Here is a 65,624-nt window from a genome sequence, read left to right as displayed (position 1 = left end):
AGATACAAAATGTAATTTAAGCCACAATTCATTTGGTTAATTCAACATTTCTCAAGCAGGAGTCAATCATTCGCTCAGAATTGCATGTGAAAAGTAACGTTTGAGCAAAATCCATTGATTCAGTTTTCTTCAGTACACGTCAGATGTTTCTGCAAATAAAAATCACTTCAATGCAATAAAACCTTTCCTCTAAGAACAGGTTTAATGTGTTTGATAGATACTTAGCCAATAAAAGACAATTTTGGTTCTGTTTCCTAAAATGACCCATTTAATTCAATTGACTTTGATCCATTATCTTCAAGCAGCTTGATGCAATCCTTTAAATCAACTGAACGTGTACAGCACTATAGGTTTGTAATGTTATCGCAGGAATCACAAATACACATCTTCTTCTCGTAAATTCTTTGTATTTTTACTTAACGTCCTTTTTTTGTTACACACATTGGTCACTAATGTGAAAACCCAACTCTCCTGACTCACTCACATGTTTCAAATGTTGAAGTCTTCCTCTCCAAGATGCAGTAAGTCTCTCATCATGACCATGTTTTGAACTTATTACTTTATAAAGTTCTTCCGTGTCTGAAATCTCAGCGAAAAATAGGTTACGAGAGCGGAGTCCATTATTACGTAATAATGGCTTCACTCCTACTCCAGCCAGCTATAATCAAACCCCGCTTTGTTTATACAATGAGTACCTTGGAGGTGGAGGCTTCCTGGATTGATGATGCGCTGTGACAAACCTTGATGCTTGACCAATCACAACAGAGTGGGTGTGATTATGGTAAACAAAATGAAATCTTCAGAAATAGTGGGCGAGGCTTAAGATAATTTTCTAATGTAAATATTTAAATTAAAAGAGAGTTTTGTACTAACAGACACATACTGATGATACAATAGAGTCCAACATCTATTTTAGACACACTTAAGTTAACACATCCGTTGCCCTTTATTATAGGTTAATGTAACTCTTTAGCAGTTCTTTCACTCGCGACTGACTAAATCTAGATCTAAAGGGGATAAAACAAAACAAGTTTTAAAAGATGAGCTAAGATGCGTTTTTAAACATTTAAGAATTGACAGAAAAGTCTGTATCCTTCTGGGTCAGAACAGTCGTTTGAATGCCAAATTCAAAGACTAGAAAAGCTTGTGCTTATAGAAGGAATTGTAGTGACCAATATGGCAGTACAGGTGTCCGACACGTCCTTTAGAGATGCAGAGAGAGATGCTTGGTCAACTGGGAGAGGCTTTGGGTAGAGCTTTGGGGGAGTCAGACCTGAGGGGGAGACCCAGGACACACAAGACTAGGACTCTCAGCTGGTCTTGAAATGCCTCTGGAGCTGGATAACTTAGCTAAGGAGAGGAAAGTCTGAGCCTCCCTGCTGAAGCTGCTGCCCCGCGACACGACCCCGGGTAGATGTTGTATCCATACAAGAGCAAATGACTCCTGAGGTTCAACAAATCATGAAAATGCATTAAACATTCAGTTTTCTATTTTGTTTACAAAAAAACAGGATCTGATTAAGGTACTTGAAATGAGAGGCCTGAATGTTGGAATTCTTGGGTGCGGTCACTGTTGAGCCAAGCAAGGATGAAAGGACCTTCCAAGGAAGCAGACAGCAAGATTTGAGATCAAAACCATTGTTTTTGTCATGTCCAATCAAGACTCGCATGTGTTTGAATATATCAGTTAATTCCCAATCTGCTAAGAAGTCCTACGTTCTTGATCCAGCCTCCCTCATCAGCGTCAACTCTTCTCAAGATATTCCCCCGTGAACACGCAACCTTTCCACTTGAGATCATCCGGTGGTCTTCTTCCAGCTGGATGTTCCTGGAGATCATCCAAAGAATACTAGACTAATTGGCGTCTTCACCAGATGTCTGAACTACCGGTGGCTCATTGCTATGCAGAGGCGCAGGAAAAAAAATATTATCATAAAGGGACGTCCTCACCTTTCAGGCCACAAGCCAAGGCGACCACAGTTGACCCAAGTAAACATTTATTTTTTTGGCTAATTCTGACTCATAATTTACAGCATAGCGTTGACTACAGAGAAGGCTCACATTAGCTGTGGCACCTGATTGACAGACTCTACTTTATCAACTGTTGCCGATAGATGTGGGAAATCATTTAGTTTCTTTGAGCATCCTTTATGTCAGCATTGTCACTGTGCAGCTGTGCTACAGCAGCAGGGTGTCCCTCCTTCTCATCTTCTCCTCTGTCTCCACACATATCCTGCCAGTCTGAAAAGATAATAGCTGCAAGTCCTGCCCTGCAATTGAATCAGATCCGGCCTCATATCAACCACAGCTGCTCTTATTACAGAGCCAACCAGGAGCGCAGACAGCTGGATGTGTGTGTGTGTGTGTTTAGTCTTCCTCGAAAAGAACACACACACACACAGGCCCAGCCCAAATGAGTTTGGGGTCATGAGATGGAGGGACACATCAAATCAGACGAGACAACATCTTGCTTTTAGACCGAGAGCAAAGTGGTGCTGGCGTTCAGGGCGTGTCGCTGGTCTCTGGTTTTATCGGCAAAGTGATCTGCAGTTGATTCTGTGAAGACCGAGTGGGCTCTTGGAACAGAGGAGCGGCTGATGGGTTGAAGCTTAGAGCTCGTAACAGAACCAGAGTTAAAAGGGAAAAATGCTGAAATCATCTTCAGAGTCTTTGAATTAAAGAAATTGAACAAAAATGATTTTTATATCATTTTTTCTATTCTTCATTCAAAAAGTAGGAATGAATATCAATTACTAAAACAAATATTAAACAAAATCGATAATTATCTGATACTAACCTGAGGTCAGGGTCTGAGGCAACATTACACTGTAGATAGTCAATCCTAAAACAATAGATTGAAGGCTGAATGGAGCACTTGGCTCTAGCCTTGAGACCCTAAAATGACATCACATCAAGTGCCACACCTCAAAGTCAACATTTTTTAAAACCGACCGTGAGATGAGAGAACGCAAGGAAAATCCCCAAAAAATATTTTATATTGAAAAATAAAGGACAGTATAAATCATATGCATCTTTGCTTATACATTTAAAACGTAAATTTGAAAATATATTGTCGTATAAATAATAAAAAATAGAATTATATAGAAAACATAAAGCCTTATTATCATTATAGTTTTCTTTGATGATCAAGGAAACTGTGTTTTACAGGTAGATAAATATCTGCTGCCATCCCTCATAGCGGTCAATTGGGTTTCCTCAGGGGTCACATTATATAGGTTGACCTTTGTGAGGGGCCATATAAGCCAGAAGAAAGAAGCCAAAATACAATGGAAAAACAATAAAAACAAATTAAGCTAAAAACATAAAATTAACGTTCTCGTAACTATCTCATGACAATAAATACACCAAAATATCCAAAACATATTTAAAAACGTAAAATAAACACCATTTTTAGGGCATATAAATAGTAAATAAAATACATAATAATAATAAAGATCAAAACAGGAGAAAAGTCCTGAAAAAAAACAACTCTAGCACAAGCTGTAGCTCTAAAAGCTGTCTTTCAGCTCAGCTCTTTCTTCATCCAGATGGTCAGTTACAGCGCCCTCATGAGGCTGAACCAAAATACACAAACCCATGCTCATCCTTGTATGCATGCATCGTCGTTGTTGAATTGTCAAATCATCCTCCATCACATTCACAAAATGATCCAACAATTGTCTTTCTCAACAGGAAGTCGATCGTTCACCACAGAAGGTCAACTGACGTCGCTCCTGCTGGGCCATCACTGCATGACGTGTTGGATCCACGTCGTTTTCAACACCTCTTGAATTATTTAAACCCAGTGAAATTTTAATGCCCCAGTGGTCAAAGTCGACCTGTGTGAAGGAACGACTGTTGACTTTGCATTATTTATTGATGGTCTTGCACCGTCTGAGTCTAGACGACATGCTTTGAAATCACAAGATAAACTTTGATATTCACACTTAAGTGTCAAAAACATCATCTGTGCTCATCTTACTTTTGCATCCTCAAACGCATCCCTTTTCATTCATAATAATCCAAGCTTCCGGTTTGAGTTGCGGGAACATGGTGATGACCTCATCATCTAATGGACATGCTGACGGACTGAATCAAACTCAAAACATGTCATGTCATGAAGAGGCTCTTTGTTGTCTTCCTCTGAAATCAAATGTCCATTGATGTAGTTTATAGTCTTGCTCCTTCTTCAGCAGTAAAGGAATACAATTATATAGACCTTTATTGACACATTATTGATTATACTCTGCTTCAATTTAGATTGTCACTGACCGCCACAGCCCCATCCCCCAAATATTTACTGACATACGAAGACAAAGATGTGTTTAGGGGTCCAGTGTGGACTGACGCTCCATTAGATAAGTTTTAAAATGTATCTCTTGTACAAATGGAAGCACAAGCGAAATCTGTTGTGTCCAAAGTCTTTCCCGTTGGTCTGTTTCCCGTCTTGTGTTAGAAACTGAATATTATTCTATATTATTCAACCTGAGAATGTAAACTACACAATATTTTAAAGCTGTTCCCAATTTTGTGCATGAAGATATAGAAGCTTTATATTTTTGAACAAGATAACTCCTGGTATGATGTCACTTTTCATATTGGCCCCTGTTTGCGCACTCTTTATTAAATGTGGTCTAATTCTAAAAAAAACCTTTGGAGACCTCTGCTTGAATATCTTCAAACTGTACATAAATAAAGTAGTCAAGCCAGAGACCTAGACACCAAGAACACACAGTGATATCGATCTATAATATTGTATTGATCTCTTTGGAGTAGACTGGATAGAAAAAAAAGAGGCAGTTTAAGCATTGAGACAACAGTGAGTCCCTCAAGACCATGAAGAGACCAAGGCCGTTCATCGAGGATCACCAGGAAATCCCTCATTTTCACATCAATAGTCACATCAGTATTCAATACCTCACATGAACATTTTTCCATCATTGACTAAAAACGTATTGATGATTTTCATTGATAGATGTTTAAATAACACAATAAACCAATGCTGTTCATAACAATGGACATGGATGTCCTTCTTACTCAAACTATTCTCGGCTGTTTTTCACTCATATAGTCCTCAGTCCCACGTAATCAATACCAGCATCTTGGGTCTAAATGAGCTCTTCGGATTAGATCTAAATCTTGTCCACTCAGCAGTTTTCTGCTCACTGATGTGTTAGAAGCTGATGAACTAAAGGTCTCTTGGGCTTTATGCTGAATTGATGAAAAGTATTGGGTGATAAGGAACCAGAGAGGAAGAGGCCACGGAGTGAAAAAAAAGAAAGAAAAATCAGTTTAACTTCTCTTTTATTGATTATTACTGTCTGAATTATGTTTTATTTTGAAGAGATATTTTTAAGAGACGTTGGCTTGCGACTCTTGATCGATCATGACACACTATGGTCAAGTTTACTAAATACAAACTAAAGCTAGCATAATTGATTAAACACAAACTCTCTATGTAAGATGTATTTGTTTGTTCTGCTGATTCAGTGTTATGATGCCCTTAAATAGCAACTAATGTCAAACTTCCTCCTCAAGATGCAGTAAGTCCCTCATCATGACCATGATTTGAACTTATTACCTTATAAAGTCCTCCCCCGTCTGAAATCTCAGCGAACAAGAGGTTACGAGAGCAGAGTCCAATATGACGTAATAATGGCTTCACTCCTCCTCCAGCCAGCCGTAATCACGCCCGCTTTGTTTATACAACGAGTCCCTTGGAGGTGGAGACTTCCTGGACTGATGACGCACTGTGACAAACTTTGATGCTTGACGTTTTCAGTGGGCGGGGCTTAAGCACCTTTTCTATGGAAATATTTAAATATAAACAGACACATACTGATTATACAATAGAGGTCCAATATCTGTTTAAGACACACTTAAATGAAAACATTAGTTGCCTTAACATCATATGTTTTGCCAGACATTTTTTATATGGACGGCCTGTGAAAGATAATGCCAACACTGGTAGAAAAAAGGCTATGAACTCTGTGAACGCTTTCTTGCATCATCATTGACTCTATGTCTGCCAGTCTTCAAAGGAACACGCATCATTGTGTAATAAAAGGGTTAAAAGTGCTTGAACTTTATGTTTGGTTCATCCCAGCAGAGAAATAAATTGCAGAACTAACTTCATACATTCACTAGAATATAAATAAAGAAGCAAATTTTCAAATAGGACTCCGTAAAATGTCACCTTCTATTCAAGGAATAGACTTTAAAAATCTTATTTCCCAGCAACAGTAGACACTATTAATGTACAACAGAGACAAAATTTACATTGTTTATTAGCTACTTGGGTTCTGGGATTGGAAGCTCAGATACCCAGAAAGATTGTTAACAGCGCACATATACGTTAAAATAACCTAATATTATTTACAATGCTATATCTTACATGTTGTTTATGTCAGTTCTTCATACAGACCCTGGAACAAACATGACAACTGTAGGAAAACACATTTCTGTGCACCTCTCTGGGTGAAAGAAAGACCTTGAGTTGTCTGGGATGTCATTCTTCACGGCTCAGTAGATTTTATGCGCACTTAAAAGTCTGTTTTACGTCAAACCACCTGACAGTTTTTGTACGTTGATTCATTCTCGATGCATTAAAGACCTCGTAGCAATGTCATGCTTGAGTCGGAGAGGTCAGAGCATCATGTATGGCTCAATGACCGTCCTGGCTGTCAATCATTTTCTGGGTGCTAACTGAAGCTGCTCCAGCAGCGTGCTCACTCGGTCAGTGATCGACGGGTCATTTCTGAGGAGATAAAAGGAACAAAAAAGTTAAAGAAGAATCATCTGGTGACTGAAGCTAAAGTAGAATTCAATTGACCTTTTCAACGACGTGACGGTTTGTGTATTTTCCAGTTTCTCCCTAAACGTCTGACACATGCTCTGGCAGGTGTTGCACAGAACACTTTCCCGGACCACCACCATGCCTTTGGGACGCGTGGGCGGACACTCCTTGATCGTGACGTTGAGGAAGGGGTTTCCTTTGAAGTTGATGGCCACGAGCTGCTTGAACTTGCGGAGACATTTGGGAACGCGGAGGAACTTGTTGTCGGAGAGGCCGATGCGCTGGAGCTGCTTCAGGCCGCAGATCTGGATCGGCACCGACTTCAGGTTGTTGAGACCCAAGTAGAGCTCGCGGAGTTTGGAGAGCTGGCCGATCTCTGGCGGGATGACGGTCAGGTGGTTGTCGCACAGGTTCAGCACCCGCAGGTTCGGGAGACAAGTGATGATGATCGGCATAGTTTTCAGCTGCAGACGAAATAAACATCAAATTGTGAAGATAAAAAGATACATTTATTAAACAAATGACTGCTTTGGTGTTTCAGTAAAATCACTCTCATGAGCCTGATTCGACAGGATAAGTATAACCTGTGGACCAAAGGCGATTTGTAATAATTGCAGAGAATGTCGGAGATTTAATGTCTGTGATTTGTAATGTAATAATTCTGCCGCAAATTACCAACTGTAATTCACCAAACACAGGCGTCGGGTGATACTACTAGTCCATTGCGATTCTGCATCTGCTTCAGTAATTGCGTGCCTGGTTTTGCACCATAGATTTAAACATTTGTTGGTATCAGCCCTCGACCCATACAGATATTAAATTTAGTGTCTCGTCTCGAGTCCACTGCCTACTTTCCGAGTGTTTCGTAGCGCGAGGTAAGTAAGTAAGTAAGTCATTTATATGTTTAGAGCACTTTTCCAGACCAGGGTCACAAAGCGCTTAAACAATCAAAACAATACTTAATAAAATATATACTAAAGAGGTCAAGATAACACTGAGAACATCACAGGAGTTCCAGAAAATCAGGGAAAAGCCTGCACAAATAAAAATGTTTTAAGATGTTTCTTGAAGGAGTCAGTAGATCCATCAAGCGAGAGGAAGATCATTCCAAATCTTACAAAGGGTACAATGGGTGCAGCCATCTTGTTGCCTGAAATAGAAGCGGATGTGACGACATATCCAGCTGTAATTCCAGTAAAACAGACTATTTTAAATACGTTGCTTATCCCTTGCAAATGTACTTAAAAAAGGTTGGAGGTCATTTACAAATCACCAAAGGTCCATGGGTAAAACTAATCCTGTGCGAACAGGGCTATAGATGAGACAAAATCACAGTCTTGCATTGATTAATGGATGTTAATTACAACCGACATTATAATGTGTAAAGGATGAATATGGCCGGAAATGTAGCATTTGTTGCTATTACAGTACCGCCAGCAGGTTCTCCTCGGTGTAGCTAACATATTTTATTAAATAATCTTAAAACACATATGTACTCTTTGCCTTTAACCACCTTTAAAAAAAATGTATCCAATTATATCATGGTTTTATATATTTAACTGTCATTTGTATTGTATTGTACACACTGCTTGTATGTGTTTTATTGATTGTTCTATGTCATTTGTACAGCACTAAGTGACCAATGTGTGTGTTTTTTTACGGTACGGTATGAACATGAAATCAACATGATAAGAGCTCAGATCAATGACTTAAATGTCATTATAGGTGTCAGCCATGAGAGAACAGGATCTTTAAACATTTTTTTTACTAAAGGATTCTTGTCAAAAATGTTCTGTTCAGTCAAACTGAGTGGATGCAATATTGCCACCTGCTGGCGGAACTGCGTCATAGCACCATTTTAATGAAATTAAACAACTCGTAAATCGAGTACAGTACAGATACACTTGTATACAGTATTTGTAAAACCGCATTTGTGATAATTTTACACATTTTAGCTCCATACAGTCAATTTAGTTGGATTGAGTTGATTTATTTGGTCATCTTCTTCTTCCACTTAAAGTAAAAACAAATGAAATGGCTCTTGGAAGATTAAATTCCAAAATAATTGATGTTACTCACGTTGTTGCTGTGCAGATCCAACAAAGCCAGCGTCTTGAACTCTGTCATAAACTTGGGCAGATTTTCGATCAGGTTACGGTCCAGGTAAAGTTCACTGACGTCTTTAATCTTGCGAACTTCATCAGGTAAAGTCTTTATCTTCATGTGGCTGAGATGCAGGAGGACTTTTTTACCCTGTCTTTGGACTTTTGAATCGAGATCCTGAGTCGCTTTTGGTTTGGGTTCAGGTCCGGCTTTTGCTTGAGATTTCTTGGTTACAGATTTCTACCGGAGAGGACGAGGACATGCTATCGTTAGTATTTATTTAAACAAATATTATTAGAGGTAAATAAATAACACAAGAATGGTATGAACGCGTTTAACAGTTTTATTTTGCTTCCATGTGTCGATTTGCTGTCCAATAGCATCAGTTGTGAAATGGTTATGTGTGATGTTGGAGTGAGGTCCTCCTGAGGGTCATTTTCCACCCTCCAGCAAATGATGACACAATAAGAAAATACAAACGTGGCTGTAGATTTTTCTTTAAACATTGCTGAACAGTTCACTGGGGCTGTTTCTTTTGGGTCAAAGGTGCTGGACAACATTATGTTTATGGTTGAGGTTTTTCCAGGTTTATAAATGGCAACTTAATAGTTGATTTAAGTGTGTCTTAAATAGATATTGGACTCTATTGTATCATCAGTATGTGTCTGTTTGTACAAAACTCTCTTTTCAATTAAATATTTACATTAAAAAATGTGCACAAGCCCCGCCCCCTGAAAACACTTTGTTTTACTGGAGATGTAATCTTGTTTACCATAACCACACCCACTCCGCTGTAATTTGTCAAACATCAACATTTGACTTGTTGTATAAACAAGGCGGGTGTGATTACAGCTGGCTGGAGGAGGAGTGAAGCCATTATGACGTCATAATGGACTCCGCTTTCGTAACCTCTCGTTTGCTGAGATTTCAGACAGTGGAAACTTTATAAAGTAAACTTAAAAACACAGTCATGAAAAGGGACTCACTGCATCTTAGAGAGAATGTGAGTAAGTTGGGTTTTCAAATTAGTTGCTCTATATGAATAAAGTTGCGTTGAGAGTTGAGTTTAAGATGAGGGATCATATTTTCGGACCGTTATTCACCATGGTCTCATAAGTGGGATGGTTAATATGTACGTAAGTAAGTAAGTAAGTAAAGGTTATTTCTAGAGCACCTTTCTAGACCAGGGTCACACAGCACTTTAACAATCAAAGACAATACACAGTTAAAACTATATTCTTTAAAAGGTCAAGACACATAAGACAAACACAAGAGTCTCAGAAAATCAGGGAAAAGCCTGAACAAATAAAAATGTTTTAAGATGTTTCTTAAAGGAGTCAGTAGATTCATCGGACAATGTTGTATTAAATGTTAATAGATAGAGTTTGTGTAGTCAGTCGTATATAAACAAGATATTTTATGTCTGATGTACTTTGTTTTACCACAATAAAAGGACCAATCTTTTGATAACCAGTTCCTCAAGTGAATACATTAGAAAAATGCCTTTCATTTTTAAAATGATGATGTCATAGTTCCACCTTTCTAACTTGGTCTTTGACCCTGAACGTTATCATAATGAGATAACATATTTTTGAATTAAAAATCCTCTTAAAGGACGATCACACGTACTACATTTACTTTGAAGATATCACATATTTTTCAAATAAACAGATCAGGGAACAGAGATTATTTTCATCTGAAGGATATGTTCAAGTGAAGCACAAAGGTGGGATGAATCATGAGCCGTTAGCACGAAACGCAAAACCTACCTTTGATTTTGAAGTCGAATTCAAGTTACTTTTCTTTTTACTGGGCAATACCATTGAATTAACCAACTGGGAGAGTCGAGTAGTCGCACGTCAATGTCTGGGAAACATAACGTGGGAATGTTAGACGTGCTGAGATTAGCCGCTAACATTGTGTTTGATGACAAAGGGTCTCAGGAGTTTTTGTAAAGTTTGACTTTATCACTTTGTGCTTTGATGCAACAGACAGTCGAGTTGTTTGATACGTGTGTTTGTCACAAGGACAGTGGGCTCACTTTGTTGCAGCATTTCAAAGTCTTTAATAAATACTTTGTCTTACCAGGTAGTGACAGCAAGAACAAGATTGCAGATGCAAATAAAGTAATAAATACAACTTTAATTAAAGTTCAATAAATACAAAGACAAATGTGGATACCAAATCTTGAAATAGAAAATACATTTTGTGGCTCAATTTTTATTCATTTTTTTATTCAGTCATGTTAAACTTGTATAACACACTCATACGTCATCCTTAAACTTTTAAACATACACTGTCGTTGTCAAGCGGCAGCCACAAGAGGACGCTATCTGCTTAAACATTATGTATAATGTAGAATCCACCATTAATACTTCTTTAGATTTGTTCAATAAAGTTTCGCACTGATGGAGTTTTAATAATTATAATGAATACATTTAAATATTTCATATCATTACAAAAAAAATACAATTTAATTTAAATAATTGTCGATTATATAAATTACGTTTAATTGTACTTATTTTAGTGAAGTAATATACACCAACAAAATCTGTAAGAAATAATAAAAAACACATCATAACAAGCCCAATAAAATCAAGTCAATCACATGTTGCATGAGTGAAAACACAATTTTTCGTATATGTATTATTTCAGAGAAAATACAAACGCAATCACCTAGTTTATCATGTTCATTTTACTGAATGAAAAACAATTGTTGCCACAAATTTCCCAAAAAATACCAATTATTAAGCTCCAGTAGCTCCTAAATATCAAAATTAATTAAGTTATTTTAATTAAGATTTGTTTCGATAATACCATTGTCTGTAACTAACAAAGATGGTAATAATGATGAAAGACATATCGTAAATATAACGATAACAATCTCAACAGCAATAATAATGTGTCCATCGAGACACAAGATAACAACACTACGTCAGAGAGTGTCAGTACAAGTAGGTCACGAATAAGGAGTTCACTTATCGTCATGTCAATGAAAACAGTTCTAAAATATTGAACACCACACATGAATTCATTCATGAGGACAAATTATATCTTGCTGGAGAAGAACTGGTGGAAACAATTGTTGTGTGTGTGGGAGTCTGTTATTAGAGCAGACTCTGTTATTGTCCGTATTACACACACACACTTGTCAACAAGGATTTCCTTTCTTTCTTTTGCTCATTTCCTCCTTTCCTGTCTTCTTTTGCACTCATGCCATGATGTTTGTAATTGTTTCCCAGCTGTTGAGCAACAATGCATTATTATTTTTAGTACAACTTATTATTAGTAACATTAAATTTAAATAGATCAACTAATATGTTGTATTTAAGTGTCTATTAAATATATGTTGAACCTCTATTTTACTCATCAGTATGTTTCTGTTTGTACAAAACAATCTTTTCATTGAAATATTTACATTAAAAAATGTGCTTAAGCCACTGAAAACATTTTTTTTTCTGGAGACAAAATCTTGTTGACCATAACCACACCAACTCTGCTGTGATTGGTCAAACAACAAAGTTTGTCACCACGCATCATCAATCCCGGAAGTCTCAGCCTCAAAGGGACTCATTGTATAAACAAAGCTGACATGATTACAGCTGGCTGGAGGAGGAGTGAAGCCATTATTACGTCATAATGGACTCCGCTCTGGTAACCTCTCATTCGCTAAGATTTCAGACGGGGGAGAACTTTATAAAGTAATAAGTTCAAAACATGGTCATGATGAGAGACTTACTGCATCTTGGAGAGGAGGACTTCAACATTTAATATATGTGAGAGAGTGAGTAGAGTTGGGTTTTCACATTAGTTCCCCTGTAAAAAGAAGACATTTCGCTCATACAATAACAAAACAAATAGAAATGTAACACGCTATAAGTGATCATGTATCATTAACGTCAGCCAAATATCACAACCATCAGCATTCAAGAGTATAAAGCGCGTTCAAATCAAAGGAAGGAAAGGATAGTAAAAAAAAAACCTACAGAGAATAAGTCATCAAAAAATGTGTTTGTTCTTCTGTTTTTTTTTTGCGATATTTTCCATTAATACTGAAAGTATTTACAAGTTGTAATTTTATTTTATGAAAGTTTAGATGGGATCCTAATTCATGAATATGAACACTTCTTAAAGCATATTGAGGTGTTGTTCTTTGAGTAATACTTGGAGAAGAGATCAGTGACCTGATTTATAAAAAAAACAACAACCCGAAATGTTTAAATATTTTTAAAGAATGAATCAGATTATGAGCAATTTAAAAACAAATGTGATTTGGTCTCATAAATGTTGGTCATTGAAGGATTAGTTTGTGTCAATCTAAATATATTACTTTTTCATTTTATTTATTTGTTTTGATCATATTTAAAGAAACTGATTTGTGATTTTTCACCAAGTGTGAGGTCAGCGTGACAATAATACGTGTGACTGTGAAAACTCCTTGGAAGGTTGGTGTGTGGTTCAGTTTTTCTACTGCTTATTTTGTGTTATCTTATTGTTATCCTTTTATTCAGCACTGACATCGCAAAAGAATAGCATGTTGTGTTTACAACACTGGCAAAAAAGTTTCTGATTCCAATTTTGAGGTTGATATTGAGACGTTTTCATGACTTTATAAAGTATTCTCTTGATCAAACAGGTGTTCAAGGTAGATTCGTCCTTTTTTTTAAAAAGTTTTCATTAAGCAGACCGAGACCTCAGATCTAATGTTGTAGCTGCTCCACAAATGCACGAACAAAAACCATGACATGACATCATTGTCTTGAACCTCCTGTTCTCCTTGCTCGCTGCTTAATCCTGAGTCGTGGTGTAGAATGATGTCATCAGGTTTGACTCAGATACAAGCTGGTTCTGATTAGTTCTGCTCTCTGCCGCTCCAGGCCTGTGGTTAAAGGCCTCGACTGTTGCATCAAAGTTCAGTCAAACACACTCAAGTGTGCATGTGTGTGTGTGTGTGTGTGTGTGTGTACGTGTGGACAAGCCAGTAGATGGTTCGTTACCTTGCGGTGGATTCCATTTGTCACGCCCTCAACAGTCCACTTGTTTGTGTACTTGTCCACTTGATTGAGCAACTTTGAAATCCATCGTTCAGAGCTCAAAAGTATTGACTAATAGATATCGTGGAAGTAAAGAGACTGTTGCTCAGCAAAGTTTTTTTTATTAAATGTCGACTCATTTGTTCCTGATAAATGAAGACAGGCTGCATGAAGGCGGTGAAAAGAGACACTTTCTAAAATCATCTGAACCTGATCCAGCATTTCAAAGTTAAAGCTCCAATCTGTAGGATTTAAAGCAGTGATTCTGGCTCCCTCTAACAACGGAACAGTGTAACTGCAATGTTTCAGAGTATACATTTTAAAGCAAGATAATTGCTCTTGTTCTGTCAGTTTCTGGTTTTATCTTCCAGGAAGTGAAACAAGTAGAATACATCTCTCAGTAGTTGTTATTAAAACAGCTGACCCACAATGTATAAAACATATTTTAATACTAATATAAACGCTTGAGTAGTCAAGAATATCAACTATAAACGATAGAAAATTAGGGTAAATCTGATCACTGGGATGAATTTGAGACGGTTTTTGAATTTATCACATAGACGACTTACAAACACACTTATTAGTCAGTGGATATATTCTTATCATCACGTGTCGACATTCTCACGCGACTTTATGACTAACCCTGTGTTGATGACTGATGGATGAATGTGTCATTTCAAATGATGGCTATGAGATTCCTGCCGTCTTGTTTTGGTCTTTCATTACTGCCTGAGCTCAGCGCCTCCCCCTGCAGGCAGGAAGTGGTATCCGCTCAGTGTTTTCTCTTGCTTTGTGTTGACAAGCGTGTTCTGGTGTCGTGCTGGGATTGAAGTGGCGTTAAGACACGCCGGCTTTTAACAATGGGTTTTGTTTGTATGTTTTACCAATGACGTGTTGTGTTTTTAAGCGTCTGTGAAACGTGTTATTTTCTTCCCAGACGAGTAATTGTTGCTGTTGCTTCATCATCCATAGCAGCAATAACCACATAGCAACCTCCAGATTCTTGCAGCTGCTTAACAAATTGACCAGAAAGTTGACTAGAATTACTCAAAATGATGGTTCAATGATGTATTGAAGTGAATTGTTTTGCTTTTAATATACTACTCCAATACTACAATAATACCAAGGAACATGATGGTGCATTGGATAGTGCTATACCCTCAGTTCAGCTTCTAGCTATCCTGGGTTTACCCTTAACACTCCGGTTTCCTCTCACAATCTGAAAAAAAAACAAATATATATATATATATATATATATATATATATATATATATATATATATATACGTACGCTAAATTCACAATTAACAAGGAAATATAAGAGAAGTCCTGCAAAGTCCCAGTGATTACTGAGGACGAGAGGATACACTTGACTCCAGCAGCTTTTGAAGCTGATGTTTGGACATATTTTCCTTTCAAAACAAATGAAAGAAGATACATCTTCATCAAGAGTCATGTGGTCTGTTTAATCTGCAACAAAAGAGTCAAGTACTTGACAATACTACAAATATATCCTTGTTACTACAGTATCAGAGTATATCGTATCATTGACCCTGTACCGTGCTACGTGTTGTATCACCATTATTGCCAATACACACCCCCATTGTATACCTGTGTGTGCTCTGAGGCAGGCTTGCAACCTTTCCAGGGTGTCCCTCTACTTAGTAGAAAATGAATGAAAAAAACCCTAATGATAACAATGTTTATTTATTACTATCATTGTTGATTTCATAAGGTTGAAAAGAGAAGGAGAGAGAGGGGGAAGGAAAGGTGGAGGGGAGGGGGTATTACACACACACATGTGGTTCCAGTTAGTCAATCCCCATTAGTGTTGTGGACTGGAAAGAACTTTACATTTCACAGTTTCTGGAGCATTTTTAAGATGTAACTTCTACCACCAAACACTCATCTATGTTAAAGGAAAATGTGGGAAGTAAGATTGTCAGTTGGTGGTTTATGCAGGATTGTGAAAAATCTTGTGTACAAGCTTCCACACGATCCCAGAACCGTGACCAGTTTTGAGACGGTTCTTGAGAGTTGTTTCTTCACACTGAACTAAACTTAATCCACTCAGGTTCGGTGACCAGGGCGTGGATCTGGCACCAGAGTGGGGTGCAAGTATACGTTCGATAGTGGGAGTGTTTAGGGGGGAGGGAAGTAATCCGGTGCCTTTGTGTCTGGGTCTCCAGTTCACTGTAAGAAAAACAAAACCAAAAAAAAAAAAAAGGAAAAACAGTTTTCCATGTCAACTTTCGAAAAGATTGTTTTTTAAAAAAAGATATAAACATGAAAACGTTGCTTCTGCTGGTGCTCACAGACATGTGTGGAAACAAACCTCCTCTATTAAACATCTTAGGGTTAGGGTTTTGTTTTGTCTTCTTTTTCGACTCAAACGTTTCATCATAATGGGGTTTGATATTTTAACTAATTAAAAAAACTTTACCCATTTGTTTATAAGACTGTGTTATGTTAATTTTGACCTAATCAGACGTGTTTTTATGTTCAATTATTAAACCAAAAGTCTCCAGTGAGTCTTCCCAATAGTAATGCAATGTTGTGTGAGTAATAACCTCCACCAATGTGTGGCAGTCCTGCCTTTATGAGAATGGTTTATTTTCTTGTAAATATCATAAATATTGAAATGAATGTCAAGTGAAATGAGCTCCTTGGCAGAGGTATCTTTTTTTTTATAGTGAAGGGCTGATGAAGCTTCATGAAGCAGTGTCATTATTTTCAGTCCACCAAATGGCGGTCTCTGCACTATTTTCCTTTGTTTCTAACAGCTTTTCTAATAAAAAAAACACATCATTTTTAAACTGCTGGCGCCACCTACTGACCTCTAAACAACATGACACTGCTTCATGAAGCTTCATCAGCACATCTCTACTTTTTGCAGTCTACAATTTTATTAATTGATATATTTTACCTATGAATTAAATATTTACCAGCAATAGACAACATATTTTTTTTGTTTGCACTAAGTTCTTTTTTTTAATGTATTATGACAACTTTAAGCATTTTCTTTTAAAACTAGGTATTTTATTTGATTCATGATTTCTCTCTTTGTTTGATTATAGCATTTCCAGTCTTCTTCAAACATTAGGCGGTTGTTCTTGCTATCACACTTAGAGTTGAACCCCAATTTGCAGGAAATACTCATTAAATATGTCAGTTGTACTTTGAAAAGTACCTCTTTTTTTCTGTAGTTCTCTTAAATGGCCATTACGACATTTTCTCCTCATGTTTCTTGACTTCATGTAGATAAGAGTTGACCTTCAAGTCACCTCCCTCTAAACAGAGCTGTGATTGTATAGTATACATGAGTAATGCTCATATGTTATCCACTTTTTCAAACTCTTTTTCTGTGAGTTTAACAGCCTGTTAAATTGTTGTTGGCGCCAGATGAAAGCAGACGAGGGGTCTCCAGCTCGCCCCGTTGGGGGATGTTCGGGGGCTGAACCCCCCGCCTCAACATCCACTTGGTAAACTTAACCATGACGCTAAGAAAACAGAGACGAGGTTTTTTAAAGAAAAGTCTTGGTTTTATTTTACAGTAAATCCTCAGTGATTAATCATCTTGTTCATTTGATACAACAAAGTAACAGCGTCACATTCAGGAAACAAAAGTGATTTAACAGGATTATCATCGTTCCTTCCATTTATCAATGACGTCTTACATCTGCTTTCTGTGTTTTTGCAAGGTTCCTCTCAAGCTAAACATCAGGCAGCCGAAAGGGGAAGATCCTATATATGGGAGAACCAGAGGATTGGATGAAAGGAAACATGGAAGTCTCCTCTAGATTCGAAGACAAAGAGAGGACGTCACATAAGTGGCTGAAGAGGCTTCAAGTGCGCTTTGGTTGAGGAGCAACGTGGTCAGTAAGACCCAAGTTCAAGGGTCAGAAACCCCTCAGGCGGATCACAAGGTGAAGGCGAGGGTGTCTGATGTTAGGAGGGAATCACTCTCATGACCATGAGTCGATGCTAAAGAGCGTATTCAAGTACAGTCCATACTCAATAACAAAAGACAAATTAGAGACCACACTCCTAACATTAAAACTGCCGACACAGCGGTTTATCATAACAATGAAACTTAGAACTACATTTAAAAAATGCCTTTGATGAAATTGATTCCCGATAGTGGCTCTAAAACTGTTTTTTTTTAAAAGTGCAAAAACAAGAATACCTACCTCAGATCACATCACAAGAAATGTACACAAAAGTTTGCATCATTTTATCAGAACACTCCGTCTGTCCTGACACACTTGGATGTACAAAGAGTTCAACAGAAGATTTCGAGAGAGTTGTCCTGCTCTCATAGCTGCTGCTCCCCGAACAGTATCTGAGCGTAGACGGTGCCGCCCCGCGACGCCTTGCACTCGGGGAGAGGCTTCACAAGGTCCAGTTCTGCATAGGTCAGGTTCTCCTCCACGATCTTTGGCTGCAGGTTTTCAAGAAGTGGAGCAGAGGAGGAGGAGGAGGGTGGGACAGAGCAGGGGAGGATGTGGGATCAGCGGTGAGAAAATAATCAGGCAGCCGGAGGAGAAGTTTTTATGTGAGCTTCTATAAGGTTAATTACAGCACCGAGGATGCCCTACATTCACTCTGCAGGCTCCGGTTACACTTTACACAACGATTCTCTCCTGTGGATCTTCTTCATTACATCTTGTGAGCTTTAGCTCTTGTTGTGTTGGTTTGCTTGTCATAACTCTAAATATATTACATTTTCCGGTGAATCATATGATACTTGTTTTTGGATGTTTTAACTCAGAGTATAAAACCTGATGTTTTTTTGTTTTTTTTATCCAATGATTGAGACAAAAGAACACAGTAGAAAACCGCTTGTGAAACTTAAGGTTGCAATTTCAGTCTCAAATACTGCAGGATGTCAACATAATTTGTTCAAAACAATAAATGATTCTATGAAGAAACTTATTCCCGATAAACCAAACAGCTAAAGTTGCTTTTCTCAGCAATTTTCAGGAGCATTATAAAAAGGGAAGCTGCATGAAGTAGCAATTCTTGTTGTCAGGTTGACCAATAGAAATAGTAACGTGGTCTTAGACCTCTGTGCTTCATATGAAGGTATGAGTGTTTATTTGCTTCATGCTCTATTTTTTGTCCACAGCTGGGTGAATTGTGTGATCTGTGCTGCTGTGAGTGTCGACATGTTCTCACTGTGGGATTAATAAAGGCTCAACTTCTTTTCTTAACAACAGGAGTCGATAAATTACAGATAAAAATAAAGGATTTCTGATTCTGATTCTGATAAAAATGAGATAATAGGGTCCGTTGGATGAAGTGTAAAAGTGTGTGAGGTCGACCTTCCTACCGCATTTTGTTATTAAAAAGAAAAGCGTTTGTCTCGTCTTAATTCTTCATTACGAATGATGATGATATTTTTTTCAAATTGTTTAAATAATAATCAACCTTTAATGGTATGAAGCGATATATAGACACTTGTTTTGTCCTCATGTAAGCAGCTCATAAACTTACAGTGTGTTAAAAACAAAAACGATTTACTTACCAATATTAGCTTCCTCTGTGGTTTTAATAGTTTTGGTTTATGTGTTTTGTCCCTAATGGGAGCTGCAGAGAAATAAAAAAAATATTACAACATCTTATCTCAGTTATTGTGAATATTTGAGAGTGTCTGTCAAACGATGATGGCTGTTGATGTTTAATTCTTACCTTTGGCAGGGATCTCTGGTGGTAAGTCCTCTATGTAGTTTTTGCTCTTCTTCTTCCTGTATCTCCTCTGTTTTTTTGGCAGAGCGGGAGATATGCTGATCACACTGGTGACTGTTTCTCCAGAGCTGCAAATCACATCAACTTTTTCAAAACTGGCTTCATGATTTGAAAGAAATTTGCATTGATTATCTTTCAACAACGGTCACATTATCGCTAGAGATGATAACAATTGTCGTTCTGCCCTTGTGATGGACACACACATTTACTTTTACTTTAATATATTATTACGTCTACATTATATTGAAGAGCACATCTTTAATAGACAAACATTTTCCATTGATGTTTACATACATTTCTTTTGAAAAATAAAAAGGAAAACTTAGAGTATGTTGGTATGTTATAATTAGAGCAACTTCATTTTTTTTTGCGCCATAGATAAAGAATACTTTTAATACTCACAATTTCTACTCTATATTCTACAACCTTTATTATGGAAATGATTACTTAAAACCCTGCACAATAAAACCAACTATAGGTTGTATTAAATATCAGACATAGGGTTTAACATTACTGAATGAAAATGAATTTGAACTATTAAAAGAATTACGACTAGAATGTTTAATAACTGTGTAACAAAATGTATTTATTTTTAAATTAATTATTGTTGATATTTTTATCGTGATTATTCTTTAATTTTAATGCTGTTCTTTCTTTATTGGAAGAAAACATTTAATTAAAGTTTGATTTTGCAGCTAAAATCCAAATATATATATATATATAAGATATGTTCACATTATTTTTGACTTCTTTTCTCTGACAATGGATTTGTTTTTAAGATCAATTCAGACTTGGATCAGAACCTTCCAGTGCTTCCAGTACTTGTTCTAATAATAGTATATTCAATTAAATGACCACTTGTTCTCACCTGTTCTGAGGACTTTTCACCAGATAATAGTTTTCTGAAAAGAGAGAAAAGAATGTTATGAATCAGAAAAACTTAAAACTAAAGATTAAAATGTAGTTCTCAGCTGTCAATCACCTTTTAACCTGCGCTTCCTCTTGATGTACTGGCAGGTGACCGTCACGGTGAACAGACACATACACACCAGGCCTACGGAGCAGATCAGCACCGCACAAATATACAAATCTGAAAACACACATACACACATACACACACACACACACACACGTCAGTCATGACCTCCACTAAAAAAATAGTACATGTTGTGTTTATTCCAGAAATAGAAGTGCGTTCTCGGCTATTTTTGCCCGGCAAGGTCGAGACAGGGCAAGTGGACCACAGAAGAACAGACGAGAGAACCCACCTTCAAACAAGCTCCACAGGCTGTCCTTAGACGTGCTGGGCGGCGGCACATGAACTGGACAATGAGAGAGCACAGAAGTCTCAGTTGTAGTGAAGCCACATGAGTCAGGAATGTAACAGAGAAAAAAATAAATAAAACAAGGTTTATTTCATCAACCACTTTTAATTAGAAGGGCTTCGGTGTGAACTGTTGCAGTACAAGATGGTCGTGCTGATCTTAACTGGCCAATAACCAGAGTGTAATGAAATCATGGCACGAGCCGTGTGTTATTATATCGTGGGTGGGACGCAGCATGGGTTTGACATGTGAAAGGGAAGCGTTGACCACCCACCTCCTAGCAGGTGAAGCAGCCCCGAAACTGAATCACAGTATTCTGTGTTTCTACCACACACGTGTCCACCCCACACACCCACGCTGATCTCAGCAGTCCTAACATGTAATAGGAAGTGGCAGAACAACACCCAGCAATGTCCCAAAATATTTACACCCACGTCCAGTCTGATGGAAATGTTTGAGGAACAGAGAACTTAGGACTGCTTTTTATTGTCAGAAGCCAATGTGCTTTTTTTTACTTCCTCTTTTACGCTCAAAATGGTTCAAGAGACGTGATAGACTCGGATAAAAGGACAACATCATTTCAAGTAAATCCCACATAAAAGCCAAATCTAGTGACGTGTTCATGTTCTGATCCCAAGTTCTTAAAGTCTGTTTAAATGATCTTGAAAACAACTGCAAACATTTTTATAAATATTAGCTTTTATTTGCTAAATCAATCTGAGTTAAAAATGTTTTCTTTCAATAAATTAAGAAAAAAACAGCAAACAAAATAAATAATAATCACAATAAATAAATACTTTTTCTTACACATTTATTACACATTTCAATTGCCATTTTTATTTATTTAATGTAACAATATACGTCTGATATATAATTATATATAATTAAAAGAAAAACACAGCTTCAAGTGAGTTTTATCGTTGACAGTCCTAAATGGATCTTTGATAGACATTGTGAGAATTAAAAGTATTCATCAATGAACAAACTAACTACAGTTGTATCCAACAAGTTCTGATCCAAACTCGTGTTTTATTTCGATGTTGACGAAGACTCGAGTGAATACAACAAACAGTACTTTGTTCATCTGCCGTATTCTTTTGGAACCAACAAGATCCTGAACAAACCAACTCTGTGAATCCATAATGACTCAAGTCTTCCCATCACTGACTGTCCTATTCAGAGATTTACACTTTTCTAAATGAGTGAGACTTTGACTTCCGGTCCAGTAGTTCTTATCAACACCGCCATTGTTGACCATCTGCATCGAGACATTCTCACTTTTCTCTTAAATGTAGACTCGTCTCCTCCTCTGCTGCTGTATTTACATTCTCACCACAGGAGCTGCTCTGGTGCGGAGTTAAATATGTTCGTAGGAAATCCTCAAAATTTGTTTAAAGAAAGGTGTTTATTCTCAGAGTCAGCTGAATGTAGGCAGGTCACCTGACAAACTGTGCGAGAACATGGAAACACCTGGTCACCCTAGAGGTTTCCTCCCAAAGGTCTTGTTGAATGAATCTTCTCTGCTCTGGAAACTACAGCACAAGACAAATAAAGAGGAAATCTGTCTTTGTTAAGATCATAAAGGAAAGTTCAAATATTAACTAAATGCAACAGTTGACTATCCAGAGACTTAAAATAAAATAAAAAAACGGGTTTGACAAGAAACTTTTCTTTAAGCAAAAAAATACACTTTTTTTAAGCAGAAATGTGTCAGTAACCGTATATTGAGTTATTTAAGATAGAACATTTAAAATCATATAAATAAATAAATAAACCGACTTTTTTTTTAATTAAGAAAATTTAAAGGAAAATTATATTAAAAATAATTTATAGTATTAATTAAAAAAAAATGATTTTAATTAATAATAATAATTAAATAATTCAACTTTATTTCCTTCGTTTTTTATTATACTGTTAAACTTGTAAACTTTAAATAAAATCAAAACTTTTCATAAACACAATATCTTATTCAATAAATACTAAAGAATAATGAAGCAGTTTATCATTTTCAAGTTTCTATTCATGGTCCGCAGCAGAAATAGTGTTTTAAAATAACTGCTAAGGAATGTGGTATTTTATCCAAACATGAAGATACTATTTTTATGTATATCACTCAACCCCAGTCTCTTCCACTTCCTGGACCAGGAGACACCAGCGAGCTGCCCACTCGTCCGCCTGAGCAATGATTCTCCTGTTTGGAAATACTTCTCGCTCTTAAACTGACATCTTATCTTAAACTCACGTCTTATCTTACTCTTACAGTAATGTTGTAGTATTCGTCAGAGGAAGTCATGATGGAGACAAACTCAAGAGTCACTGTTTTGATTGATGTCCAGATGTTCCAGCTACTGCTCAACGATTCAGCTGGAAACACATGCATGTCAAAGCCAATGTTGGTTAATGCTGAACGCCTTCCAAGCGTAACAAGACTCTGAGAGTCCTGCTAACTTTTCCACAGCTGATCAGGATTTGTCATTTTCAAATCAACTAAAACTGTATTTGTCAGCAGTTCTAACGCTAAAGTTTAGTTGCGTCTCAGATGTCTCTAACTTTCACTGTATATAGGCCGTTTTTGTTTTTTTCGCCTTCCAATTTTCGATTCTATCTATCTAGAGCAGAGGCAGAAAGTTTGACGACATGGATCCAGTTTAGTAAGACAGTTTGTGCCGACTTCTCGTTCACATTTTCAGCTGAAACAAACAATACGCCATATCAGTCTCCAGTGTGTGACATCATGGACAACATCATGTTTGTTGCCAAAAACACTGGGAATGTGAGCAAGCAAGCAAGAAGCCAGGGACGGTCAAATAAACATGTCCTGGTTTATTGTCCCCCTCTTCATGGACCGTGATGTTCCAATTAGCATGGGACGCTATTGCGTGCCGTTTTCACTTATCAGTGGAAACCAGGGAGGAGGTTGATTATCTACCGGCTAAGAAGTCGGTTTCACTTGCTTTCTTTCTTGGTGTCCCATTTCTATTGTTCTCAGCTGAATTCAGCTACTCTTCAGGTCATTGCATTGATCTAACAGCGGGCTAGGTATCTTTAAAGCTTTCCGAACATGTCTCTGAACCTTCTACTGGCTACTACTATCTTGCCATCGTACGAACAAACAAGATACAGCGAGAAGATTTGGTTTAATTTAGACAAATAACCTGCTAAACTTGTGGTGGACTGATGAAGCTTCATGAAACAGTGCCATGTTGTATAGAGGTAAGTAGGTGGCGCTATAAAATTGATGTGATGTTTCATTAGAGCAGTTGTTCAAAACAAAGGACAATAGTGAAGAGACCGACATCTTGTGGACATTGAAAATAATGACACTGCTTTATGAAGCTTCATCAGACCAACACTAGTTATTACATAATGAAATAACTACATGTATTAAATCAAGCAATGACCCCCATATATAAGTGTTTCCTCCATTCATGGGGTACAAACTAATAAAACACAAAAAGGGAAAAGACTAAAGTAGAACATGAAGCAGGTGTGGTAGGGAATAGTAACTTGACCTTCTGGGTGTTGTATTGACAAAAGAAAATGCCAAAAGTACAACATTTGAAACAAGACTTACTTACTTGAAATTAGCAATATATATATATGTAAATTAATCACATTTCTATTATTTCTTATTTTATAATTACATGAAAGACCATCAAAGGACAGATATATCTAATATTTAAAAAAAGACATAATGTAGTGGATCAGTAGTTAAAGGGTTAAACTATGCTTAAACTATGCTTCCTCATCTTTATATAATCTATTGTTCTTCTTTTTAGATTTTAGAAACATTTTAATATAGCTTTTTCCTTCCTTTTTCTATCGTTTATGCAATCGTTTCCTCTATTTCTTTGTTTCCTCATGCATCCCAGAATATGTATCTTGAAAACTGCATATTGCATAAGACATATTTCATGAGAATAATGTAATAACATTGTTTATAATTGAACTTGATGAAAACATTTGACCGAAATGTCCCCCTTTATTAGCTCTAAAGTTTTAACTACAAATAATTTAGTTCAACTAACAACAGTGAACAAGAAAAGAAAAATATTGAAATATTGTTTGTTTGCAGTAGCTGAAAGGTTTGTTTACACAACTTAGTGAATATCATATGGACAATAAAGAGTTGCAGTTGCAGGACATGCATTATTCTTATTTCTAAAATAGAAAACAACTATAGATCGAAGAGTTCAAAAAGCCACTAAGTCGGTCCAACTTTTCTCTCCCACACGAAACACCAGCAGGATTCAATCCTGGCTCAAGTTTTACAGAACAGTAGCTTTTGGTTCAATCTGAAAATGTCGCGAGGAAAAAGTGACACTGAAGTCTTCGTCTGAATCCAGGAGATCTCAGCGTCGTTGGAGCCCAGATGTGTCATCCATTCCACTGAGTGAAGCATCTGGTGCCAGCGGCAGCTTTGAAACCTCACACTCTCGGTGCACTTTCTCCAAAACCATCAAGTAAGTCAAACCGCTGAATTCTGCCGATCCTTTCATATCTCATCCAAACCCACCATTTTTTTCTTCTCCCTGGAGCTTTTTCTCTCTGCAGAGGCCTTAACTGGAACATTGGTCACTTCTTCAAGTCATATTTTAATAAAAACTGGGTCATAACGTTTTAATGTCTTTTCAAAGATGATCACATCTACTTCAGCCACGTGGACCGGACCACCTGGTTTTCTGTCCCTCTTTTATCAGGACTTGACGTTTGTTGTGGTGAAGAGTCTCCGCCCTGGACCATTAACCGTAGAGCCAGTAAAATTCAGATCCCTGTGGATCTGTGGAGGGTCTTCAGTGAGGACCACCCAGACTAGATCACAACACCTCCGACTATAACATGATATTGTGAAGAGGGATCTCACATCTTGTTCCAAATATTGATGATTCTTTAGTTTTGAAGTCATGACTCGTAAAGAAGAAGTTTCCAGCTCTTAACCCTGATATTACGATATCGCAGTTACACCGTTTAAACAGTAGGAGGAGCCAGAAAAATATCTTAAATCACGCACCAAATTATCACCTTGCATTTCGACGACTCACACCAAAAGCTTTTTTTTTTTATAGCATTTTCGTCCGTTTGGCATTGGAATTTTATTAGGTTATTCTTATTACATTTACAACTTTATTGACACTACACAGTCACAGCACAATGTTTGTGACGGTACAGCTGATTGGACGAGTCGTCTACTAGTCAGAAAATTAACCAATGGTTTCTTTGTCGTAAGCTGGACCGGTAAATGGTTTCATTTTTGGCCCAAAAACAAATATGTTTCAGGTATCCCTTGTGTCAAGGTGAACAACCTCACTGTCTTGCAGAAAAACATATGCAGAAAACCCAGGACTCTGGGTCACCTTGACCCTGAGACACTACAAGGCTTAGAATCTCCTCATTAAACTGTGTTTAGTGAAGCAGATATGAAGTAATGTCATGAACTAAAAGGGATTTATCATTCCAAAATACTGTTTTATTTTCTGAATTCACAGACGCACTTTACTTTTATAACTCATTTTCTGCCTGATCAATCAAATTAGTGGATAAAATCACAAGACCTTGATTTGCTTTAGTTCTTCTTATTTTCAAAGTTCTGAGATAGAACATCAAGGTTGCTAAAACATTTCCAAACTACAACAAATGGAAAAATGAACATTATTAAACCTCCAAATGACAATAAAATGTTTCTTTAAAACCAGAAAAATCAACGTCATGTTATTTTGCTCCAAATAAATTATTTAAGTAATTTCCCCAAGGGCTCAATAAGTTTCTAGTTGAGTATTGGATTTAAAACCTAAAAATTGGAGTCAAATAAAAATGGTCTTTGTAGTGGGTACTGGTCAGAGCTTTTCATACTCCTATAACATGATATATCATCTAATTATAGTGGATGGCTGTGTCACTCCTAACTCCCTATAGATGCTTCACACACAAACACAAAGTCCTCACCTTTGAGCTCCGTCGCAGCAGAGCAGTTGGACGAAGCCTTCCACCGGTCCTGGTGCTTTTTGAACTCCTGCACCCGACAGACGTAGAGCCCCTGGTCGTCCTCCGCCACGTTCAAAACGACCAGGTCGAAGATCTTCCCTTGTTTCACCACGTTCAGCTTGAACTTCGGCCAGGAGAAACTCTTGGTGTAGTTCCCGTAGAAGCGCGCCTTCCTCATGTTGACGCGAGCGATGAGGAGCTCGTCCTCCGGCCGGTCCAGACCCGCCGGCAGGAAAGTCCACTTCACCACCGGCAGGGCGGCGTTGCGGCGCCGCTGCGACACGACGCAAGAGAGAGTGACGTTTTGACCTTGTTTAGCCACGGTGAAGGGGGAGGAAGAGATGGTGACATTGATGGCCAGAGACAAACCTGTGGGAGATGGAAGTTTTACAACATTTATAACCAGCTTCTCCAGCTAACAGAGGATTCTAAACAACAAACACCTTCTCACATGACCTCGGATAACTCTTCTAAGGAGGGTTTAATCATGATGTGTAATCTTTCCAACCTGTTCTAGGTTTTCTCCAAGAGCCTCCTCTCAGCTAGGCTCACCCAGAACAACCCCCAATATAGCCTATATCGACCACAGGTATCTTGTTTCACGGCCCTTGCTATTTATTTTGCCACTAACCACGGCTCATGACCAGGAGAGAAGAGGAACGTAGACGCCAGGGCAGGTCTGACGAAGCTTCAAGAAACAGTGTCATTATTTTCAGAATCCACTAGATGGCGGTCTCTGCACTATTTTCCTATGTTTTGAAAAACTGCACTGATGAAACATCACATCATTTTTAAACTGATGGCGCCACCTACTGACCTCTAAACAACATGACACTGCTTCATGAAGCTTCATCATCCGATCACTAGTAGATTGATTGTCATTAGTTCCAAAAAGAAACAGATTACTCTGAAAATAATTCAAATACTGACCTCTAAACAACATGACACTGTTTCATGAAGCTTCATCATCCGATCACTAGTAGATTGATCGTCATTAGTTCCAAAAAGAAACAGATTACTCTGAAAATAATTCAAACCACTAGTCGACATGACGTGAGTAGAAAATGAGTAAAATTTGAATTAATCATACAGAAACCCCCAATAAGATTAAAAAATCAATTTACTTGAAGAGTGTTTGATAGTGGAGGACCAACACATAATCAAATAAGACGAATGAAGATTTTTTTGCCGCTTGTGTCATCGAATTTGACACTCCTGTTCTAGGACTACGACTTAATACTGACCTGTTTCTTTCCAAGAGCAGTTTATCTGAGCTGCATCCTCCCCTCACTCTTGAGACTTTAACACACTGACCTGAGTCCCACCAATGACCCCAGAAGAGGCCAAACCCAAAATATTAGTATTTCTAGTTGATTTTTAGAATGAATTATATATAAAGTTGTTGTTTTTTGTCTTTCCCAGCATCACATCAATGGTACACAACATTTCCAGATAAATATTTTGGGGTTCACTCTCATTCTCAAGTTTAAAAACCTTGAAACATATTAGGATCCCTGTTTTTGAAATTTGTTTCTAAGTTATTTAACCTGTATCCTTATTAAATAAGATAAAGATAGACTTCTTCAGTATAGCCTCAAACAATGTTGCATTAGACAAACAGAAGTGAGATCTGGTCTGGACAACATATCTAGTTTTAATATAAAAAACACACAAGTACTTTTGGCAAATGCAATATAAGTCTCAGATTATTATCCTGCAGCTTTATTTTTCCCAACTGTTGATTTTGTCAATGAACACCCCAGTGTGGGAGGAATATTAGATGATGTGTATCAATGCGTGGGTTGAATGACAATGTAGCTACTTATCTCTTTCTCTCCTATGGTCCAGCACTGAGAAGCTTCAGGCTCCACTTCAACTTTAAACATGTCTTGGTTTTGTCTTTAATTTCACTTCTAAAATGTGGAGCCTGCATGTGAATGATGTGGAGATACAACTCAGAACTTTAACTTTTGAACCTCTAATTTTCACTTTTATCTTTTCAAACACACAGTTGCATATCTGTCACTGCACACAACACAAACACAGTCACTCTCGCCATCACTTCAACTCTCTCCCTCCTCAACCCCCAGATGTTCTGCTGAAACTTCTGACCTAACTTTCGATCAATCTACTGAAGATATGGACAGTGTCTCACCTCCGAGAATGGCTGGAGTCAGAAAAGCGAAGACCACAGAGCAGATCTTCATTTTCCACCACAGCAGCCTCCATAAACGTAAATGCCTCTGAATAAAGGAGCTGCCGAGTTTCCTCCTCCTCTTCTCTTTTTCCCCTCGACACGACGCTGTAATATGAAACATGAAGACACTCGGCCTCCACTCAGAACCTCCCCGAGCCCTCCCCCATCTGGTCACACACGCTCAGAAGAAAACACATTTGGTGGACCCTCTCACACATAAACATGTGCACGTTGAGCACACAGAAAGGTGACGCACACTCACACACACACACACACACACACACACGCTTCTTCTGGCAAGTGAGTGGGAAATGTAATTTCCTGCTCAGGATGGGGGGAGTCTGTTGTGCAGATTGACGCCGTGCAAATCACACTTCCAGCTGTGGTGAGGAGTGGGCGTACACACACACATACACACACACACACACACACACACACACACACACACACACACACACACACACACACACACCTAGACACACACACACATGCAGAAGGGAAGGTGTTCTGTGAAAGTTCAACCCAGAAGTTTCCACATTAATACACTCAAATATGACAAAGGAGATGAATATTTAAAAAAAAAAACTTTACTGAAAAGTCATGGATACACATGATTTATCATGACGCTAACTATGACAAATTGTTGGTTTTGGGTCCAGTTTTGAAAGCTTTTCTGTCATTCTTGACAACTATATCGATGGTGTGTGTTTTGACCTTCACTGCTTCACATGCAATCTCAATGATTTATCAACCATGATGAACCATTTTAACATGTTAACATTTTAAAATAATACATTTAACTTGTGATATTTCTTTCTTAATTAAATTTTAATTTGTTACTTTTGTGTCCCTGTAAAATCCCGTTTATATTTTCTCGTATTTTTCTCATTTATTATATCTTCAAGCGATTTAAAAGTGGGTTTTTACCTCTGTAAAAATTATTTGGGGCAAATTGATGTCCCACGATGTTAAGCTCGAATAAATAGCGCCCTCCAGCGGTGACATCTGTTCTCACCTGTCTGGTATGTAGATCAGGACATTAAAACACCCACTGGAACGACAAATATATATTTTTTAAGTGAGTCTTATCTTAAGACTCTTAGTTTTATGAGACATTTATTTCAAGTCACTTTTAATTTGAGAGAGTTTGTTACAAACAAGTGTTGGAGAAAACGTGAGCCAGTAAAACGTGTTCACCGTGAAGGCGTCCTTTAAATCACCGGGGTGACCTTTGACATCTCGTGTCGGAGGAAATATGCACCACTGGACGCTCTGGTTGCTTCAGGAAGTAAGTTAAGAAGCAGCTGACTGCATGGAGTTGCACTCACAGGTTATTTGTTGACTTTTATAAAAAATAATGTGGTCATAACCTGAGTTAGTTTCATTTGTTTTTAGTCGGTTCTTTTTTCTTTTAGTTGGAATAATAAAGAAAGGTATGACAGCATATTCGATGCTTCGGAATGATTATTTAACCTTTAACCTTTTTAATATTATAACTCAAGTGTTGTTTATGTCTCTAGAAATCTCACATAATTAAAAACAAATACTTGTTTCGTGCTGAAATGATATAATACAAAATAAAACGTTATTACTATTGCACAAACATTACCTAAAGAAAATATATATATACATTTAATCTCATAATACACATGTGAAATTACAGCAACAAAAGTATCAAAAAATCTTCTCATTTTAATTAACATTTTTCTGTAACAATGTATTATTTATTTACCTCCACTGTTGACTGGAATAATTTACACAAAATACTTATACTTATACTTTATATATATATTTATACAAAATGTGCGAATTTTAGGCTGATTTTATGATGTTATACAAAAAATATAAATACAAAATTGAAATCATAAATGAATAAGAGAGTCCTTGTAGTGAAATGATTTATTTCGCAACGTGTTCACACGCTGTGAAAGAAGAACCCCTCAGTCATGCTATCACGCTCGTTTCTTCAAATTCACTTGCATCACTCGTGTTTCGTAATTTGAATCCTTGAACATCCACAAATCCCTGGTCACTGTGAGTCAACAGTTTTCAGTGAGTCCAACAAATAATAAACACAACTTTTGAAAAGCTTGAAGTCCATGAATCTTAAATATGTGTTGAAAAAAAACCCATGCGTTTCTGTGTTTTCAGTGAGATTAGAATGTCATCATTATTCAAAGTAGCAATAATTAAATGTCGTTATGTATGATTTATCTTTTCATTTTAAGCTTGACTTTGAACTGCTGTGAATCCAACTATATTTCAATGCTAGCAAAGCTAAGCAAATTCAATTTGTATATTGAAAGATTGAATTCATCTTTCTTGAATTTAATTAGTTGTTTTGCCTTTGAATAAGAAAAACTATTAAAAATAATTATTTTTAATTTCTTACCCCTTGTGTTGTCTCTGGGTCAAGGTAAACATATTTTTGGAAGCCAGTTCACTTTGATCCAGTGACAAGGGATACATCAAACAAATTTGTTTCCGGGCCTACTGGTCACCATGACCCAGAGACACCACAAGGTATACCTCAAACATATTTTTTTCCTGGCCTTCAGGTCACCATGACCCAGATACAACACAAAGGATACCACAAACACATTCGTTTTCAAGCCTTTGGGCCATCTTGACCTTGAGATAAGACAAGGGTTCATTTAATTACGTTTTTTCACACGTAGAGTTTGATATTCCAATTTCAATAATTCCAATTTCCAATTCCGATTCAATATAACTGCTGGTATTATACAGTAGAGCCACCAGACAAAGCTTCTTGAACTTTCAGCCAATCATGCGACACATAGCCGATCAGGTGACAAAACACCGAAGCACTGGCGCGTCAATTCAGGTATTTTCCTGACTTGTGGCCTCCACTGGCCAGACTCCAGTGGCAGATGAAGTGTCCGTTGACCAGGGTGTGACCTCTTACGTAAGATAAATGGAAAACAGAATCACTCTTACATCCAAACATACAATTCTAAAATAAAAAATATGATATATCCTAATTTTTCTTTCTGCCAAAGGATCTATTTAAATTCATATATTTTGTTTTTAATTGTTTCCATAATGAAGTCCAGACCAGTGTATTTTTCGTCCTATAATTCGGAATCATTTATCTGATGGCAGAAATTTTATTGGTAGAAATACAACATGATTCTATACACTTGCGGTTATAATAACAAATTGAGCAACATACAGAAAAAAAACTGAATAAAAATAATAATAAACAAAAAAAACACAGATATCTGTGTTAAGTAAAGATTTTTACCTTCTTTTTTTTCAAGTTTTCTTAAATAAAATTCATATCTTTTTTAAACAAATGTATGTATAACCAGCTCATTAATGACTGTTGGGTTGATTCAACACAGACTTGAAATACAGAGTTCCAGGAGCCGTCAAACTGTCATGTGAGTGTCAGTCCGAACAAAGACTGGACTCTGGTCAGCCTGCATAGTTTTGGGGTTTGAATAAAAAAAAATTATATAATATTTTGCAAGTTGTGTCAACATTAAAAAACAAACACATACAAAAAGAGTAAAGCAAATATGAATTAGATGATATAAAGGCCAGGATTTGGAAATGAAGGGAGGAAAGTAATTCGAGAAAAATATTATTTTTTAAATCAAAAATTACTTTCTACAAAGTACTTCCTGGTCTCTCATCTTCAAAGCACAGCAACAATAACAAGCATCAAACAAAAAACAATCATCACTTTCTGGATTTATTATTAATTAATTATATGGATACTTTGAAACATAGACATACTTGTCTTTGTTACTCAAGAGATGACCTGCTGTCACTGAAGTCAATGGCAACCTAATTTCCCGAAGGAGATCTCCAGAGGGATTCATAAATTCAATCTCATCCAATTTAGAGTCAATTTAATCTCATCATAGCTTGTTAAACTGAAGTTTAAAAGCATAACTTTATACGATTTATCTCTTGTCTGGTGATAGTGTAAGCATCACTCCATGATGACAGAATACTTGTGTTACAACTCACAATAAAACAACGTTTTAGTATTTATTGATAGATGCTGTACTGTAGCAAAAACCTTTAAGAAGGATGTTGACAGAACCACAGTCCTGATGATGGCTCCGAGATCCAGAGAGAACAGTTGACAAGTTGATACAGAGACGGGTTCTTCAAATTACTTTTTGCCTCTGCAGAAGCAGATACTTGTAACCTAAACAATAAAATAATAAAATGTCATGGAAAAAAATCCTGTGATACAGACACATGAATATACATTTTCCCTTGAGGGTGTGAAGCAGGTTGAAGCAATATAAAAATAATCTTTCAGTTTAATGTTTTCTATTTGCGTACTATTAGCTTTGATTATATAGTTAAAATGGGAATTATTTCCACCCTAGTAAAACCAAACAAAACCCCTAAAACAATGAACAACAAAATATAAATTAAATTTGCATCAAAGACATTTAGAAAAATAAATACTGAAGGAGATTTTTAGAAGATACAAAACTGTGAAAATTCTGTAAAAAATAAGGGCTTGAAAAAGTAATATTTGAGCTACATAATTCAAAATCTTCCCCTGAAGAATGACAGGAAGAAAATGAGCATTTTCACATTAATTAAAGGGATTAGTTAGCGTACTGCCGTTCTGGCCTTTTTGGCCTTTGTGCATTATTAAGGCAAAAAACTGAAAATCTTAGTCCAGACTCAGATCAGTTCATGGCGGTCATTTTGAGCCCAATACGATCTCTATAGAAACACTATAGCACGCGTGTGAGGGTAACAAGCTGACCCTTCATTAATGTAGATTTAAGAATAAAAGTGATGATTTCCAGGGTCTCCGTCGCTAAGTCAGTGGGTCAACATCTCAAATCTGACCTCACCCTCTGACTTCCTGTGACTCACGAAGGGTAACAAGTCAACAATTCCTTGGATCTGCCTGATGTCACGGCAACAACAGCTGCTTCGGTCCCGTCGGCTACACACACTCGCACACGTCGCACACACAAAGTGGGGTCGTCGAAAGCCCCGACAAGTTCACGAGCCTCGCTCCAAACAATCGGTCATGTGAAGCAGACGATTTCTGCACCTATGATGTTGCGCAGCTTAAGAGGAGCCTATCAGCCGTTCGTCCTAAAATAACCGATGACAGTGTTCATTTCATTCCTGCTGGGGCTGCCACTCGACACCCGGCTGGTGAATATGAACAAGCGTTCATGCCTGTGTTGCTGCTCAGTTTGGCCACACCGACTCGTCTATTTTGGTTTCTTCAGGGCTGTCAGGAGCCACACTGGTGCATTTGAACATGGAACTGAGGGCTTGACTCACTTTCGGTGAGTTTTTAAACTCTCTTTTTTTTGATGCTCAATAAAGACTTTTCCCCCGACGGTCAAATACAGCCTTCAGCTTCTATCTCAACAGGTCAGCCTGAACCGACTTCTTCCGCTCAGGATTAATCCGCGCGCGATGAACGAAACTGGACTCGCAGCATGAAAGACGAAGGTGAGCGAGTTTATAACTTCTGGTTGGAAGCTGGATTTCAAGAATATTATTGAAGTAATACAGGTGTTCTGTGATACATTCATGTCAAGATGTAGGCTTATATGGGCTAGCGCACGCCAAGGATATAAATATACGAGCAGACGCTGGGAAAGTACCGCCGTCGCTCACTGGCCCGAAGTGTTTTGGACGCCAGCGTCTCCTGGAGAGCCAACATATTCCGTAAGTCAATCCCGAGAGACAGTAAAGTCACTCAGTTTGTCTTGATCGTTCTATGAATCTGACAGTCGCCCGTTGTCATGGCTGAACCCCGGACCGAGGGCAGGAGGGTTGTTGATCTTTCAGTGGCCGTGCTCTCAGGTCAGGGCACAACAAAAATGGGTTAATGAGCTATTCCAAGACCTCGCCCGGAGAGCTCAAGTAAGCTACAGTAGAACAGCTGCTGTGGACACGCTCTGTGAACAATATGATGGTTTACTTTCGTGACCTCTGGGAAGAGCTGGAATCAAAATCTGACGCCACTGTCTCTGTGGGAGCAAACACGGACCAGATGAGGATTAAAAGTCAAATTATTAACTTTATTTTGTTCTACAGTCCCTTTTGATTGTATTCGTCAGTAGAAGTTACTTGTCGCTGCTGATGAAAGAAAAGCGTAGCTTATTAAATGAAAAAAAACCTCAAAATAATGTTTAATATACCTGCTGAGAGCCTCATATTACATGAATCATTTCCTTTGGGTGAAACACTGATATTGAAGTTATTTTCTGTCGACTTTTGACTCATATCACCGATCAGATCAAGTTTAACTTCACGAGGTGAGCATAGTTCAGGAGGAAAGTCATCCATTATATATTTAGTTTCGAGGCAGTGATACAAGTTATCAAATTAAACGAGTATTTATAAAACGTTATAAAAAAAAAAGTCAATAAATATTGAATAATATTTCATGATTACATTTTTTCATCTATTTAAAGTTAATTATTCTCTTGTGTGTCAGTTTTTAATCTTTGGTTCTGTAAAAACATGTAATAATACTGCCTGAAAAAACATAAAAACACTGATTTGTAAGTTATTACAACATTGATTAGCCCTAACATTATGACACTAGAACAGCAGCTGCTGTAGAATGTTTTGGTTGCAAGAAAGGAAAAGCTGTGGGGGTCAGAGGTCACAGCAATAAAGACTAGGCTTATCTGACTTAATTAAACTGACAAGCTTCTGTAGCTAAATGAGAAACAAATGCTGGTTCTGAACCATGTGGGTGTTGAAGCCTCCCCAACACAACTCTTCCAACCTTTGACATCCTTTTTTAATGACTAATCCTGTAAACTAGGGATGAACTCAAAGTGTCTTCGTCATGACAGACCAGTCAGAGCCAGGCAAAGTGAAGCCACATGCGTCCATTCGACTGTATTTATGTGGCTCTTATGACTGATGATATTATTCATTATTAGTCGCTAAATATAGGGTTTTTGTTTCAGGACTTTTGTCCTCTGCTTGTGTAATTATTTATTGCCCCTCATAGAGATTCAAGCAAATTATATATATATATATATATATATATATATATATATATATATATATATATATATATATATATATATATATATATATATATATATTATATTAATATAATAAAGAATATTTGGAAATAAAGAGCTGTTACATCTGTTTTTAAAAACATAAAGGATAGCATGTTTAGCCTGAATTTTATTCTATTCACTCCTTTAGTTTTGCTGGATGGCCCCTCACAACAGCCACTGTATAAAATGTGGCCCCCTGAGGAAATGTAATTGCCTTACATTGATTTAGGCTGTGGCAGATAAAAAGAGTTACAATAAAATTGCATTGACCGGCAAATATCATGCATGAAAAATACATCTCACCTTAAAGAGAAACTAATATGAAATCCCAACTTTTCAGTCGTTATTACTTTATAAAGTTCTGCCCCGTCTGAGATCTGGGCGAACAAGAGGTTACGAGAGTGAAGTCCATTATGATGTAACAATGGTCTTCACTCCTCCTCCAGCCAGATATAATCACGCCCGCTTTGTTTATACAACGAGTCCCATGGAGGTGGAGACTTGCGGGATTGATGACACGTTGGAACAAATTATGATAATTGTCCAATCACAGCAGAGTGGGTGTGGTTTTGGAAAACAAGATTCCATCTCCAAGCAAGCGAGCAAGTGTTTTCAGTGGGCGGGGCTTAATCACATTTTCTAATGTAAATATTTAAATGAAAATAAGAGTTTTGTACAAACAGACACATACTGATGACACAATGGTGTCCAAGATCTATTTAAGACACACTTAAATCAACACTTAAGTTGCCCTTTAACGTTGAGTCAGCAGGAGCTCTAGACTGGGTTCACTGCAACAAAAGTGGGCTTAACTTGACAAGACTAACCTAAAAGAAAATATTGTCTATATATAAAATGAAAAACACCTACCGCACAATAATAATACACAGACACAAAAAAACATGTAGATAATTAAAAGGATGTTAAATAAACAATAAAAACGTAACCACAGTTTTGCATGCATTATTTGAGAATATTAAAGGATGACCACATCACATTAACAGGTTAGAATTTAACGAATCCACCTGGAAAAAACGCATTAAAGAAATGTAACTAATAATAATAATGTGATTTATGTGACTGGACAGGGCTGTATGTCTTGTGTAGGAGAAGCTCAAGAGCAGCTTTACTTACAGCCTCAGCCACTGCAGCAATCCCTAAATAGAAAGGCACATGGTTTAAGTGTTTGTCTGCTGCATATATTCTGACACCATGTACATGTCAAGTTCATAAAGGTCAACCCTTTGAAGATATTGACTGTTTTTACTCTGTGGCTTAAAAATATATTTAACATATTGTTGTTTTTCTATAGGAACCCGGCAGAAACGTCCATCGTCCTGGCATCAACCTGAGCTGGAAGACAAATAGAGGATTTACACAGCCGCGGTGATCAAGACAGGTGATGCACGAGACGGAAAGAAAGCCATCATGAGCTGCGTGGAAAAGCGACACATGAGCCACAGGGTGGGGAGCATGCTCCACCACCGCTTCCCCAATGGCTTCACCGACTTGTTCATGGATGAGACGGACAGAGAAGTCAGCACTCTCACCGACCGAGCCTTCCGAAGCCTCTGCGTGGGCGATGAAGCGGTGTACAACGACGAGTTTCTGTACGGATACTCGCCCTTCAGTTGCCACAAACCGTTGGCCGGGGAACCTGTTAAAAAGACTCACCGTAAAAGTAACAAAAAGCAGAGCAAAAATGAGAGCAGCGGCGGCGATCAACCGTGGAAGAAGCAGCAGCAGGCGAATATATCGCAGATGTCGTCGTTTCTCAAGGCTCTGAGTGTGAAAGAAGAGAGTCGCGACGGCGTGTTGAGCAAAAACGGAGGCGCCGGCGACCCTAACTGCGAATCGTGGGATCAATCTGCACTACGGAGTATTGAAAGAGAGCTTTCGGAATTCTCCTCTAACTATCACTCCGATCTCACAGATGGACATTACAAGGGGGACAAGGCAAGCAAACTCGGTTCAAACTCGTCACAGAAATCCAATAAAATGAAAAACGGGAAATCCACGGTCAAATTAAAGAAGCTCAACATTAAAAACTTTTTCCTCCATAGTGAGTTCAGCCCCTTCCAATCATGGGGAGATTTGAACAGGTTTCCTTTCACACAAGAGGACTGCTCCATTATTCCTGCGGATAATATCCCCAAGTGGTGTGATCTTCCGTTTTATAAAGAGCTGACACAAGCTCACATCAAGAACACTCAACGTGCAGAAGAGACAAAGACACGCGATGAGGCAATTGTTGAGCTTCAGCCTCCTGCAAACCCCAAACCAATCCGTTGCCCATCACCTCCAAAGGTTTTGCCAAAACCGTCCATCAATCTGGCCCAGATAAGATGTTCCTCAAATGGAGGAGCAGATGGAACTGTCGCCCCCTGGAGGCGCAATAGGTCGAGGGCGACAAGTGCCGTTCCAATCCATGAATCTGTATTACCATCTAAAGAGTTGTCTTCTTCTACCGTGGATGGAATCGTACCTTCAGTCAGAAATGAGGGAAAATCGTTTGAAGTAAAATCAGTTAAGGAAGTCAGCTCCGTGTCTTCGACTCCCTTCAGCATCTGCCAACTCATGACTCCCCAAATTCCCTCCAGACAAGCGACAGAAACATCAGAAATCCTACAAAATGTATTTTCCCCATCCATGCACGACCTTCCTCTCACGCCAAACTCGGACACCAAGTTGACCCCGGAGCCTCCCGTCAAGCGGGACAGCTACAAGTCGCTGGCGTCGAGCATTCTCTTTAACCTCAAAGACAACAGGAAAAGAGTGAAAAGTCGTTACAGCCCTCCGAAATTTAGAAATCTGGACACGCCACCATCCAATAATCTTAAACCCTATGGGTCAGAAGACAACTCACCTGGCTTGACTACTCCAGCTGTTACCAAAGAGGTGCCGATGGTTCAGAGTCCTGCCGTGGAATCTGGTAATACACCGCTGATCATTAGCGACGCTGACAGACCTCTCTCGGTCGACTACCTGCTTTCAAATATACTTCAAACTAAAGGTGAGGCTGGGGAGATTAAAAAGGACAGAAGTCCAAACGTAAAAAGGCAAAACTATCCTTCATTAAATTTGTATAAGAAGTCCAGCCCAGTGGATAAGAGATATCTTCATGTCCCATCGAGTATTGGTGATGCGGTTTATGAAGATGAGCTGAGAGAGATAAGTGAAAATAGCTTGAAAGTGAAACTAGATAAGTCCCCTCTGATTTCACCTTCAATCTCTGAGAATAAAGAGCCATTATATTCAGAAAAAATACCTTTTAAAGTACCTGAAAATGTACACAAACCAATGAAACAAATCGTAGACAGAGAAGGTGAGATCATTAGTCCGAAAAGAAAAGACAACCAGCATATGAGCACAATGGATGTCATCAAAGCAGCTAAAGAAGCGATCAGTGCGGCCAAAACTAAAGCTCTATCTGTGGGTCAGTCAGAGAACATGAAAGCTAAATTACAAGGGGAGCCAATGAGGGAAGATTATACAGAAGAGAAAATTAACATCAAGCAGAGTATTTGCGATACAGACAATGTGATTTCTCTATTTGTAGGTGAGACAAAGAAAGAGCCACCGCCTGTTCCCAAGAGAAATTTTGCAAAATCAGACATTCAACAGCATCTCAAAAGTCCGGTTGATTCCAAGGAAAATGTTCAGAGGGAGAAAAAGCTCAAGCATGTATTCTCGGCCAGACAAAACAACTACATCAAAAACCAGCGGTACTCGGTGACGGATGAGGAACACGCTGAGGGGTCGGAGCAAGGTGTTGCGGAAGTGCAGGGGAAAAGTGGTGAGAATGGGGAGATGGCGAGGGAGACGCGAGACAACGATCAAATTAGTTACGACTTGCAGGCTTTGAAGGAGCTAGAGAGAGCGAGGCTTGGGAGTCGAGCCCATGAGAGCGGGAGGAATAAGTTGGCAGGTTCAAACATAGACGAAGACGCCAGAGCCAAGAGCGACTTGATCTCACGGGAACTTCAGAATATTAAAAAGGGAATGATGTCCATGCGAGGAAACACTTTGGCTAAGAGGGAGATATTTGCAAAGAAGGAGAATGATCGGCGTAAACAGGATACGTATGCAAAGATAGACAACAATTTAATTGTAAACAAAGCACTTTTTAATGGCAACTACGACAAAGCTAAAATGGCTCTAGAAGAGATTATCACTGATAGGCAGGAACGGAGACACAAAACTACAGGGAAGGATTTTGAAATGGGCAGTGATGAAAGTCATTTTTCTAAAATACAACAAAGTAAAGCAGATATTTCAAGTCCTAACCAACAAAAGAGTCCACAAGAGTGGTCTGGGGATCTGCAAGACCAAAATAACGTTCGACAAAACCTCCCAAAAACTGAAGCTAGAATCGGCGAAACTCACAGATCAGGTGGTAGAATCCCTCTGCCGGGCATGGCTGATGTTGAACACAGCGTTCCATTGAAAACGAAAGCTAAACGTGAGAAAAATGAAATGGCGAATAATTCAAATTATGACTCGCAATTATCTGATGTTGAAAATGCAAGACAATCAGATTGTATTGACACGAATAAAAGCAAAATTTTACAATCGCCAGCTATTCCTCCGAGGCATAAAAAGATCGGGATCAGAAAAGACAGGCAGGACGATGTCTCAAACGTTGAAGCGTATGGAACTGGTGACACACTGTCGGTTAATGCAAAATGCAAAGACGTGGAGCAGGAGGTGGATGATGGAAAAACAAAACCATTAGAAACAACAGTTGAAGTCACTAGTCACTCCATTAATGATGTTAAAACAGAGGTTTCAAGCGAGATCAATCAAAAAGAAGCAAAAGATAATGACAGCAATAGTCTAACCAAAGAGAGGCTTGAGAAAATGGCCGCAGAGATAATTGACGAAGCCGTGAGTGAACCCCCTAGAAGCGTGACGTCACCTTTAGTGCTTGTAAATGGCATAAGCTTCAGTCCACCCGATCAGGCTAGCCTCTCGTCAAAATCCTCCTACTTCTCTGTGGACAGCACTTTACAGAGAAATACAGAGACGGAATCCAACGTCTTTCACTCCATGGAGAACTTGTATGAAAAGTTGCTGGAAGAAGAGAAGAGTGAAGGAAAGGTGCAGAGTTCAAAAGGCGATGATGGTCAATATTATCATTTGAATGAGAAGGAAAACGTGCAGCCGATGCATGAAGATGTGAAAGAGATTCCACCTGTAAACGCACCTTTGTCCCCTCAAAATATGTTTTCGCCAACCTTGGGGATCCCGGCATTGTTCAAAATCAAGGACAATACTTGTCCTCAAAGAGCAAAGAAGACTTTGCAACCCTGGTCTCCAAGAAGCACTTTAAGTGGGTCAGAGAAAGAGGAGATAGATGAAGAGAAGAGAAATGTAGCCACTGTTGCAGTAGAAGAAAACATCCCCAAAGATGGAATTGCCTTGAATAAAACTCAAATTTTACCAGTGCAAGAAATACTTATAAACCATCTCCCGCCGTCTCCACAAGCCTCTCACTTGGACGAAGACGACCAAAAGAAGCCTCAGCTGGCTGGACTCCTGACTGTACCCAGGGATGAAGATGCATTTTCAGGTGCTAGTCCGTATTCTGAAGGTATGGAAAGTGTTGCTACTAGTAACACAGAGACGGCAGATGAGATGGGATTGTGCGAAGCAGCCGCCGAGCAGGAAGTGTCAACAATTCCCAGCGAATGCTCGGGCTCGACCTGCAGCGGCTACGAGAGTTTGCCCAAACCACCGGCGGTCTTGCCCAAATCGGAGAAGGCTGTTCTTAAAGCCATCAAGCTCACCCACAGGAGGATCAAGAAGGATGAAGCCCGGAAGTCTTCTCATGACAGCAGGCGACACAAGGGAGAAACTCACAGGGGTGACAAATCCGAGCACCGAAGTGGACGAAGTAAAGACAGAAAGCACCGAGACACAACAAGCCAACCGCCAACTCGAGGTCAAGAAGAACAAGGTAGAGTTGGAAGTGATCCACAAAAGAAGAGCAGTGATTCAGGAGGAAAGGGAGATGTTGATGGTGATAAACCCAATGTGCCTAAACTTCGAGACCGGAACAGCACTAAAGAACTGCAAAGACAGTTGAGCAGCGACCAGGTCATCAGTAGCGTACCTGTGTACAAGGCTAACATCCACGATAGGCCGATGTCAGATAAGCCATTACAACGATCCGTTAGCATTGACCGCTACTTATCTGACAAATCCCAGCGGCGGCACAGTGAAGACATGTCAATCAAGGAAAAACTCGATCCAAGGAGGCAACGGATTGAGAAGTCTATCATGGATGAGCTCCAGCAGAGAGGGAGGGCACGTGAACGAACATCTAGAGATAACCCACTGAGGAGGAGTCACAGTATTGATACCTCCAGCTCGAACGGACATCGTGTTTCAGATCAGTCCTTCCAGCCTGGAAACACAAACCAGTTGTCCCGGCAGTCCAGCATCGACTTCGTCACACAGTCGTTCCCAATGACCCAGAGAAAGCTTCTTCAAGATCCTGACTCCGGCCAATACTTCTTCGTGGACATGCCGGTTCAGGTCAAAACCAAAACCTTTTTCGACCCAGAAACGGGGACTTATGTGCAGCTGCCAGTCCAGCCATCAGATGGTGCTGTTCTTCAAGCCCCCACCATGGAGGTTTTGACGCCACCTATGGTTGTTTATCACAGTTTCGTACCGGTCTCTCTCTCACCTATGACTCAGAACTCAGCAGTCAAAAATCCCTATGCAGACGAGCAGAGACTCCTGGAGAAGTCCAGGAAGATGAACTGCAAGGATCCGTACTTGGAGCCAGTTTACGGTCAACATGACAACATCCTCGGAGAGTTCCTCGGCACAGAGGAGCTGGATTGTCCAAGTTGAGAGAGACGGTTGTTGCAAATCCACGCTTCAGTTCAGCTTTTTCTAACTTTTATCCCGAGTCTTGCAATTTTATGGTCTACACAAGAAAGAATGAACCTGACATAGGGGGCGCTGATGTAAATAAATGACAGAGAAGAAAGTTACACTGCAGACAGTTAGATTGTAAATTTACTTTTTTACTGGGTTTTTTGATGTTTTTCTTCTTTTTTTGCTGCATTGTGGAATCTTTAATGGGAAACTGTGGAGCCGTATTGATATATATATATACATATATATCTGAAAAAGAGAGCAGAGAGTAAGGTTGTATGTGGACATATATGACTCAATGATGTGTCTTTTCTTTTGTTTTGTTTTCGCACAACATTAGAACTACTTGAAACATGCTGTGATGTTTGAGAAAACTCATATAATATCTCTTCTGCATGCCGATATACATTTTCAAGATGCAAAAATTGGTGCTTCTAATAAGCAGAGGACTGTTTTTTAACTAGAGTAATGCAGGACTGTATTGTTTCTGTGATCCATTCCAATAAAAAAACGCAGTTGTTGATGCACATAGTTCTTATTTTTGAGTCAAACCTTTTTAAACATTAGATTTTTATCAGGATTTCAGTTCACTACCCTTATTAAAGCATCATTTAAAATAGGTGCTTTTTGGATACATCATTAAAATATATACATTAGAGTTATGTCTGCTTTATATTAGTTAATGTCACCTTTGACCTGATTCATATCGATAGACGGATACCTTGATTGAAGTTATTTTTGACTTTTTTAGTAATTGAACAAGAAAAAAACATAAATATAAACATTGCATGTTCATGTCATGGATGTTCGGTGTTTGAGGAATATATTATTTATTGCTCAAAATAATACAATATTTAAAACATTAGCATCAAAAAAAAAAAACACATTATGAACAGCAGGCGTTGCAGATGAAGTCCTTGAGATACACTCAGCTTCACACATAATCTGCTTGTTAAAATAAATACTCTCACCATAAACATTTTTTTTTTGTACATATTAGAGTCTTGTCGTAACAGATTTTGAGGAAGTTACTATTTACAACGATGCCTTTGTTTGCTTGTACGGATCATGTTGAACGGCACTGAAGCACAGACATAAGAGTTATTTGGGTTTTAAATATTGAGAGATACAGTTGACACGAGTGAACTCTTGTGCAAAGTAGCAGCATTGTGAGTGAGCGTGCAAGGGTTAAGTCAGTGGCAGCCGCAGCTCAACGCCACCATGTCGTCGTACTGCTTCAACACCACGTTCTCCTCGTCGTCGAAGTACAACAGGCTGATGGACTGAAGTTTGTCCGGGACACAGCAGGGGGCCTCCACGTCTTCGGTGGAGAGCTTCAGGGCGTGCATGATGGAGCGCACGGTGGCGTGGTTGGTGGCCCGCAGGTTTCCGCCCAGCGGGAAGGGGCAGGAGCCCTTGCAGTGGTAGGCGTTGTATCCCCGCGGCGAGATGATCCAGCCCGACCAGCCGATCTCCTCGAAGTCCACGAAGAGCGGGATCCTGCGACAGGACTGCGCTTGGCTGTGCGGGAAGAAACTTGGCGCTCCACGCCGCCGTCGGTTGTGGTGGTGATCGTGGTGGTGAGCTGCTGATGCTTCTGGTGTGGGTTGTCCTGTGGATGATCATTTCAGGTCAGTACAGAATTAAAGATCATGCAATGTAAGCTTTTGGTTGATCTTGGTTTTGACGTTTCATTATTTTATCTCTTGGTGCTTTATGAGAGAAACCAATTTGTCTCTCAAATGAAGGATTTGAGGGCAAACAATGTATGAATGATTAAAGATGATGCTTTCTAGTCTCATTTTGTTCCTTTTTCTCTGTTCTGTTTCTAGCTCTGACCACAAATGCATCAGAATTGGAGGAAATATACTTATTACTTTTGTTAGTCCGTATCGAAAAGACTGATTTTTTTAGAAATGCGAAAAGGAAATGTTGAACTGCAACTTTTTGCAATGTTATATTATTACTTTTTTCATTTAATTATTGTTTTATTTAAAGCATTGAATTGTGCATTTTAAATAATTGAATTTATTATTTCCATACGGAAAGGTTGAATGTGTTTTTTATTTATCTAATTTTTATAATGAAAGAATAAGGAAAATGTATTTATTCATTTTACACATTAAGTTCATATTCTTATTCCAAACATTTCATTATTATTCTTTAAAAAATTTTTTTTTAATGCAATACAAAAACGTGGTATAATGTATAATGGTACTATCAGACAATACAAAAAGAGTAGCTTGGCCGAACTTTCAGCCAATCATGGTGGCAGTTTTATACAAATACATTTATACTGAATTAAAAAAAAAATACTGATTTCATTTTTCTAAGTGATTGGCATTCGAATATCAGACGTTATGTTTAAAATAATTTGTTTTGAAATTATCCAATGAAAAAAATTCAACCTCTTAATATACAAATAAATGATTAAATTAAATTACTATTTCCTACCTACACTGGAATGGTTTGACTCTGAATTTTTAACTTATACTTCGTATATAGAGGAATTAGATCATTTTACAGTGAGTGACATGTCAGGTGTTATGATATGTGAAGAGTTTGTTTCCCTCCAATATTAGTTTTTTTTACCTTCATTCTTTAAGAGAACCAATGCTGTGTTAACAACACTTCTAACTCATAGGATCATCTCAAAGATCTCCCGGCACCACGTCAAAGTTAACTAAAGATAAACTTTTTGTCTTACCAAAAAACGATTGATTCGAAGCTCCAGCTTTCCCGTCGTCTGAGAATATGACCAAGTAGCCGTTTGTTTCCAGCAGCTCTCCATTCTTTCTGGAAAGGAAATCCATCCAGTCGCCGGAAGGAAGCGTGGTGACCACCAGGATGCCGTTATTCTCCTCGCTGTTTCTGATCCACTTGGACACCTGAGGGTTAAAACATGTATTAGTGAACAATTTCTTCTGTTTTTCTCATTTTCAAAATCTGGTCAATTAATAAAGTTTGATAAGATACCGTTTGAGTGACGTTGAAGACTTCCCATCCCTGTGTGTACAGAGGCACCAGTCTGGAGGTGATGAGATTCCCTCTCCATGGTTTCACTTGACTGTCCAGCACCTCGTACAAATCCACCTGGACAATTATTTAAAAAAAATAAACACTCATTGTCTTCTCTTATCAACCTATAAGTAGATATATCATAAATAAATCCTCTACAAATGCATTGTTTATTTGATAATTATTAAACGTATAAACTAGTGTTAACAACTTTAAATATATTTCTGGGCTTAACTGACACTTATTCATCTAAGTTTTCAATTCATGTGACGTCATTCGACCACACGTAGTCAATTCCGGCAACTTCGTGCTCTCGGCTTTTTTCGTGTCGCATCGGCTGATTCCGCTCAAAACATGAACATTACCTTATAAAAGTGAGGCCGGAATGATTTTCCGAGGTAATGCTTTTGTTTCTTTCTGAACCAACGAAACTCGGCTTTTAACATCCTCTCATCTCTCCCAAGAGACGAAAGATTGAAGAAGTGGAACCTCTCTCCGGAATTTCCTGTTTAAGAGAATACAAATTGGGGAAAAATGCACATATTTTAACTTTATTTTGTTTTTTCTCTCACCTTTATCCTCAAAACTTCGCACTATGTTTCCTTCTAGAATCTCCTTTTGGCTCTTCGGGGTCCCGTCATTCACTGAGACGGCGTTGAAAAGATCCAGCATGAATTGAGGGGCCCTCTTGTGAGGGGCCACCGGCGGACCCCGGGGTAAATCCTTCAGGTGGACCGTGTCCTGCGCCATCTTTGTCTCCCCCTGTTGCCCGGCGGTGGCTCTCCCGGGCGGGATGGCGAGCGCAATGGCGCACCTCACCTGGAGGAGCACCAAGACGCCCAGAGCTCCTCTGTCCATTTTGGCCGATCTGGACTGAGGTGGTTCCTGGGGGTCTGCGGGTGTGTTAAGGAGAAGCCCTCCCCTGTCTTTGTAACAGCAGGGGATGATTGGAGGATGATTGATGGAAAACAGCACAAAGAAAACGTGCAAACGAGCCGAGAGTGAGTCAAAACGATTAACATCAAGAATGCAAATATAGGTGGAATTATTATCAATTATTTATGATTTATTTTTGGAAATATAATAGCAAGACGAATAACATAACGACTATCTCTTCTATGCCTAGTACAGCATTTTCAACGCACTTAAATCACATGGTTACACTTCACAACAAATTATTTCGCATGTTTTATTTGGATTCTTATTATGTTTTTGTTTTTTGTTGTTGACAGCAAATCAAGTTCATCCATTTCGATGTTGAGGCGAATCTCTCTCTGTTATCAGCACGACTGCAGAGAGCAAGAGAGCAAACGGAGAGCAGAGCTGTGACGCACAGCCAGCACGCTTGTTAATGTGCATTTCCACATTAACACACACACCTACACACAAACACAAACAGCTTACTCCTTCTCTCAATATTTGGGCAGTGAGTCAGCTTTTCACACACGATTTCAGTCCATAATTCGATGAATAAAAATTAATTTAATTATGATTTTTCGGTCTCACTCCCCAGATTAAGACTTGTTTTTATTATATATATATATATATATATATATATATATATATATATATATATACACTGAATTTATTGGTGTCACAAAGAATCATGACAAAGTAAATTGGTTATAATTGTTGAGCATATTCATGGGATCCTAACATTTTCTTTTTGTCTTCATCTTCAAGTCAACGTCCAGAAAAGGACAGACTGTCTAAAAAAAAAAAAATCATAGATATCCGACACACTCCACTGATGTTGATCCTTCACACCAAAGCAGAACTCCATGACTTCCAGTCAATCAGCCCAGACAAAAGGGATCAAATTATCAAGATCATCCGGCTGATGAATATCGTCGATTGTTACCCAAATTAAGGCACAGACGATGATCCCCTCATTTAGAGCCCATTACTCATGTTAAGGGCCCCGCGGAGAAAGACTCCCCCGCCCTCCCCCCACTGTTGGATCTTTTGTCTTCACACACCATTTGATCCTTACCTGTTGGATCATATTTCTTCACATTAGAAGGTTCTAAAAACTGCAGAAAACATGTATTTGTTGAATGTTATGTTGTACAAACCTGTACTGCCCTATGTTGTTTTTTAAATATCACTCCTTCTTTAATAAAAGGCCAGTAAATATTTTATATTTGCAAATATACATGCATTTGACTAATTAATACTGATGGGGCAGAAAAGAGGTTTAGTGGTTTGTTCTGCAGACTCACAGAAGATCAAAGGATTAATCCAGATTGTAGGAATTTCAGCACATTTGACCTTGAGTATGAAAGGACAAAACAAAATGACCGTTATGATGTTTAAAAACAATTTGTTTACACATTTGAAATTTGAAATATTGCCATCATTAACTTTAGTTTGAAACATATAGTAACAGTAAAAACTTGTTTGGTTTATGGTAGCTCTTTATTTTATTTCACATTTGAATTCTGTTATATCTGCTATACTATATACACAGTGCTGCTCTCTGAGAAGTAGTCAGTCTGACAGATATATTCATCAGGTTAACAGACGTGCAAACTTGTGGAGGGCACACACGGTTGGCACCTTCTATGCATGTGCAAAGCCTTCTTCACACGTGACCACGCGAGGCTGAGGTGTGGGATGTCCTCTAGTGTTGACACTCACCATGTGTTGAGGGCAGATATTGTTGAAGGGAAGCCCTCTGACGTGGACAGTTTGCACATGCCCCGCTCAGATTGACGTCACCAACTTTTGTGTAGCAAAGATTTGAAAAAAAAAAAAAAAAAATACAGGTTTTGTTTGTGCCAAACTTACAAAAGATTGAAAAGATGTAATACATGTATCAAAACATGGAGGCCCAGTGGTCAGGAAACAGACAAATATATAAAAGTATTAACTAAGATACAGTATATTTATTCCCCTCTATCAAAGAAGATTTGTTAACGTCATATAGACCCACAACAGATAAACTAGTAAAAAGATAAAAGTGCAGAACAAACTTTTCTTTATGGTGTATATGCTCTTCTTCTTCTTATTAAAATTATTAGAATCATTTGAGAACGTTTTACTAACATCTACAAAACTTCAACTCATTGATAATAATAAAAACAAGCTAAACATTGTTGAATGTTTTGTTAATATGTTCTATAAAACAAACACATTCATAATACATTATCATGTATTAATAAGGCTTTATAGAGGATATAAGATAATGGTTATGAGGTAATGTTTAATTCAATTTTTTTTAAAGACGTATTGAACTGCCTCAGATATAATTCATATTTAGTTTTAGGAATTAAACAGTGCTACAGAGATTTAAGTAAACTGTCGTCACCACCATAAAATCAATTGTATTTGGTTGATTTGCACATCTTTGTAATAATAAAATAAAATGTAATAATTACTTATTTGTACTGACATTGTAATTACACAATACAGTCTTCTATTGAAATATTATTACTGTATTTTAATGTCTCATGTGTGTTCTTAATGGATTCATTCACGAGACCTTCATAGAAAGTGTTACCGAGTGTTTTCGTTTGCAGTCACTCCACTGTAACAAATAAGTCTATACAGAGTTTTGTATTTTTTTTCTTACAGTGCTTTGCCAAATAATGAAGACTCATCACAACATGACAAAGGCGCTGCTGGTGTAACAGTTATAATGTATAGTAATAATGTATAGTAAACCACTTGAACACAAATATAATAAAGGAAGGATGTGTTGCAAGAGCGCCCTCTATGGAGAGACCCTTTATAAGAAGCCTTTGGACGAATGTTGTCGTCAGACAACAAGTGGTGTACAAGAGGTAGGACTGTTCTCTATACAAATACGTGTTATATACATTAAAACACATAATGACATTAAATGTTATTTGTTGTATTATGTGTAGAGGTGCACTGTGGAGGAACTACTTCCCCTTCGTAAACGTTTACATTTCAATGTGAAGTTTTACTTGTTTATTATCCATTACTTATACAACTTGTAGTGTTTTGTGTTATATGTATGTATTTTCTGTGTAAACTACTGTGTAGTTGTCAGACGACACTTGACGTAATGTGTAGAGTTGTCCGCGGAGGAACTACTTCCCTTTCCCGAACGTTTACATTTCCATGTGAAGGAATAATGAAAATGAAAATCGCCATCGTCGTCTATTGTACTGGGCCTTCCCTGGCTTCGTCTTCACAACCCACAGTTTGACTGGTCTAAATCCTCCATCTCTGCCTCGAGTCCGTTTTGAGAATCTCCCTGTCTGCGGTCTGCTGAGGCTCCTGCTAGATCTGATTCGTCTCCTCCCATATCTTCCCCTGATCTCACCTCTGTTCCGCCGGAGTATCACTACATTGGCGAGGTCTTTAGCAAAGATAGATCGCTCGCTCTCTCTACCTCCTCGTGGGCCTTATGACTGTGCGATTCCTCGTTCCCGGCACCCTCTATCCTGGCAGCCGGCTATTTAATGTAGTCGTCACCAGAGGGGTGCCACGGAAGCATATATTCATGCATTGCTAGCTGCCAGGCTTATTAGACCATCCTCTCCCCCTCTTGGGGCTGCTTTTTTTTCTTTCCGAACATGTATTGATTACCACAGCTTAAAGGACATTACTATTAAAAACTCTTCCCACTTATCGATCCTTCATTTGAACCATTTAATAAAGCAGTGGTTTTCACTAAATAAGATAAATGCAATGCTTACCACCTTGTGCGTTTTAGGAAAGGCGAAGAGTGGAAGACTGCTTTTAAAACAACTCTTGGTCAGTTTGAGTACTTGGTGGTTCCCTTTTATGCCCCTGACACTTTTCAAGCCCTGATAAATGACATGCTCCGTGATGTTATTAACGTGTATATGTTTACCTTGATGACATCCTCATATTCTCCAGGTCCCATGAAGAACACTCCCAGCATATGCGACTTGTCCTCCAGCGCTTTTTGGAGAAAATACTTTTTTATTAAAGCCAAGAAGTGTGAGTTTGAGGTCATTTCAGTGAACTTTTTAGGTTTTATTCTAGGGCAAGGTCAGCTCCGGCCAGATCCGGCCAAGATAGAGGCAGTCGCCAAGTGGCAGGCACCCACTAACCGTAAGCAGCTACAGCAGTTTCTTGGCTTTGCCCATTTTTATAGAATATTTATTCGGGGATACAGTAAGGTAGCTGCTCCCCTCACCCAGATGACATCCACCAAACAGGTTGATCTGGACGCCGGAGGCCGATGCTGCTTTCAATCATCTCTGGCAAATCTACTCCTCGGCTCCCATTCTTCGCCATCCGGGTTCTTCGCAACAGTTCATTGTCGAAGTGGATGCCTCAGACACCGGCATCGGAGCAATACTGTCCCAGAGGCACCCAGATGACAACAAGGGCCACCCCTGCAATTACGGAGCGGTGCTGAAAAGAACATGGGTTCCCAGGAAGCATCGTTAGTGGATCTCGAAAAATGATCTGGTAACTGCTTGATGATTTGTTCGATCGCTTTGGAATACCTTCTGGTGCTACCTGGACAAATTTTCCTGACTTTGTCAGCGCTTTCTGTTCTCTGATTTTGATTTTCCCCTCGCTCGTCTTCAATGACCCTCCTCAGTTCCCGTTATTTTCCTTCGTTTTTTCCCGTTTGGATCGTCGGATCATCGACTAAGTTTTGGATACAAGACCTATGAACCTTGACCTTATGAACTTTTCCGTGTGGATCTATTTTGTTTATTAAAGACTTGACTTTCTACGGAAATACTTCCTGTATCGCTTTAGGGTCCACCGCTTCCACAATCCTGACAGAAAACGTTCCTAAGACCTTCCGGTGTCATCAATAAAGTTAACACAACAAGTTCAACCAGTGTTTGGACCAGTGTGTATCTGTAAAGCGGCAATGGTTCCTATTCTTGGACTCTGGGTTCGATTCCCAGAACACTCTATAGAACCTTATTTGAAACACAAAATATCCAAAGGAAGACGTTTATTTGAAAGCAACAGGAAACAAATTGACATAACCTCCACCATGTTTAAATCACTTTGTAGTTACAGATAATTAAAAAACAAATCTTAAATGAGTGATATAATCCTAAACCACACCCGTTTTAAAAGTGAAAGCAATAATAAACTTTCAAAGTAAATCTGAAGCTGACATTCCCATGTTTCTAAAGACAAAATATTAGCTATGAGTCCAATCACATATATGTCCCTTCCATGTATGTGTATGTGATAGCTGAGAAGTTTAGAACTGAAGTCATTTGAAGTGGCCCACAGGATGGTTGGCTCACATCAAAGTATGCTAAGATAAAGTAAAACTGATGATAAAGGATGTTACAGTGTCATGAGTGTACGACTGACTTTGCCGCCCCGGGCTTAAAGTGACATGTTCTCAAAATCCTTGAGGGCGACCCGTAGCTTCTCAAACCAAACAACCGTCTTCTCGCAAAGCTCTGCGGTCTGTTTGAGACACTTTTGCAATTTCATGTCTTCTTTTGTGGTGAAAGTGACCCGAGTGATGCTGCCGAAGTTCAGCAGTTCCCTCAGCTCCCTCATCATGTTCCTGGTCGCATCTATGGCCTGCCTGCCCTGCTTGCCCACAGCGGCGACCTCCTTCAGAACCTGCTCCAGTGTTTCTGCCTTCAACAGCTTCTTGGCCAAGACTTTGGTCATTGTCGTCAAGGCTGACGAATTCTGCTCTAATTCTTTAGACACCACCAGAATGTTTTCAATGTTTTTCTTCTGACTCTCAGTCATCTTCAGGAAGTCTTGTCCCAACGCTTCTACCTTTTCTACACTGACTTGGTCGATCTCTAACTTGGAAACGTTTGTCCCGATGATGCCGAGGCCTGAACAAAAGGCCAGAGATCCTCCCGCGACTGCAGCTCTTGCGGCCGTTGCTTCGTTAGAAAATGCGGCGTACACAGCCACAGCGACCCCTCCTGCGACACCCATCGCCCCTAACACCCTGAACACGTTTGTATCCTCATGTGTCAACTTCACTTCCTCAGATATTTCCTTGAGCTCCTTGGCAATATCCAACATCTTTTTATTGGACTTTTCGTACTTCTTGATGAATTGTTTCCCAGTCTTTGTAAGTTTGTCAATAAGGTGCAACAGGTGAGGTGGGATCTCTGCAGACATCTTCAGATACCAGGTGTTCAGGAACACTGAAACAACAATACACAAATGCATATTCATATGGGCTAGTAGGGCCCTATTGTATCTACTATATTGTCTTGAGCGGGTTTCGATCCCGCGTCCTGGGGGCAAAAAAAAAGAAGAAAAGACAACCATGGCCGATTTGCTATCCACTGAGCTAAACCCTAACCCTAACACCAATCCTAACCCTAGGGTCTTTAACCCTAACCCTAGGGTCTTTAACCCTAACCCTAACCCTAACCCTAATCCTAACCCTAACCCTAACCCTCTCCCTCTCCCTCACCCTCACCCTCACCCTCACCCTAACCCTAACCCTAACCCTAAACCTAACCCTAACATTTTATTTATTCCGTTTAAAGACAGATAACTTTATCTTTCTTGGACGCAAACGGGTGGTCATTTTCACTTTTATTTTGGTTCTATTTTACATTTTCGCTTCAGTTCATTTCCTTTTTTCTCAACATAAACCTGACTAATGGCACATGACTGGAGCTAGTCAACAATCACCTGCAGTTTATGAACCCTCGGCTTCCAGACCAATGGACCAGATCATGATCTTTTACATGTATGGTTATCAGCTGCAGTTCTTCTGGTTATGTCCTGTGTTTTCCTTGAATATAGTATCTACCAGGTCTCTTGTCCTTTGTTTTCTGTTTAATTTCCTGGTTCGGTTTAAACTTAGTTTTTTGGATTTTTTTTTTTACTATTTGTGAGATATTGGACCCCTTGTGAATTTTTTGAGTTGGTTGATATTGACTGTTTTTGGACCTCGTTTTGCATAAGGTATCGTAAAGGGAGGCAGAAGACCCCAATGAAAATTGAAATTGGAAGGATTTCAATTACAATTCTACCATATTAATACATATTATAAAAAATGAGGAATCCCAACACAGGTAACCCACCCCTAACTTACTCTCTTATCTCATCATCCCCTCTTCTTCAGAGATTTGTTGGTTATTTGTTTTTCATTTTTAATTCTATTTAGGTTAACATTAGGTTAACAAATCTTAAATGTCAGATAATCTCGCTTTTCTAAGCTTTTCTTTTAATTGATTGTTGTTGGCTTCACTTTTGGTTTTATCACAATGGATGAGTCATTTGAAGAACTCGTCCAACTGTGTTGTCAAACAAAGTGATGCTGAGTTTCAAATATTTCTTTGTTGTGGTGAAATAACATTTTATCTATGGACTTGTATCCTGCCAAGAAGGGTTTGCACTTACAAGAACTCATATAACAAATGACGTCATAATCTTCGGGTGAGACGCACCTCTGATGGTTCTCTGTACTCTGTGTTGTGTTGTGGAAAGAAAGTAGAGTGAAGACTGCAGTCCGGTTGAATTTGATCTGTACTGCAAAAGAAACAAAGATGAATTAAGAGCCCAATAATTTGTATATATATACATATATATATACGTATATTTATACATACATACAGAAATTACCAATATCTTTAAAGAAATTACCAATAATCTTTATAAAGGTTTAACAAACATGAAGTAAAAGTATTCATACCTGAATTGCAAAAGAAACCAGAATCAATTGTGCACCCTGGAATCAATCTTCATCTCTCTGATGAAAAAAAATGTAAAAAACAAAACAATGTTAGCACACATTGATCGTACATCCGTACTTCATTCGGAGAAGTATAAAAAGATTTGGATCAGCATATTGAATCAGCACAACATCTCCGGTCTTACCTCATGCAGGCTCTGACTAAAACTAGCAGATCACACCTCTAGACACCAACCAACAAGGGTGTCACCACACCTAAGAAGATTGAATACTCTACGAATTCCTGTGTCCCTTGTTGACATGGTGAAATTAAAAATACGTAGATCTAGAATTTAATTAATTAATTTCACAAAGATTTGTAGATCATGTAACAGTGTGAGGTTTAATAAAATCAAGTATTAGCATTGTGACCTTTTTCAAGTATCACATAAAAAGCTCTTGATGTGTATTGCAATAAAAACTGAAATCATAATAATAATGTATTTCCTTATTCATTAATTTGAGCTCTGGTTTCAAGAATGGAAAAAAAAGAAAAAATAATGAAATATATATTTTCATAATTGTACTATAATGTCTGTAGCTTTCATTCTTTGATTTATTTTCCAAAATTAAAACAATAACACACACCTAGCTAAAAAAAGATGTCAAAGTTGCAAATCTTGCCTGACTTCTTTCTTGATGATTTGAGTGAAATTTTCTTTCATTTTCACTTATCACTCCTTTTATTTATTTATTTTTACACAGGCCTTTAAAGTCTGCTTCTGCTTCACCAAGAATACATTTTAGAAACTTTTTTTTATATTAATACATACCACTCACATTTTACTTTTATCTTATATAAACATATTGGTTTTTGCATTTTCTTTTCGGCCATTTTATTGTGAAATAATATATATATATATTTTCATTCAATACGTTTATTAATAATGTTAAGATGATATATTACTATGCTGATGAAAGTGTTGACATTTAAGCAAGAAATATCTGGAGATTTAAACGTTGAGTTATCCAAAGAAAACACGAGCTAACATCTTTTATACAAACATAGTTAACTGACAGAAACACTTAAACAAAGACCAGGTCGTTTTTCGCGTAAAGATTGTAAGCCATATGTTTAAAACCCGCAAATAAGTTGGACCAGCAAAGTGACTTGATTCGATTTCTAAATTGCGGGTTTGAAGTTAGCCTCAAGGGGGCAATGCAGCACCATGTATGTCACAGACGGACTTTAGAATCGATATTATAGAGTTTCCATTAAACGGAGGACTCTTTTAAAGCCATTTAGATCAAGCATTGAGGTTTTGATTGACATATTTGAATTTAGATTAAAGTCACATGACCTCTTGGCTGGCTGACCTTTTTGACTGCAGGTCAACAATGAGGTCAACCGGGAGCTTCTGTGACGGCCTGCTCAGTCTCCTCCAGGAGGAAGTCATCCCACCGACCTCCTGCCGGCCTTCTCCTACCGCTCCCCGTACCAAGCCGTCCTTGGTCTCACCTGTCTAAAGACTTTGTCAGTGGTCTGCCTCCTTCGAACGGCATGACCACAATCCTCGCCATAGTAGACAGACTCTCGAAAATGGTCCACTTTATCCCTCTGCCTAATCTCACCTCCGCCCTAGAGACTGCCGACCTGGTGATCAATCATGTATTCAAAATCCACAGAATACCTATCGATATCGTGTCCGACTGAGGCCCCCAGTTCACGTCACAGATTTGGAAGGCCTTCTGCAAGGCACTGTGAGCGACCTCTAGTCTCACCTCTGGCTACCAGCCCCAATCTAAAGGGCAGTCTGAAAGTCTGCTCTCCGGTGCGGGTCGGCTGGTCACCCTGCTTCATGGAGCCTCTACCTCCCATGGACTGAATACGCCCACAACTCGCTCACCTCCTCAGCAACGGGAGTGTCTCCATTCATGGTAGCTTATGGGTACCAACCCCATTGTTTCCATCTCAGGAAAGAGAAGTTGCTGTACCCTCTGTCAGAGCTCATCTTCGCTGCTGCCACACGATTTGGAGACATACAAGGTCTGCCCTGTCACGCACAGCCTCCCGCATTAGTCTCTTGGCCGACAAACATAGGATTTGTGCCCCAGTATACGAACCAGGGTAGAAAGTGTGGTTGTCCACTAGGGACCTCACTCTACAGGTGAAATCTAGAAAGCTAGCTCCCAGGTTTATCGGGCCCTGTGAGGTCGAGAGAGTGATCGATCCTGCCTCGGTGAGACTAAGACTTCCATCTTCGCTTAAGGTGAACACAACCTTCCCCCTTAACCCTCCGTCCGACCTCCCTCCACCCCTGCCCTGCTGACCGACAACCACCCTGCATTCAAAGTGAGAAATATTCTGGATGTTCAACGACAGGGTCGTGGCCTACAGTATCTGTTTTACTGGGAGGGGTACGGCCCAGAAGAAAGGCCTGTGCTGTGTCTCAAATCGCATACTAGCGTAGTAAAAGTTAGTATTTTTAGTGCGTTAGTGCGTCTCAATTCTTAGAACGCCAATTTAGTGCGACATGCACACTAAAGTGGCGTACTAACACGCCCACAAAACTGAGCATGGTTCGATGGACACTAACCACACTAAACAGCCGCCATCTTAGTGACGTTTTAAACGGAAGTGACGTCATATATACATGCATATATATTCATAAACTTACAGGTGCATTTTCCGCAGCAGTAGGAGGATAAACACGTCTTCGCTGCTGATACCAGCTTAAATATCTTGCGATTATTTAGATTCTCATATTTTTTCTTTATTTCTTTTTCCAAACTTGCAATAAGTGCTGCCAGCAGGTGTCGGCGATAGCGTTCAAACAGCTGGTTGAAACATTGTTAAATAGAAGTAGAAGAAGAAGCTGTCATGTGATCTCCGGTTAGTGTGTAGCAGCAGAGTTTGATTTGAGACATACTATCTGTGGAGAATTTGCATACTAGTTAGTACTACACTAAACTGATGCATACTAACTTCTAGTATACTAAGAAAAGTATGCGATTTGAGACACAGCCCTGGTCTCCAAGTACCTCATCCTTGACCCTGGACTGATTAAGGACTTCTGTCACAAGTTCCCTCAAAGGACCGGTAAGGCACCAGGTGGTGCCCATGGGAGGGGGCAGGGGCGTACTGTCATAGTTCTGTCCTCATTTTATTATTTTAAGTGTTATTTTTCCGGGACTTGTTTCTGTTTTTTGTTGACAGAAGAGGGGTTGCAGCAGCTGCGGACAATCTGGCAATTACCGAGCGGTGCTGAAAAGAACATGGGTTCCCAGAAAGCATCGTCAGTGGATCTCGAAAAATGATCTGGTAACTGCTTGAAGATTTTTTCGATCGCTTTGGGAAACTTCCTAGTGCTACCTGGACTAATTTTCCTGACTTTGTCAGCGCATTCTGTTGATAATTCTATTTTTCTGATTTTGTTTTTCCTCTCGCTCGTCTTCAGTGCCAGTGACTGTCTGCATCCTGCACCCTCCTCAGATCCCGTTTGTTTCCTTCGTTTTTTCCCGTTTGGATCGTCGGATCATCGACTACGTTTGGGATACAAGACTTTTTATGAACTTTTCCATGTGGATCTATTTTGTTTATTAAAGACTTGACTTTCTACGGAATTACTGCCTGTATCGCTTTAGGGTCCACCGCTTCCACATTCCTGACAGAAAACGTTCCAAAGACCTTCCAGTTGCATCAATAAAGTTAACACAACGAGTTCAACCAGTGTTTGGACCAGTGTGTATCTGTAAAGCGGAAATGGAAGATTCCCATTCTTGGACTCTGGGTTCGATTCCCAGAACACTCTATAGAACCTTATTTGAAACACAAAATATCCAAAGGAAGACGTTTATTTGAAAGCAACAGGAAACAAATTGACATAACCTCCACCATTTTAAATCACTTTGTAGTTATAATTAACAAACAAATCTTAAATGAGTTCATTTATTGTGATATAATCCTAAACCACACCCGTTTTAAAAGTGAAAGCAATAACAAACGTTCAAAGTAAATCTGAAGCTGACATTCCCATGTTTCTAAAGACAAAATATTAGCTATGAGTCCAATAACATAAATGTCCCTTCCTGGTATGTGTATGTGATAGCTGAGATGTTTAGAACTGAAGTCATTTAAAGTGGCCCACAGGATGGTTGGCTCACATCAAAGTATGCTAAGATAAAGTAAAACTGATGATAAAGGATGTTACAGTGTCATGAGTGTACGACTGACTTTGACGCCCCGGGCTTAAAGTGACATGTTCTCAAAAAAGGGCGACCCGCAGCATCTCAAACCTAACAACCATCTTCTCGCAAAGCTCTGCGGTCTGTTTGAGACACTTTCGCAATTTCATGTCTTCCTTTGTGGTGAAAGTGACCCGAGTGATGCTGCCGATGAAGTTCAGCAGTTCCCTCAGCTCCCTCATCATGTTCCTGGTCTCAACTATGGCCTGCCTGCCCTGCTCGCCCACAGCGGCGACCTCCTTCAGAACCTGCTCCAGTGTTTCTGCCTTCAACAGATTCTTGTCCAAGACTTTGGTCGTTGTCGTCAAGGCTGACGAATTCTGCTCAAATTCTTTAGACACCACCAGAATGTTTTCAATGTGTTTCTTGTGACTCTCAGTCATCTTTAGGAAGTCTCGTCCCAACGATTCAACCTTTTCTACACTGACTTGGTCGATCTCTAACTTGGAAACGTTTGTCCTGATGATGCCGAGGCCTGAACAAAAGGCCAGAGATCCTCCCGCGACTGCAGCTCTTGCGGCCGTTGCTTCGTTAGAAAATGCGGCGTACACAGCCACAGCGACCCCTCCTGCGACACCCATCGCCCCTAACACCCTGAACACGTTTGTACCCTCATGTGTCAACTTTACTTCCTCAGATATTTCCTTGAGCTCCTTGGCAATATCCAACATCTTTTTATTGGACTTTTCGTACTTCTTGATGAATTGTTTCCCAGTCTTTGTAAGTTTGTCAATAAGGTGCAACAGGTGAGGTGGGATCTCTGCAGACATCTTCAGATACCAGGTGTTCAGGAACACTGAAACAACAATACACAAATGCATATTCATATGGGCCAGTAGGGCCCTATTGTATCTACTATATTGTCTTGAGCGGGTTTCGATCCCGCGTCCTGGGGGAAAAAAAAAGAAAGAAAAGACAACCATGGCCGATTTGCTATCCACTGAGCTAAACCCTAACCCTAACACCAATCCTAACCCTAGGGTCTTTAACCCTAACCCTAGGGTCTTTAACCCTAACCCTAACCCTAACCCTAACCCTCTCCCTCTCCCTCTCCCTCTCCCTCTCCCTCTCCCTCTCCCTCTCCCTCTCCCTCTCCCTCACCCTCACCCTAACATTTTATTTATTCCGTTTAAAGACAGATAACTTTATCTTTCTTGGACGCAAACGGGTGGTCATTTTCACTTTTATATTACATTTTCGCCTCAGTTCATTTCCTTTTTTCTCAACATAAACCTGACTGGAGCTGGTCAACAATCACCTGCAGTTTATGAACCCTCGGCTTCCAGACCAATGGACCAGATCATGATCTTTTACGTGTATGGTTATCAGCTGCAGTTCTTCTGGTTATGTCCTGTGTTTTCCTTGAATATAGTATCTACCAGGTCTCTTGTCCTTTGTTTTCTGTTTAATTTCCTGGTTCGGTTTAAACTTCGTTTTTTGGATTTTTTTTTTTACTATTTGTTAAATATTGGACCCCTTGTGAATTTTTTGAGTTGGTTGATATTGACTGTTTTTGGACCTCGTTTTGCATAAGGTATCGTAAAGGGAGGCAGAAGACCCCAATGAAAATTGAAATTGGAAGGATTTCAATTACAATTCTACCATATTCATACATATTATAAAAAATGAGGAATCCCAACACAGGTAACCCACCCCTAACTTACTCTCTTATCTTATCATCCCCTCTTCTTCAGAGATTTGTTGGTTATTTGTTTTTCATTTTTAATTCTATTTAGGTTAACATTGTCCTTTGTCAATGACATGTTATTTCAATTAATGGAATTTAGCAGGTATTTCATCTGGTTCAGACTGAAATAAAATATCTTCAAATCTTAAATGTCAGATAATCTCGCTTTTCTAAGCTTTTCTTTTAATTGATTGTTGTTGGCTTCACTTTTGGTTTTATCACAATGGATGAGTCATTTGAAGAACTCGTCCAGCTTGTCAAACAAAGTGATGCTGAGTTTCAAATATTTCTTTGTTGTGGTGAAATAACATTTTATCTATGGACTTGTATCCTGCCAAGAAGGGTTTGCACTTACAAGAACTCATATAACAAATGACGTCATAATCTTCGGGTGAGACGCACCTGTGATGGTTCTCTGTACTCTGTGTTGTGTTGTGGAAAGAAAGTAGAGTGAAGACTGCAGTCTGGTTGAATTTGATCTGTACTGCAAAATAAACAAAGATGAATTGTGAGCCCAATAATATATATATATATATATATATATATATATATATATATACATACAGAAATTACCAATATCTTTAAAGAAATTACCAACAATCTTTATAAAGGTTTAACAAACATGAAGTAAAAGTATTCATACCTGAATTGCAAAAGAAACCAGAATCAATTGTGCTCCCTGGAATCAATCTTCATCTCTCTGAAGAAAGAAAATGTAAAAAAAAAAAACAATGTTAGCACACATTGATCGTACATTCGTACTTCATTCGGAGAAGTATAAAAAGATTTGGATCAGCATATTGAATCAGCACAACATCTCCGGTCTTACCTCATGCAGGCTCTGACTAAAACTACCAGATCACACCTCTAGACACCAACCAACAAGGGTGTCACCACACCTAAGAAGTTTGAATACTTGAATACGAATTCCCGTGTCCCTTGTTGACATGGTGAAATTAAAAATACGTAGATCTAGAATTAAATTCATTAATTTCACAAAGATTTGTAGATCATGTAACAGTGTGAGGTTTAATAAAATCAAGTATTAGGACTATTACTTCTTCATACATTTAAGCTCTGGTTTCAAGAATGAAAAAAAAAGAAAAAAGAATGAAATATATATTTTCAGAATTGTTCTATAAGGTCTGTAGCTTTCTTTCTTTGATCTATTTTCCAAAATTAAAACGATAACACACACCTAGCTAAAAAAAAGATGTCAAAGTTGCAAATCTTGCCTGACAACATATCTTTCTTAATGATTTGAGTGAAGTTTTCTTTTTCATTTTCACTTATCACTCCTTTTATTTATTTATTTTCACACAGGCCTTTAAAGTCCGCTTCTGCTTCACCAAGAATACATTTTAAAAACTTTTTTTTATATTAATACATACCACTCACATTTTACTTTTATCTTATATAAACATATTGCTTTTTGCATTTTCTTTTCGGCCATTTTATTGTGAAATTAAATCATTAATTCCCTCATATTTTCATTCAATACATTTATTAATAATGTTCAGATGATATATTACTACGTGGATGAAAGTGTTGACATTTAAGCAAGAAATATCTGGAGATTTAAACGTTGAGTTATCCATAGAAAATACAAGCTAACATCTTATATACAAACATAGTTAACTGACATACACACTTAAATATGACAAGGTTAGTTTTTCGCGTAAAGATTGTAAGCCATATGTTTAAAACCTGCAAATAAGTTGGACCAGTATAGTGACTTAATTCATTTCTAAAGTGCGGTTTTGAAGTTGGCCTCAAGGGGGCAATGCAGCACCATGTATGTCATAGACGGACTTTAAAATCGATATGATGGAGTTTCCATTAAACGGAGGACTCTTTTAAAGCCATTTAGATCAATCATTGACGTTTGGATTCACATATTTGAATCTAGATTAAAGTCACATGACCTCTTGGCTGGCTGACCTTTTTGACTGCAGGTCAACAATGAGGTCAGTTAGTGACTGATGAAGTGCTTTTAATATGACCACTGTTTAAAAAAGCGTTACTTCTTGATGCTATGTGGAAAGTCCGGCCTGTTGACTGATCAGTGGAATGACGGTTAGATAACACCGAAGCTTCATGAAGCTTCTACACACTGTAGGTAGGACCTGGACAAAATGTCGTCCTCAAAGTCATATTTAAAGTGTAGTATGCTGACCATACTAACAGTTCAATTCCAAACTTTAGTCGAAAGTTATTGATTTGGGGAATGAGCATTAATTAAAAATGATGTATATTCTGGTAAGAAACTACAATGGACAAGGTTAACTTTAACAAAACAAGACAAATCAGTCACTGGCAGTTCTCTAAGGCAGTGGTTCCCAAACACTGGGCCAGGGACCGGTACTGGTACACGAGGCATTCGAAACCAGGCCGTAGAGAAAGATATAATAAATCATTTAATTTCTGTTGTATTTATTATTATTTTCTTAAACTTGTTTTTAATTAAAAAAATAGGTCTATTGACATGTCAAGCTATTATGCTATTTTGGTAAAGTTGACTTAAAAATAAAGCATTGAAGCAGAAATGCTCAGGCTCTTGCTGACTCAGCATTATGGTGATATTTCTAAGCACTAAAGTGTTTTTGCGGGTCGTGCCTTTTCATTTTTGTTGTGCATCGGCAGGCGGGTGCGTGAAAATAATGCTAACATTAAACCGGTCAGTGGTGAAAAAAAGGTTGAGGACCGCTTTTCTTAAGGATGTAGAAGTGATGATGGAATGATGAAGCTTCATGAAGCACTGTCCTCATCTTTAGAGCCGACTGGACGATCCTCTTGTAATCATCGGCTTCAAGTAATTATATCCCACATTATTTGATTTTATCTTACAAACTTAGACAATATAGAGGGTGTAAGGCTGGATCAGATCACTGATGTAAGGAGGAGTCTGACCATGAATAGCTCTGAAAATAAGAACATGAATTGAAATCCTGAAAGAAACTGGCAGCCAGTGAAGAGTTTGAAGGCTCTAAGAAATGTGAGTTCTTCTACTAGAGCGGGTCAGAATTCTTGCTGCAGAGTTTTGTATTAACTGCAGGCGAGACAGCTCCTTCTTGTTAAGACATGAAAACAAACTGTTACAATAGTCCAGACGAGAAGACACAAACTCATGGATTATAAGCTCCAGATCATGTTATATGACATAATTTTCCTAAATTTAGAGATTTTTCTCAGTTCAAGGAAACAGTTTCTGGTCAGTTTTCTACAGTGTCGAACAAGAGACATGTCTTTATCAAATACAACACCCAGGTTTCTCAGGCTCAGTTTGACAGACTGACCTAAGTCACCCAAGTACTGACTCAACCCTGGAACCTTATCATCAGGAGCCATAACCAAATTTTCAGTTTTGTCCACATTTAGCTGTAGAGTGTTTTCACTCAGCCATTGTTTGATTTCTAGCAAACAATTGACTAAGCTGTTCTGCTTCTGGGGCTCAGTTGTTTCAAAAGAGCAGTAGAGCTGGATGTCATCAGCAAAAATTAGGTGAGAAACATTAGGAAATCTGAATGATTTTACTCTGGGGAATCAAGTACAGCAAAAATACTAATTATAGTGATAGTCTGATGAAACTTAATGTGTCATTATGTTCATAGCCCACTAGATGGGGGTCTCTGCACTATTTTCCTTTGTTTTGAGCAATTGTTCTAGTAAAACATCACATTCCTTTTAATTGATGGCGCCACCTACTGACCTCTAAACAACATGACACTGCTCCATGAAGCTTCATCATCGTATCACTATCACTACGTTCTACCACTTTAACGCCTCCATCTCACTCTTTTTCAGATTTAGTTTTTTTCTCGAGGTTGAAGTCAAGATTAGTACTTTGGACAACACTGATAACATTATCAACACCGTCTACCTCCTCAATTCAAATACCAGGATCCGGAGTAACAGGTTTAAAACAGCCTTTATCCATCAGTTGATGAACTTGAATCAAAGGTTATTTACTAAAATAAACATCACATAGATTGACATTTCAAAGTAACTTTAACTTTCTAGTTACAACTTAAAAGAGTCTCCACTGGGGAAGCCCCACCTGCTCAGGTGTCCTGAGTCAGCAATCTGCCATAACTACAGCGAACACGCTCCTCACCTGTGTGTGTGTGTTTGTGTGTGTGTGTGAGTTTGTGGCCCTTACAGCTGCAGCAGTGCTGACATCAGCGATCCTCCCTTTAATTAAGTGGCGTGCTCTGTCATCACGTGTTACTGTTATCTACCGTGCAGCTGTTGGAACACCCCCCTGCAGGTCAACCACCCCCAAAACACCGAGGAACGCTTTAAGAAGAAGCATCAAATAGTAATGTAGTAAACCAAAAAACAAGCGATTTGTCTGGACTGTAGTTCATTTATATGACTAACACATGGTTTCGAAAAACAGTCGATATTTAGCTCCACTGAAAACACTGCTTTGAAAGACAGATCGCCACTCATTATGAACCTGCTGGCTCATTATTCATGGTGATTCAGGAACAGAACAGCTTCGTCGTCAGCTGCCAGCCCGTGTGGGTGACTCTCCGGGCAGAATGTTGATTGTGACAGCTGCTAGTGATTCCGAAACACAGAGCGTTTTAAAACCACATGGGCCAAAGGATGTTTAAAAGGTGATCCTCTGGCTTGGATTGCATCACAGTGGATCTGGAAATAACATTACCAGAGAAATCAAAGACGTATCTTCTATTTATTACTTTAGAAAAAAACATCCATCCATCCATCCATCCATCCATCCATCCATCCATCCATCCATCCATCCATCCATCCATCCATCCATCCATCCATCCATCCATCCATCCATCCATCCATCCATCCATCCATCCATCCATCCATCCATCCATCCATCCATCCATCCATCCATCCATCCATCCATCCATCCATCCATCCATCCATCCATCCAGCAACACAAGGGATACCACAAACACATTTGTTTTCCGGCCTTACACAAG

The 65,624-nt window shown here is 38.8% G+C and overlaps 4 protein-coding genes across 6 annotated transcripts; 1 reads left to right on the top strand and 3 right to left on the bottom strand.

Annotated features, from left to right (window-relative positions):
• Window positions 1–6,247: 6,247 nt before the first annotated feature.
• lrrc18b (leucine rich repeat containing 18b) lies at window positions 6,248–10,819 on the bottom strand. Its single transcript, XM_087782884.1, has 4 exons — window positions 10,669–10,819; window positions 8,876–9,139; window positions 6,833–7,260; window positions 6,248–6,757 (listed from the first exon to the last, which is right to left on the bottom strand). The coding sequence occupies exons 1-4, from the start codon at window positions 10,720–10,722 to the stop codon at window positions 6,688–6,690; spliced, it is 816 nt and encodes a 271-aa protein (XP_087639010.1). The 5' UTR covers window positions 10,723–10,819; the 3' UTR covers window positions 6,248–6,687.
• A 6,654-nt stretch (window positions 10,820–17,473) lies between these two features.
• Window positions 17,474–29,276, bottom strand: vstm4b (V-set and transmembrane domain containing 4b). The gene is made up of 8 exons (XM_087782883.1): window positions 29,142–29,276; window positions 26,948–27,355; window positions 20,948–21,001; window positions 20,662–20,769; window positions 20,548–20,581; window positions 19,623–19,747; window positions 19,459–19,520; window positions 17,474–18,372 (listed from the first exon to the last, which is right to left on the bottom strand). Exons 1-8 carry the CDS (start codon window positions 29,191–29,193, stop codon window positions 18,247–18,249), a joined length of 969 nt encoding a protein of 322 aa, XP_087639009.1. The 5' UTR covers window positions 29,194–29,276; the 3' UTR covers window positions 17,474–18,246.
• A 5,144-nt stretch (window positions 29,277–34,420) lies between these two features.
• LOC148086173 (uncharacterized) lies at window positions 34,421–43,101 on the top strand. Its single transcript, XM_087782979.1, has 4 exons — window positions 34,421–34,486; window positions 34,575–34,655; window positions 34,745–34,874; window positions 37,548–43,101. Exon 4 carries the CDS (start codon window positions 37,664–37,666, stop codon window positions 43,097–43,099), a length of 5,436 nt encoding a protein of 1,811 aa, XP_087639105.1. The 5' UTR covers window positions 34,421–34,486; window positions 34,575–34,655; window positions 34,745–34,874; window positions 37,548–37,663; the 3' UTR covers window positions 43,100–43,101.
• A 1,218-nt stretch (window positions 43,102–44,319) lies between these two features.
• LOC148086172 (bone morphogenetic protein 2) lies at window positions 44,320–47,002 on the bottom strand. 3 transcript variants are annotated; one of them, XM_087782881.1, is made up of 5 exons: window positions 46,717–47,002; window positions 46,510–46,649; window positions 46,103–46,219; window positions 45,822–46,014; window positions 44,320–44,723 (listed from the first exon to the last, which is right to left on the bottom strand). In XM_087782881.1, exons 1-5 carry the CDS (start codon window positions 47,000–47,002, stop codon window positions 44,320–44,322), a joined length of 1,140 nt encoding a protein of 379 aa, XP_087639007.1. The 3 variants fall into 3 exon arrangements, with proteins under 3 accessions (XP_087639007.1, XP_087639008.1, XP_087639006.1); XM_087782882.1 differs by having other exon boundaries at window positions 44,320–44,711; XM_087782880.1 differs by having other exon boundaries at window positions 44,320–44,738; window positions 45,834–46,014.
• Window positions 47,003–65,624: the final 18,622 nt, after the last annotated feature.

This window comes from Callionymus lyra, chromosome 2 (assembly GCF_982586985.1).
Source record: "Callionymus lyra chromosome 2, fCalLyr1.hap1.1, whole genome shotgun sequence".
In the NCBI taxonomy this organism is placed as follows: Eukaryota; Metazoa; Chordata; class Actinopteri; order Syngnathiformes; family Callionymidae; genus Callionymus; species Callionymus lyra.
The sequence above is the reverse complement of the archived record's forward strand: the minus strand, read 5'-3'. Positions and strand labels throughout refer to the sequence as shown.

What these genes read in the sequence shown, in the direction of transcription:
- lrrc18b (XM_087782884.1), bottom strand. Translation starts at nt 10,722, where the DNA reads ATGGTATTGCCCAGTAAAAAGAAAAGTAACTTGAATTCGACTTCAAAA. An exon ending in ATTCGACTTCAAAATCAAAG is followed by an intron (nt 9,140 to 10,668) that starts GTAGGTTTTGCG and finishes CCTCTCCGGTAG; the next exon opens with AAATCTGTAACCAAGAAATC. An exon ending in ACCGTCACGTCGTTGAAAAG is followed by an intron (nt 6,758 to 6,832) that starts GTCAATTGAATT and finishes TTATCTCCTCAG; the next exon opens with AAATGACCCGTCGATCACTG.
- vstm4b (XM_087782883.1), bottom strand. Translation starts at nt 29,193, where the DNA reads ATGAAGATCTGCTCTGTGGTCTTCGCTTTTCTGACTCCAGCCATTCTC. An exon ending in ACCAGAGATCCCTGCCAAAG is followed by an intron (nt 19,521 to 19,622) that starts GTAAGAATTAAA and finishes ATTTCTCTGCAG; the next exon opens with CTCCCATTAGGGACAAAACA. An exon ending in CACAGAGGAAGCTAATATTG is followed by an intron (nt 18,373 to 19,458) that starts GTAAGTAAATCG and finishes GAAAACCTGCAG; the next exon opens with CCAAAGATCGTGGAGGAGAA.
- LOC148086173 (XM_087782979.1), top strand. Translation starts at nt 37,664, where the DNA reads ATGAGCTGCGTGGAAAAGCGACACATGAGCCACAGGGTGGGGAGCATG.
- LOC148086172 (XM_087782880.1), bottom strand. Translation starts at nt 47,002, where the DNA reads ATGGACAGAGGAGCTCTGGGCGTCTTGGTGCTCCTCCAGGTGAGGTGC. An exon ending in TCCGGCCTCACTTTTATAAG is followed by an intron (nt 46,220 to 46,509) that starts GTAATGTTCATG and finishes ATAATTGTCCAG; the next exon opens with GTGGATTTGTACGAGGTGCT. An exon ending in TTCGAATCAATCGTTTTTTG is followed by an intron (nt 44,739 to 45,833) that starts GTAAGACAAAAA and finishes GATCATCCACAG; the next exon opens with GACAACCCACACCAGAAGCA.